Source organism: Lygodium microphyllum, chromosome 13, assembly GCF_053477565.2.
Source record: "Lygodium microphyllum isolate KBCC chromosome 13, Lygodium_microphyllum_v1.1.10, whole genome shotgun sequence".
In the NCBI taxonomy this organism is placed as follows: domain Eukaryota; kingdom Viridiplantae; phylum Streptophyta; class Polypodiopsida; order Schizaeales; family Lygodiaceae; genus Lygodium; species Lygodium microphyllum.
This window is the reverse complement of record NC_141147.1, coordinates 109,828,461-109,900,549: the sequence shown is the minus strand read 5'-3', so window position 1 is coordinate 109,900,549 and position 72,089 is coordinate 109,828,461. Positions and strand designations below refer to the sequence as shown.

At 40.7% G+C, this 72,089-nt stretch overlaps 1 protein-coding gene across 5 annotated transcripts; it reads left to right on the top strand.

The window, feature by feature from the left end:
- Nucleotides 1-40,706: 40,706 nt before the first annotated feature.
- LOC148027034 (uncharacterized) lies at nt 40,707-52,376 on the top strand. Of its 5 annotated transcripts, none has more exons than XM_087691571.1 (6): nt 40,707-44,974; nt 50,162-50,393; nt 50,475-51,059; nt 51,141-51,525; nt 51,614-51,826; nt 52,035-52,376. In XM_087691571.1, exons 3-5 carry the CDS (start codon nt 50,959-50,961, stop codon nt 51,785-51,787), a joined length of 660 nt encoding a protein of 219 aa, XP_087547697.1. In that variant the 5' UTR covers nt 40,707-44,974; nt 50,162-50,393; nt 50,475-50,958; the 3' UTR covers nt 51,788-51,826; nt 52,035-52,376. The 5 variants fall into 5 exon arrangements, with proteins under 5 accessions (XP_087547697.1, XP_087547695.1, XP_087547698.1 ...); XM_087691569.1 differs by having other exon boundaries at nt 40,707-50,085; XM_087691572.1 differs by having other exon boundaries at nt 40,707-50,393; nt 51,141-51,330; nt 51,431-51,525.
- Nucleotides 52,377-72,089: the final 19,713 nt, after the last annotated feature.

Here is a 72,089-nt window from a genome sequence, read left to right as displayed (position 1 = left end):
GATTCTAAAGTGTAGACAACAAGGTTGTAGGCATGATTATTTGATGTAAGTCCTAGTAGGACCTAGGAAAGTTAGTATCCAGATTATCAGGCATTTTTACTTTACCAAGGAAAGATAGGGTTATTGTGAACCATGTGATGCGTAGAAGCAATGAATCGCATGTTTACATGTATTGGTGTAGTTGTAACTATTTTTCCTCCTTTAGATCTAGTTTATTATCTCTAGGAAAGGTTCATCCTTGTCGCAAGACAAGTATATTGAGTTGTCTAAATCACCTAATCCACAAGGGATTCATATGGGCATGGTTCAGTCGATATGACAAATATCCCAAGTGCTAACTAGGGTTTAGCGCGATAAGGATTCGACCTAGTTTTACACTTGTTGCCAAGTCAAAACCCTCAAACCCAAAGATCATACCCACATTCACGAAATGTTGAGTCAATTGGATGCTCATGCATAAAATGATCTAAGGTTTCTATCCTAAGGATCACTCGTTCAAATGATGAAACTCCGACTGAGTTGGAAATTCCTAGGACCGTGGCCCAATATAATTAGGAATGGGTTGGGTAAGAAGACACCCTAAACCCTGCTACTCAGCTGGAGGTAATTCCGTGACCAGAAAACGCCAGTCAATGGGTGAAATGATCCCGTGGAATAGATGCAACATATGTGCAAAAAGTTGCAACATCGCATAGACTTGTGATTTGTCCACAAGAGAGTTTTGTCATTTCTTGAAATGAGGTTGGCAAGTTATTGCGCAAATTTAACTTACAAGAGGATGAGTAATCATCCTGTTACATCACCTTTCTTGGGGAATAATTGCCAAGAAAAAGGAGAGTTAGGTATTTGCCTGGAAGCAAATGACCAATCAATAAATTGAAGCGACATGGTCGCCAGGATTTACTATTACCTAAGGTATTGGTTAAGTTGGGTTAACAGGATATGGCCCTAACCCAAGGATAAAAGGGTGAACAAACAAACCCTTGGGGATCTTGCCAAGTCGCAATTTGATCCCAGATCGAATGCTGGATGCATTCGGAGAGAAGATTCGCTTTTTAACAGTTGGCCAAATAAACGACCAATGAAATTGATTGTGCTTGTAATAGTTTAGAAAGCACTGTTTGCATTGTTTGCTCAAGGAACTAAAGGATGAAAAGATATCTAAATGCTTCAAGTTGAGGGCCTGAAGGGAGAGGCAACTTCAGTTACCCCCGACTGCCTGCCTGACCCTAACCAAGGGGGTTGTTGACCGCGCCGGGAACATGGACCGAACCCGCCGCGAGAGGTCTTTCCGTTGAGCTCTACTTGGAGTAGGAGGACGCTTGGGTGCCAGGGGGGGCTCTGGCCATAAATCCCTCGCCTTCCGGGTCCTGCACAAGAGGCTAACGTGACTCGGGATTGGATCTCGAGGCCCGCATACTAGTCTACAGGCAGAAGCTTGGAATAGTGATCCCTAGCGGATTACTGGATAGCCTTCGGGCAGTTTATGGACAAGCCTACGGGCGGAACTCCTTGTATTTCAAAGATAAAATGATGAAATGCTAATAAATAAGTTGTTTGATATTGTTTTTCTATGTCACGTGATAAAATTACGTGAAGGAACCAGTGCCTAATAGGGTTAATTAAAGAAGCTGATTGTTATATGTCAATTTAATGTGTTAGATAATTACATAACTAAAACAAACCGAGGAAAGTGGGGAGGACGGACCATGGGTCCATCCCACGGATGGGTGGTCCCGGTTAGCCGGGAACTTTTCTCAAAAATCTCGAAGAACAGCGGGATGATCATCATTACCAAAGCGAATAATGAGAGCAATAACCTAGAGTTACGTCTTACCCGATTTACTCTGTTTTAGGGGAACGGAATGGGACTATGCCTTATGTCAGAGAGGTTGAGCCTTGCATCCCTCTCATTTCCCATTCTCCTTGAACCAAGTGCAGCGTGAATCCGCTTCGGACTTGGCGTTTCTGCGTAAAGTAATTCGCTCGGGTCTGACGCTAGTTGCTGCTAGCTAATGACCAAACAAGAAAACCCAAATTCAGGTCGATCCTAAGTGGGAACGGCCAGGATACTTCCGCTACGGGGCAAACACAGGAAGACCTAGATTGAAAAACCGTAACATTCCATGGGAGTGCCGGGCGGAGTTTTCTAGACATCCTTTCCGATGGACTGCTAAGACGTGTCCTGGATGATCCTAGTGGCCACGTTACAGTTGGTATCAGAGCAAACCAGCAAAGGACTTGTTTTTAGGAAATTTTAATAAGACGAAGTAAAGCAAATGCTACTATCCCAAACATTTCCTTACTTTCAATGCTGTCTTGCAGAATTATGAAGCATGGAACAAATTCTTAGTGTTCCGAGTCATGTTTATGACCGCGATGCATTCCACGGATTATCGACAAAGGGTTGAGATGATGAACATCCTAGACCGCATTTACAATCCATCGCCTATATACATGGAACGGAGATGGATGGGTATTTCAGGGATCTATTATATAGCTGCCCATTGACCTGCGTACCTTCAAATTAACTTGAAGAGAATCAAGTGGATGGAGGATTTGAAGATCGTAAAGCTGTTCATCCTTGTTCAGGCTCACGCAAACGCGACCCTACAGGTTGGAGGTCGAAGGGTTAACCAGAATAAGTATGTGTACGGGGAAGTGATTCAAAGAATCCCTGCTGACCGAATCAAGGTTTTGGGGCGTCATGAGAAGAATGGATATCGAAGGAAGAGATACCCTAATCTTCCAATGAACTATCGATTCCTGAAAATCGATGACCCCAATCCGTACTACTACTCAGTTCCTATAGCTGAATGCAACAATATCTTATTCTCTTCGAATTAATGTATCAACTTGTTCCATCGCCCCAAGAAATAATTGTACCTCGAAAGGACTATGTTGATATGAATGGAATAAAACTTTTTTTTTCCGATTGTCTTGACTATGAATATTGATAAAGAAGTAAAGTGAATTGGTCACTTGGCTGAAGGAATACGTGGACGTAGTTTCTGAAGAGTTAACAGAACTCCCGCTTCAAAGAGAAGTAGATCATGAGATCAAGCTAGTAATAGGAGCTGCGCCAATTGCGAAGAGACCCTATAGAATGTCTATATCAGAAGCAATTGAGTTGAAGGAACAACTCAAGAAACTACTAGATTAGGGCTACATCCATCCTAGCAGTTCACCATGGGAAGCACCAGTACTGATCCAGAAAAAGAAAGATGGAACACTTCGGCTATGTATTGATTACAGAGGGTTGAATCAATCAATAGTCAAGAACAAATATCATATTCCCAGAATAGATGAGCTTCTTGATAGTCTTCAGGGTGCCAAAATCTTCTCCAAGATTATCTTAGGTCTGGTTACTATCAGATAAGAATCAAGGAAGAAGATATCCCAAAGACGACCTTCAACACTAGATATGGACACTTGAGTTCTAGTTATGTCATTAGGGCTTACGAAGGTGCCTGACACATTCAATAGGTTAATGCAGGATAATTTTTAGACCATATCTTGATAACTTCGTGCTCATCTTCTTTGATGACACTCTATTCCAAACAGGAGGGAGATCATCAATCCCAACTTCGGATTTTCCTTGAGACAAGGAGGTCACACAAGTTGTATGCTAAGATGACGAAATTATGCATTCCTCAAACATTAGATTGATTATCTGGGATTCATCATATCGGTAGAAGGAATCTCAGTGGAGCCAGCCTAAGTTAGAAATGTTCTAGGATGGCCAAATACCAACAACTGTCAAAGAAATACTCAGCTTTCTTGGATTGACAAGATGGTATGGGGTCTTCATCAAAAACTATGCTTTGATTGCAGCACCTTTGACAGAATTATTGAAGAAGCAAACGTCCATTGCATGGTCAACTGCTGAACAAACTAGCTTCGATAGGTTGAAGCAAAGTTTGGTATCAGCACCGATCCTAAAACTTCTAGACCACAGTAAGGAGTAGAGGAAGTAACTGATACTAGCATGCTTATATAGAAAAGTCATCCTATAGCCAAATCTTCAAGAAACTGAAGATCCATGAAAAGAATTATGCTACCCATGATCTTGAACTTTTAGTTGTCAAGCTTTGGAGACACTACTTGCTGGGTAACAAGTTTACACTAGTGACTGATCATAAAAAGTCTCAAGTGGAACTTTACCTAGAACAAGCTCAACATGAGGAAATGTCGGTGGATTGAAGTGCTAGAGGGGTGTGACCTTAAGATCAAGTACCTAACTGGAAAGGAGTATGTAGTTGCTGATGCACTCAGTCGCAAGGCATTCCTTAATTCTCTAAAAATCCATCAATAGCTAGATCTCTAGCCACAAAGGTATAAATGCCGAACAACCCCATACTTGAGCTAGCTAGAGAGGAAGGATGCCATGATCTAGCCTATCAAAGGATGCCAAGGAAAATCTCTATCGAGGACCAGGAACAAAAGCTAGAGGCTAAGTATCATGAATTCTCTATCAATAGTGGACTTGTCTACTATGGGACGAGAGTATGTATACCAGCAAGCCAATCACTTAAGTAGAAGATATTGTGGGAAGCTCATGATTCCCCTTTCTCAGGACATCCTGGCTATGCCAAGACTCTCATTACAGTTAGGAAAACCTAAAGGTTCATAATGTATTCCCTATCAGTCTATTGAAGAATGAAGTATATACCTAACCCTAACCATGTACTTGATGACCAACAAATTGTAATATTTAGTCAAGGAGTCCTTGAGCTACGGCCTGACGGGATCTTAGGTGCTAGGGGAAAAACGACTAAGATCTAGAACCTTGAAAGAATGCCCTGTCCAGTGGAAAGATTATCCCGAGAAGGATACCACTTGGGTGGATGATAAGCACTCTCAACCATAAATATCCCCAGTTCATCTCGAGATGAGGACATCTCGATTCCTCCAAGGGGAAGAGAATGTAATATTTCCATTTGAAATATTACTAGACCAACCTCCCGCACATCGTAAATTTGTGAAAAGGTTATCTCCATTTCCGGTAGCTGATTTATGATCGTACGCGAGAAAAGGAGTACTCCGCATTGGTAAATCGGGACCGAAGAATCATGACCTCTCCACTGGCAAAACGGGACCAAGGTTTAAATAACCCGCATAACCATAGGTGAACTCCCTCTTGGGAGGAGGTCAAGGGGATAATTTTGGGACAAAATTGTTGAATTTTTTTTAAAATATATTTTCCTTCCCCTAGCCGATGCGTGGCTGAGGGAAGAGGATGGGCTATTATGGAAATTTAAGAGGTGGAGGGGAAGAGGCCATGCGAGGGGCCACGTAGGGGGAGGTCCTCTCTTCCCCCTAAACTATAAGAACACATTCTAAGGCGTTGAAGGGGGGGGGGGAGGAAAAAAAATGCTGTGACATACTGCTTGAGAGGTGAGAGGAGGATTGGAAGTCGATGCCGTGCGGCCATGCTGCAGGACCGGGAGGACACCGTGCTGAAGTAGTGGGAGGAAAGAGGGATTGGAGAGAGAGGGTGGGAGATTCTGAGCATTAGGGGTGAGAGAGGGAGAACGACGCCCTGACTGTGGATGCCATCGTGGTGCCGCGAGGAGGAGGGAAGAACCACTATTGTTCGTGGAGCGTGTCGATTGCCATCATCGTCCTGGAGTATACCGCCACCCAGTCGCCAAGAGCCGTTTTCGAAACCTCTTCCCTCCACGCCACGTACAGCATTACAGAAGCTTCCAAGAAGCTTCTTGGAAGCTTCTAAGGGGGTCTTTAAGCCCCCTTTCCCCCCTTGCATCCCCTATAAAGCCCACCTTAGCTCGGGTTTTATAAGCCCCCTTCTCGTAGACTCACACTAGCCGGTTTTTAAACCCCCTTTCTTTCCACTAAACCTCCTTAAGTTCACTTTACCACCCGGTTCCTTTTAAACCCTTTTCCATTACACTTTCACAAGCCTTTATACCCTCCCTCGTTTTTATAAACCCCTTCTCATGGATTCCCAACACAAGTCCCTTTCCACCAATCACCCATAAGCCTCCTAGGCTCGGATTTAAAGCCTTCCCACTACATTTCCCCCATAACCCCATCCCTATCAACCCCCGAGGTCTTTGTAGAGAACAAGAGGGTTCCTTAACGCCCTTTCACACAGATCCTCCATAAGTCCATTTTTCCCCTGGTTTTGAAGAGGAAGCCTATAAGGCCCTTCCTACCAAATCTTCCATAAGGCCTCTAGGGCCAGATTTAAAGTCTCCACTCCTGCAAGGTCCATCACAAGATCCCTTTCACGAACCCTCTCTTTTTCCGAAAGAAAGAAGGCCCAAGCTCCGAATCCTAAGGCCTTCCATAAGCTCCAAGTCCCATATACCCAAATCCTATAGGCCCAAGTCCCACAGGCCGGCCTTTTAAAGATCCGAAGTTCCATGAAGGTATCTCCTGCGTACGAGGGAGAAGGGCAAGATCTTGAGGCTGCATACCAAGGCGAGTAAATTTATAGGCCGCGAAGGCAATCCGGAAGCCAAAAATCACGCCTACAATGGGCCCTAAAAAGTCACAAGACGCGCCTGCGGAAGGATCTTCTCCTAGTATTTACATGGATATTTCCCGGAGTCCACAAGTCCAGGTTTTATCTATTTGGATTCCACACAAAAGTATTGAATTAATCACGATAACTTCATGGATTAGGAAGTACTCATGCATGTTCAAATTCAACTAGTCAAGTTAAATGCAATTGGAAAATGAATTGGCTATTTGAACATTTATTAGAAATAGCTTAAGATATGAAAATTGATCATTGGTACGTTCAATGGAATGAATGAAAAGAGCATAAGGTGTCTATGCATTTGAAGGACCTTATCAGTAAGTTTCCTTTTGTGCATTCAAAAGTGACGAGCCTAGGACAACTGTTACCTCATTACAAAGTTGAAATTATTGAGGTACACCTTTTTACTAGGCATGGAAAGATTAATGGCATGTCACATTTTTAGATAAATCTTCCTTGTAATGATTCATGAGGAAAAGTTAACACCCATAAGATGTTATTCGAAAAGAAATAGAAGAGCACGAAAATGATCTATGGACTTGCAAGTGGCATGTAAAATGGAATAAGTTAACACTAGCTTTAGTTTTGTATGAGCCTCATTGACTACATTGTAGCTAGGAGAATGTTGCGTATTACATAGTCGTCATGCAAAAATGTCATTCATCAGGAGCCGCATTTAGGAAAGGTTGCATGGTTTATCAAAGCATAAGATTCTGAAGTGTAGACAACAAGGTTGTAGGCATGATTATTTGATGTAAGTCCTAGTAGGACCTAGGAAAGTTAGTATCCAGATTATCAGGCATTTTTACTTTACCAAGGAAAGATAGGGTTATTGTGAACCATGTGATGCGTAGAAGCAATGAATCGCATATTTACATGTATTGCTGTAGTTGTAACTATTTTTCCTCCTTTAGATCTAGTTTATTATCTCTAGGAAAGGTTCATCCTTGTCGCAAGACAAGTATATTGAGTTGTCTAAATCACCTAATCCACAAGGGATTCATATGGGCATGGTTCAGTCGATATGACAAATATCCCAAGTGCTAACTAGGGTTTAGCGCGATAAGGATTCGACCTAGTTTTACACTTGTTGCCAAGTCAAAACCCTCAAACCCAAAGATCATACCCACATTCACGAAATGTTGAGTCAATTGGATGCTCATGCATAAAATGATCTAAGGTTTCTATCCTAAGGATCACTCGTTCAAATGATGAAACTCCGACTGAGTTGGAAATTCCTAGGACCGTGGCCCAATATAATTAGGAATGGGTTGGGTAAGAAGACACCCTAAACCCTGCTACTCGGCTGGAGGTAATTCCGTGACCAGAAAACGCCAGTCAATGGGTGAAATGATCCCGTGGAATAGATGCAACATATGTGCAAAAAGTTGCAACATCGCATAGACTTGTGATTTGTCCACAAGAGAGTTTTGTCATTTCTTGAAATGAGGTTGGCAAGTTATTGCGCAAATTTAACTTACAAGAGGATGAGTAATCATCCTGTTACATCACCTTTCTTGGGGAATAATTGCCAAGAAAAAGGAAAGTTAGGTATTTGCCTGGAAGCAAATGACCAATCAATAAATTGAAGCGACATGGTCGCCAGGATTTACTATTACCTAAGGTATTGGTTAAGTTGGGTTAACAGGATATGGCCCTAACCCAAGGATAAAAGGGTGAACAAACAAACCCTTGGGGATCTTGCCAAGTTGCAATTTGATCCCAGATCGAATGCTGGATGCATTCGGAGAGAAGATTCGCTTTTTAAGAGTTGGCCAAATAAACGACCACTGAAATTGATTGTGCTTGTAATAGTTTAGAAAGCACTGTTTGCATTGTTTGCTCAAGGAACTAAAGGATGAAAAGATATCTAAATGCTTCAGGTTGAGGGCCTGAAGGGAGAGGCAGCTTCAGTTACCCCCGACTGCCTGCCTGACCCTAACCAAGGGGGTTGTTGACCGCGCCGGGAACATGGACCGAACCCGCCGCGAGAGGTCTTTCCGTTGAGCTCTCCTTGTATTTCAAAGATAAAATGATGAAATGCTAATAAAGAAGTTGTTTGATATTGTTTTTCTATGTCACGTGATAAAATTACGTGAAGGAACCAGTGCCTAACAGGGTTAATTAAAGAAGCTGATTGTTATATGTCAAATTAATGTGTTAGATAATTACATAACTAAAACAAACTGAGAAAAGTGCGGAGGATGGACCATGGGTCCGTCCCACGGATGGGTGGTCCCGGTTAGCCGGGAACTTTTCTCAAAAATCTCGAAGAACAGCGGGATGATCATCATTACCAAAGCGAATAATGAGAGCAATAACCTAGAGTTACGTCTTACCCGATTTATGCTGTTTTAGGGGAACGGAATTGGACTATGCCTTATGGCAGAGAGGTTGAGCCTTGCATCCCTCTCGTTTCCCATTCTCCTTGAACCAAGTGCAGCGTGAATCCGCTTCGGACTTGGCGTTTCTGCGTAAAGTAATTCGCTCGGGTCTGACGCTAGTTGCTGCTAGCTAATGACCAAACAAGAAAACCCAAATTCAGGTCGATCCTAAGTGGGAACGGCCAGGATACTTCCGCTACGGGGCAGACACGGGAAGACCTAGATTGCAAAACCGTAACATTCCATGGGAGTGCCGGGCGGAGTTTTCTCGACATCCTTTCCGATGGACTGCTAAGACGTGTCCTGGATGATCCTAGTGGCCACGTTACAGCTTCCAAAAGCATATCACCACGTGGGGGTGGGGGGGGGGGGAATTTGGAGGCCGTCGGATAGCGACGACCAGGCGGCTGGACGCGACAGATGGGAGACAGCGCCCTGGTGGCGCCGATTTGCAGCGCTCTCCCTCAGCTCCTCCTCTCCCTCTCACAACGGCGGCAGCGCCTTAACCTCTCCCTTCCTCATAGTGTCCCAGCTCCTCCTCATACTCCTTTCCCAGGCTACCATAGCCACTGGCCTCCCATGGTTTATATAGGGGGAGGGAATAGGATCCTTGTCAAGATTGTGGGAGAGAAGGAAGGAGTATCACTTGTAGCTTTCTTTCTTGCACAATGGGGAAATACACATACAGGTAGAGGCTGAAAACAAATTTCCTCTTCTTAGTTGTGTAAGCCAAAAAAAGAACTCTAGTACATAGAAATAGAAGAACCCTATATACGGGTCTCAAACCAAACTCAACTAACTAAGGTGGCATACTAACTGAGCCACAAACTAGAGTAGATAAGGATAGCTGTCATCTAGCTATTATTCATGGGCGGTGTACCAACCGCATTTGCAACTGACAAGTTAGTGACATAAATGCACAACGGTCACCCTGGCATATCACGAGTGGAGCTCAATATCTCAACACTCCCCCTCGAGCTCAATCCCAATTCCTGCACACCAAGCAGGTATCTGAACTTGTGCAGCTTCTATGCGCCCAATGCCTTCGTGAATATGTCAGCTACCTGATCCTCTGTGCTGACATAAACTAGATCAATAAGACCTAGTAAAACCCTCTCCCGCACATAGTGATAATGCACCTCAATGTGCTTTGTTCTAGTATGATAGACTGGGTTATTTTCCAAGTGTATACTACTCATGTTGTCACAATAAATGACAACTGGCCCATCTATAGGCTGATGCATATCATAAAGTAGCTTATACAACCAAGCTACCTCACATGCAGCCATTGCTGCACCCTTGTACTCAGCCTCTGTGCTCGACAAGGCAACTGTAGGCTGTTTCTTGCTGCTCCAAGTGACTGCAGCACTCCCAAAAGAGAATACATATCCACTGGTAGATCGTCTATCAGAAATACTACCAGCCCAATCAGCATCAGTGTATCCATGCAACTGTATCTGAACCCTAGTCTCATAAAGTAGTCCATACTGCAATGTGGACTTCACATTCCTAAGTATACGTCTAGCCGCATCCAAATGTAGTTTCCTTAGAGCCTGCATAAACTAACTTACCAATCCAACAGCATAATTCAAATCTGGCCTGGTAATAGTCATATAAATCAAACTTCCTACTATGCATCTGTACATAGTAGGGTCTTCCAGAAGCTCACCTGCATCTGTGCTCAGCTGCACATTCTACTCCAAAGGAACTGAAATAGGCTTATAGCCTGTCATCCCATATTTGGACAGCATGTCTCAAATCCATACTGCCTCTGCAAGAACTGTATCCCACTTGGTGATCTAATCACCTCAATGCCCAAGAAATAACGCAGCTCTTCCAAATCCTTCATCTCAAACTTCTGTTTCAATAGCATTTTCACATGAAGGATATCTTCATCACTGTCACCAGTCATAATCAAATCATCAACATAAATAACAAGTAGCATAATACATTTCTATGTTTTTCTCACATAAAGTGAGAAATCTGCCTTGGAAATCTGAAAGCCAATAGTGACAAGATACTGTCCTATCTTGTCAGACCATGCTCTAGGTGCTTGCTTCAAGCCATACAATGTTTTCTTCAACCTGCAAACAAACTCAGGATGAACAGCATGCACATAACCTAGTGGCTGCTCCATATAGACATCTTCTTGCAAATCACCATGCAAGAAAGCATGATGTAAAGACCATTCCTTTGATGCAGCCATAGCAACGACTGCTCTTACGGTTGCCATCCTTGCAACCGAACCGAATGTTTCTTCATAATCAATGCCATATGTTTATGCATACCCCTTGACTACTAATCTTGCCTTGTATCTGTTCACAGAACCATCTACATTGTGCTTCACCTTATAAACCCACTTATAGCCAATTGCATTCTTACCTTTAGGCAAAGGTACCAATTTACATGTAGCATTTTCTTCCAAGGCATCCATTTCTTCATCCATGGCTTTCTCCCATTTTTCTTTTCCCATGGCTTGTTCAAAAGAAGTGGGTTCTAGTTCCTGTATCACTTTGACCATATATGCATAGTGAATGGCTGTAAATCCATCATATTTTAGCCTATCCACAGGATACCTAGCTCTGGTAGACCTACGCAAAGTAGGTTCACTCCCAGGTGCTCTCAAAACATCCCTGGTCTTCCTTACTCGAGATGTAACAATAGAAGGAATACCCAACTCATCATCAATGCTTTGTTCTGAGCCATTGGATTCACCATCCACATAAGAGTGACCTGCATTCACATCAAACATGGGCTGATCTACCTTCTCTTTTCCTTTTTGTGATACTTGCATACCACTATCTGCATTGCTTTGAGAAGATTCTCCTGATCTCAATCTGCCTGTCCATGGCGAAGAATGTGAACCACTACTAGAGGACGCTCCAGGTCCACTAATATCTTGTGAGTGCTACTATGAATTCTGTGCAGCATTACCATTTTGTGCATCTACATTATCAACCACATTTACTGGTTTATACCAGCTACTCATCTCATAAAAAACAACATCTCTGCTCACTGTAAACTTACGAGTAGAAGGGTTATAGCATCTATACCATTTCTGCTACAAAGAGTAACCAATAAAGATGCACTTCTCAGCTTTTGGATCCAACTTGGATCTCAACTCATCTGGCACATGAACATAGGCAATGCAACCAAAAATTTTCAAATGAGAAATATCTGGTTTCCTATCAGTATACCTCTCCTCTGGAGTCATCCCATGTATTGCTGTAGTGGGAGTCCTGTTCATTATGTAGACTACTGTAGCAACTGCCTTAGCCCAATAAAAATCTGGCAGGTCTTTTTCATTGAGCATGGCATGAGATACCTCTCCAATATGCTTGTTTTTCCTTTCTGCAATTCCATTTTGTTGTGGGGTATGACTGCATGAATATTGCTGCTTTATGCCATGCTCCTGCAAGAACCTTGCAAACTCATTTGAGAGGTACTCTCCCCCTCCATCTGACCTTAGGCATTTTATTTGCAGGCATGTTTCTTTTTCAACCATAGCTTTAAGAGTTTTGAAATGCCCAAAAACTTCACTTTTCTTTTTCATAAAATACACCCAAACTTTTCTACTATAGTCATCAATAAAAGTGAGAAAATAATGACAGCCTCTAAGAGATGCAGCTTTAGTAGTCCACACATCAGAGTGGATTAATTCCAATGGCTTCTTACTCTCTTGAACATGTCTAGGAAATGGTTTCCTTGCCTGTTTTTCAAATTGACAGGCTTCACATACCTTATGCATTTCTGCAACCTTGAATTTTGGCAATCCTACAATAATATTTTGGGACTGCATTGATTTAAGTCGCTGTACATTAACATGACCAATGCGTTTATGCCAGATATCAATATCTGCAACTACATCAGTCCCATGTGCAAACATTGCTACACTCAATTCAGGCATGTCTACATCCAACGTAAACATTCTTCCCTTCTTCTTTCCTTTTGCTATCAAGCGACCTTTATTTTTCATATCCTCAACAAAGCATCCATGAGGATTAAATCTGACCTGCAAGCCCTGCTCAACCATTTGACCAACAGAAACCAGATTCTTGGTGATGTTCGGGACATGAAATACATCGGAGAGGTATTTCTTTTTTCCATCTTGCATAGACAAAGAAATTTTTCCAATCTGCACAATAGGATGTGCAGTATCATCACCAGTCTCCACAAATCCTGGTTTTTCCATTTTTCTTGCATCCTCCATCCATTCTGCATAACCTGTCATGTGGTTTGATGCACCTGAGTCAACATACCATACATCGTTGCTTTCTTCTGCACTTGTCACAGAATTGTTCATGTGCTGCACCATGAACAAATGCTCATTTCTGTCATCACTCTGTCTACTAGAAGATGCATAATTCCCTTGTTGCAATTTTCCATTCATGATGTCATTCTGCTTTTTATAGCAGTCTTTAGCCATATGACCCATTTTACCATAGTAGTAGCATTCAACATTACTGTTTGCATTTTGGCCTCTTTGCCATCCACCACGACCTCTTTGGCTCCCCCTGCCTCTAGAGTTACCACGTCCTCCTCCATAGTTCTGTCACTGTAAAAAACACAGCTTCAGCCTCCCAAGGGCAAATTTGCAAAATTGACGAAAGTGGTATTTGACCACACAGTCACTTCCTAGTGACTATTTTGTATCAACAGGCATCAAGGATGATTCTGTAACTCCCAATGTCTCTGCGCACAATCATACGATGCAATTTCTATAGTAACTTTTCACCGACCTGTAGAACAGTGTTCGCACAGCATAAAACAGGGCCTTTTTCTGAGTGCGTGCAGAAAACTTCCACCTTTAAAACAGGCCTCGAAATGGCCTCAAATAAAAAAAATAGGATCACTGAGGGCTAAAGCCCCTTCCCGCAGCATATATTACCCTCTTGCTTCACCGCAAAGGGCGTCTCAACCTGAGACAATGCACTCTTGCACTTTTCGGTTGTGCTACCTGCAGAGACTTGCTCTTAGAACAGAAGAATGAAAGCACCACTAGTCCTCTTACTAGAACACTGCGAACTTGTCTTGCTTTCTTGAACTGCTTACCATGAACAAGGCTCTGATACCATGTCAAGATGGTGGAAGAGAAGTAAGGAGTCTCACTTGTAGCTTTCTTGCTTGCACAATGGGGGAATACACATACAGGTGGAGGCTGAAAACAGTTTTCCTCTTCTTAGTTGTGTAAGCCAAGAAAAGAACTCTAGTACATAGAAATAGAAGAACCCTATATACGGGTCTCAAACCAAACTCAACTAACTAAGGTGGCATAATAACTGAGCCACGAACTAGAGTAGATAAGGATAGCTGTCATCTAGCTATTATTCATGGGCGGTGTACCAACCGCATCTGCAACTGACAAGTCGGTGACATAAATGAACAACGGTCACCCTGGCATATCATGAGTGGAGCTCGATATCTCAACAATCCTCCCCCGCTTGCGTGTCAGTGGGCATGCGCACAAAGCCCTGGCAAGCTCCAGCGGAGCTTTCCTACCTTACTAATCCCCTCTTCCTCCAGCTCAACAGTCGGCTGGAGGAGAGGGAAAATCAACAAAATTTGCTTTTATATTTAAATTTTCTTTTACCTATGCCCTATTAGAAGTAGTTCATGTGTGAAAGGAGGAGAATAAAATTAGAACGTTACACTTAGGACCGACTTGAATTAGGGTTTTTGCTTATTGGTCATTTCCTAACGGCAACTAGCGTTGAACCCAAGTAAACTACTTTACGTAGAAACGCCAAGTCCGAAGTGGATTCACGCTGCACTTGGTTCAAGGAGAATGGGAAATGAGAGGGGTGTGAAGCTCAACCTCTCTGCCATAAGGCATAGTCCCATTCCGTTCCCCTAAAACAATGCAAATCAGGATCAATTAATAACTTTAGATCAAGGCTTTTGTTGTTCATGGACCGTCCATCTTGATTGAGAAAAGTTCCCGGCCAACCGGGACCACCCATCCGTAGGATGGACCTATGGCCACATCCACCACACTTTTCTCAAGTTGTTTTAGTTATTTAAATACCTAACAGATTTAGTTGGACATGTACCAATCAGCTTCCTTAATTAGCTCGTTAGGCACTAGTTCCTTCACGTAATCATATCACTTGACATAGAAAAGCAATGTCAAACAAGTTTCTTTTTAAGAAGTTATCATATTTATCTTTGAAATACATAAAGTTCAGCCCATAGGCTTATCCACAATCTGCGTGAAGGCTATTGAGCAATCCACAGAGATCACTAATCCAAGATTCCACCCATAGACTAGTATGCGGGCCTCAAGATCCAATCCCGAGTCATGTTAGCCTCTTGTGCAGGGCCCGAAAGGCGAGGGATTTACGGCCGGAGCCCCCTAGCACCCAAGCATCCTCCTGCTCCAAGTAGTGCTAAACGGAGAGACCTCTCGTGGCGGGTTCGTTCCACCTTCCCGGCGTAGTTAACAACCCTCTTGGTTAGGGTCAGGCAGGCAGTCGAGGGTAACTGAAGCTACCTCTTCCTTCAGGCCTTCAACCTAAAGTATTAGATATCCATTTATCCTTTAATTCATTGATCAAATAAAGCAAAACAGTGCTCTTAAATCTGTTACAAGTACAAACATTTCCATTGGTCGTTTATTGTTGGCCAACTGCTAAGGAGTGAATCCTTCTTTTCGAATGCATCCAGCACTCAATCTGGGATGACTTGCGACTTGGCAAGATCCCCTATATCCTGGGATTAGGGCCATACCCTATTAACCCGACTTGGTCAATACCTTAAGTTCATATGTTATTCTCATTTATTGGTTGGTCTTTTGCTTTCAAGCAATTATCTCTACCTAAGAAAGATATTATGTTAGGATGATTATTCATCCTCTTGCAAGATAACTTGCATAGGAATCTGCCAACCTCATTCCGAGAATTGACCATTCCCTTGTAATCCAATCACAAGATCATATGAGTCTGCACTTGTTGCACAAGTGTCGCATCGAACTATGAGACTATTCTACCCATCAAATAGAGTCACGAAACAATCTGTTCCTGATTACATTAGGCTGACGTTGTCACTCCTAGGGTTCCAAGTTTCATCTTTTTAGTGAAAGATTCTTAGGGACGAACCCTAGATCACTTTTCAAGTATGTTCTACTGTCCCTACATTCGATGAATGTGGGAAAGTATTTAGGGTATAGGAGTTTCAGTTTTAGCAATATGTGCGATTAGGTCACGTATTAATTCCTAGTGAGTTCTTTGAAATTGAATTAACTCTTTCTAAAACTAGTAATCTAGGTTTAGGTGTTTAGGTTTATGCCAATTTGTTTAATTCTTGAAGATAATTATGTTATCATTTCCATAAACACATGACTCGTTGTCTATGTGTAAATTGATTTTCAACCCTAACTTATCGATTTAAGATCAAGCATAGATTAGTTATAACCTAATTCCAATTAATCATCCTATAACTTGAGAATAAGATTCATGCTAAAACAAGCAACCTTTTACTAATAATTATGCAGTTGAAAAACGATAATTGACTAGTTTATGCAACTTAGGAATCATTTCATGCCTTGCACTTTCCTATGGATTCTTAGCACTTCCCATGATGACTCATTGTGAAGAAGATATGTCCTAATAATGCGACATACAATTTATACTTCTATGCACTATCTTAATTCCGTTTTGTAAATATGGACATTAAATCTAAGTTCAGTTTAGTGAAATGCACAAAAACTACTTGCTAGAAATGCATATCAATTTTCTGCTCACTTTATTTTTGTTCGTTTTATTGAAAATACTAATGACTAAATTCCTCCGTCGTGAGCTAATTTTTCTAAAGCATCTAAGACGAAAAAATGCATTCTATTTCCAACAATTATCCTCGCATGATTGAATTATAACAATACCACATAAAAATTAGGAAGGAAAACCTTGACTTGGGGTGAGATGTCCATGTGGATGTTAGGAGACGATCCTCCTGCGGTTGCACCTTGGGCTTTCTTAGGAGCCATCACGAATGCAACCTCTCCGTCGTGGATGTAGCTTTGCGAACTCCCTTTTGAAATTCCACGGTCTTTTATGAGTTTTCTTTTCCTTCCTTTCGTAGAAGCTCTTTGAAGGGATACTTGTGGAGGAGGGAAGAACCCCATGGAAAGGGTTTTAAAACGCGGAAAGCGGGTATTTTAAAATCCTCCACGAGTAAGGCTCATTAAAGCCACGGGAAAGGGCTTAATGGCCTTTAAAGATTTACAAGAAAGAGAAAAATGGAAAGTGTAAAAGACCCTTACGAGGGCTTTTGGTATGGGGAAAGAAGGTGTCACAAAAAAAACCCTTAATACCCTCTTTTCTTTTACGTGTGGGGGGAGAAAAAACAAGGTATAAAAGGGCTAAAAATGGTATTTTTGCATGGGGAAAACGGGCCTAAGGGGGATTTAAGATACGGGGAGAAAAAGGGCTTTTAAGGTAAAACCTTTTGGGGGGGGGGGGGGGGGGAGGGACCTATAGAGCCCATATGAGGGGGGCTTCTCAAAGGCCTTTAGAAGCTTCCCAAAAGCTTTTGGGAAGCTTCTATGGCCCATGTGGAGGAAGGAGGAGATGCTATGTAATGACGTGTACTGGCGGACTATAGTCAAATGAGGGCAGCGCGGCGGGGCACATGGCTTATTCATGATCGAAGGGAGAGAGAGAGACCGCGCTCTACCTATAGTAGTGGCCACTATATTCAACGACTCCTCCCTCCTCTCACAGCAATACGACGACGACCCTTCTAGCTCTCTCTCTCTACCACGGCCTGGCGGTGTTCTGGCCCTCCTCCACGATCGCGTCACGTCAACAACCTTCCCTTATGCTCTCACGGCAGCGCCTCTGCCGTATCTCCTCAACCTGCACACCCTCCATTTATATAGGTGGGGGGAGAGGGATTCTCCCCTCCCTGCGTGGCATCACGCATGAGCCTCCTCCCTTCAGAGCATCCAACAAGGATGCTTAGTCATCCACCCTTCCCTCCCTCTCCCCTAGTACGACAGTTGGCTGGGGGAAGGAGGGAATAAATTTTTTTGTCTAATTCAAAAAATATTATCCCTATGACCCCTTCTCAAGAGGGAATTCATATGCGGAATGGGTATTTATTTTGGACTGTTACAAGTTGCCATCCTAGCAATTGGACTGAATGTCTCTTCATAATCTATGCCATATGTTTCAGCATAGCCTTTTGCAACCAGCCTAGCTTTATACCTACTAATTGAACCATTTGTATTATGTTTGACTTTGTAAACCCACTTATAGCCAATAGCTTTCTTACCCTTAAGTAAGAGTACCAAATCCCTAGTCTTATTGGCTTCTAATGCAGTCATCTCCTCATCCATTGCTACATCCCAATGAGCATGACCAACAGTATCCTCAAAACAAGTGGGCTCAACATCCTCAACTAGTTTCACCATATAAGCATAATGGTGAGCTGCATAACCTTCAAAGCCAAATCTTTTAACATACCATCGGATTACTCAATGGAGCCTTTACATTACTATGAGCTTTCTATACACCTGGTGTCCTGACTGAAGGAATACCAAGCTCATCATCCAAACTCTTAGAACTACTAGAATCTCCATCTTGGTAGATGCATCATTACCTTTCTTCTTTCCTTTGTCCTTCCCTGCAACACTTATAGATCCACCTGAAGATGTGGGGCTACTCCTTAGTCTCCCAGACCAAGGGCTCACTGTAGGTATAGTACCAGATGATGTTTTTGGTCCATTAAGACTCTGTGATTCTTGTTTTTCTTTCTGCACATAGCTGTCTTGATCATTATCATCATCTAATACATCATCATCAGGTGCATATCAGCTGCCCATCTCATCAAAGATAACATGCCTGCTCAACTCACCTGTGACGGGGTTATAACAGCAAAACCCTTTCTGCTCTAAAGAGTATCCAATAAAAATACATTTTTCTGCCTCTGGATCAAGCTTCTTCCTTAGCTCATCTAGCACATGAACATATGCAACACATCCAGATACCTTCAAGTACGATACATCAGACTTCTTGCCAGTAAAGAATTCTTCAAGAGTCATCCCATGAACTGCAGTTGTGGGGTTCTATTCATAATATACACAGTAGTATGGACAGCCTCAAACCAAAAATATTTGGGCATATTCTTTTCAGTCATTAATGCCCATGTGACTTCTACAATATGCATATTTTTCCTTTCTACAACCCCATTTTGATGTGGGGTATACCTGCAAGTAAATTGTCTCTTTATCCCATGAGTCCTCAAAAAGTCACTAAACTCATTAGAGAGGTACTCTCCTCCTCCATCTGATCTCAAGCACTTCACTTTTAAGCATGCTTTTGTTTCAATAGCTGCTTTAAAAGATTTAAAGTGCTCAAACACATCACTCTTACCCATAACTTCCTTGAACAGTCATCAATAAATGTGACAAAGTATTTGCTGCCACCAAGCGATACATTCTGTGTAGGCCCCCAAACATCTATATTGACTACATCAAGTAATTTTCTAGAAGGGTTGTCTTGCTTGCTTACCAAACTGACATGCTTCACATACTTTATGCAATTCTGCAACTCTAAATGAAGACAACCCTGTAACCAATCCTTTGGACTACATTAATTTCAGTCTTTGGACATTTTCATGTCCAATACATTTGTGCCATATTTCAATATCTACAACTACGCCTTTTACTTTAGCATACATAACAGCATCCATTGTAGGAATTCCAGCATCTAAAGTGAACATCCGGCCAACTCTATTTCCTTTTGCAACCAACCTGCACTTATCATTAAAGTCTTCTACAAAACAACCTTTTGTATGGAATCGGACCTACAACCCCTGCTCTACCATTTGGCCAACAAACACTAGATTCTTTGTGATTGATAGCACATGTAATACATCTGTTAGACTCTTTGTCTAGCTATCATACAAGGACAAGGGAACCTTTCTAATGTGTAAAGTTGGGTGGCATGATCATCACCCGTTTGTACATAACCTGAATTTTGTAAGTCATGCATCTCTCAAAACCATTCAATATGACTGGTCATATGATTAGATGCACCTAAATCGACATACCATCCATCATCATGTGTCCCCTTTCCTATAACTGCATTCATCATATGCTGCATAACAAACAGATGCTCATTTTTGTCTTCATTCTATCGTGAAGACAATGCATAGTTTCCCTGCTGCAATTTACCACTACGAATATCATCCTTCTTATTAGCATAGCAATGGGCTAAAATATGGCCTATTTTGCCACAATAATTGCAAACAATAGCAGAATTTCTAGAGCTTTTATTCTGCCATCCACCTCTTCCTCTAGAGCTCAACCTGCCTCTAAAGTTTCCTCGCCCTCTTGAAACCTAAATTTCACCAAACTATTGATTTAAGTGTTCACCATAATGTTGCTGTTAAGAACATTTCCTTACTTATCGATGCTGTCTTGCAGAGTCATGAAGCATGGAATAGATTGATGGTGTTCCAGGTCATGTTTATGATCGTGATGCATGCCTTGAATTATCGACGAACGATCAATATGATGAACATCCTAGACCGCATTTACAATCTATCGCCTCTGTACATGGAACTGAGATGGACGGGTGATTCAAGAATCTATTACATAGCTGCCCACCAGTTTGCGTATCTTCGAACATACCTAAAGAGAATCAAGTAGTTAGAGGACCTGAAGATTGTGAAGCTGTTTATTGTTTGAAGCTCACATAAATGCAACCTTACATGTCGGAGGTCGGAAGGTCAAGCTGAACACGTATCTGTACGAGGAAGTGACCTGCATAATCCCCACCGACAAGATCAAGTTGTTGGGACGCTACTAGAAGAATGGATACCAAAGGAAAGGATACCCTAATCTTCCAATGACTTATCCATTCCTGAAGATCCATGACCCAAATCCATACTATTACCTAGTTCTCGTAGCTAAATGTAACACAACCTTATTTTTCCCGAATTAATGTATCAGCTTGCTCTACCATCCCAACAAATATTTGTACTCCGAAAGGGCTATGGCCATATTAATAAAATAAGACTTCTTTTTATCAATGATTGTCTTGACTATGAGTATTGATAAAAAGTTAAGTGGTTAGGTTTCTTGGCTGAAAGCCTAATTGGGTATGAAATATAATAGTAACAATTATGAGTTGTTAACGTTAAGAATCTCATGCCCAGGCACAACCCTAGGTTCAGATTCCTAGTCTGACCCCTACAGCAAGTACGGCCATGATTCAGGAGAACAAGTTTCTTCTCAAGCAGATCAAGCCGCCACAACTTGGCCAGAGAGGAAGGACTGTCCAAGCTGATTCTGAGATTTGGATAGAGTCCATGGAAGATTACTTTGAAGCGGCGGGTACTGCACCCGCCAACCAGGCAATGCTCGCCAAGCTCAAGCTCACTGGCAAAGCCAGACTTTGGTGGAAGCATTGGTGTAGAGACCAAGGGATCTCAGAAGGGTCCGTTAGATGGGAAAAGCTAAAAAAAGCTGTGCAAGAAAGTTACTTACCACCTGCATATTGCACGCATACTACTCAAAGTTTGTCTCTGTTTTGAAGTATGCGACACAAATGGATATGACACAATAGGTGTCGATGTTTTGTATCGGATGAAACCCACCTGTAAATACCCGCCTCAAATCAATGCGCCCAAGAGACCTTAAGGACACACTCATTCGAGCTGCGCCCATAATTCAGGAGGTGCAGACCAGGCCAAGAAGTAACAAGACTTGGTCTTATAATGATCAGAACAAAGGAGTATATAGGTCCCAAGCAAAGAGAGTTCAAGGTCAAAACTGGGGACAAAGGAAGAAAGCAAGGACCAACAATGTCAATAATTTTGTTTCTACCCAAGGTAATGGCCGCAATCTCCATTGCTTCCATTGCAAGGAGCCGGGTCATTTCAAAAGGCAATGTCCCAAACTTGGCATAGGACAACGTCAAGGACCATTCCAAGGAACCGCCCGTGGCCAAGGAGCTACCACCCGAGAAAGAGGAAGAATCGCCTATGTTGCCAACACGGAAATGTACAAAGAAGACCTGACCATGGAAGCGAGCTTTGAGAGGGCAACAGTCCATGCCACCCTTCACAAGAAAGGCCTGCATCGCCAGTTTTCGGTGATTCAGAAACCATCACACTATCAAGTTAAAGGCTTCAAACCTTGATTGATTGTGGTAGTACGCATTCCTTTATCTTACCAGCTTGTGCAAGAAGATTAGGAAGATTGACAATAGAAGCACCTACCTTGCTTGTGAAATTAGCAAATGGTCGTGAGGTCACTTGAACTAGGAAAACTACTAAGGTGGAATTCCTTCTGGGAGAAAAGTCAACTTTGGTCAGATTCAAGGTCATGAACCTAGGCATCCATGAGTGCTTGCTCGGAATGGAGTGGCTGAAACCTAATGACGCCCACATTCATTGTGGAAAGGGCCAAGCTTCCTTTCAAAACTCTGAAGGGGAATTGGTCACAACTCAAGGAGAGACTGGAAAGCTGAAAGTTCAATTGGCCAAAGCATCTCGGATAATAAAGGGAGTTAGAAAGGGACTACCTGTTTATTTGATTAAGAATCTAGAGCAAAATCAGGAGTCTAGTGAAGAACCTTCATGGCTAAAGGAGTACACAGATGTATTTCCTGAAGAGCTGACAGAACTTCAACCTCAAAGGGAAGTTGATCATGAGATCAAGCTAGTGCCAGGAACTGCGCCAATTGCAAAGAGGCCTTATAGAATGTCCATCCCGGAAGCAATTGAGCTGAAGGAGCAACTCAAGCAACTGTTAGATCAAGGCTACATCCGTCCTAGGAGTTCACCATGGGGAGCTCCAGTGCTGTTCTAGAAAAAGAAAGATGGAATGCTTCGGCTATGTATTAATTACAGAGGGTTGAATCAATCAACCATTAAGAACAAGTACCCTATTCCAAGAATAGATGAGCTTCTTGACTGTCTTCAAGGTGCGAAGATCTTCTCCAAGATTGATCTCAGGTCTGGATACTATTAGATAAGGATCAAGGAAGAAGATATCCAAAGACGGCATTCAACACAAGTTATGGACACTTTGAGTTCCTAGTCATGTCGTTCGGGCTAACAAATGCACCTGCCACCTTCAATAGGTTAATGCAGGATATCTTTAGGCCATATCTTGATGACTTCATACTCGTCTTCTTTGACGATACCTTAGTCTACTCCAAACAGGAAGAAGATCATGAACCCCATCTTCACATTTTCCTTGAGACAACGATGAGGGCACACAAGCTTTATGCAAAGATGAAGAAGTGTGCATTCTTCAAACGTCAGATTGAATATCTGGGATTCATCGTGTCAGCGGAAGGAATCTTAGTGGATTCGGCCAAAGTCAGAGATGTTCTAGAATGGCCAATACCAACAACTGTCAAAGAAATACACAATTTTCTTGGATTGACAGGATGGTATAGGGTCTTTATCAGAAACTATGCTTTGATTGCAGCAACTCTGACCGATCTACTGAAGAAGCAAACATCGGTTGCATGGTCAACTTCCGAATAATCTAGCTTTGATAGATTAAAGCAATGTTTGGTATCAGCACCTATCGTGAATCTTTTGGACCTTAGTAAGGAGTTCGAAGTCGTAACTGATGCTAGCACACTTGCCTTAGGGTGTGTGCTTATGCAAGAAGGTCATCCTGTTGCATACTCTTCAAGGAAATTGAAGAGCCATGAGAAGAATTATGCTATCCATGATCTGGAGCTATTAGCTGTCATCCATCCTCTCAAGCTTTGGAGACACTACTTGTTAGGTAACAAGTTTACCCTAGTGACGGATCATAAAAGTCTCAAGTGGATCTTTACCCAGAATGATCTCGACATGAGGCAACATCGATGGATTGAAGTGCTGGAGGAGTATGATTTTGAAATAAAATACCGACCTGGAAAGGAGAATGTAGTTGCCGATGCACCTAGTCGCAAGGCATTCCTTAATTCTCTAATCTTGCAAAATCCATCAACAGCTAGATCTCTAGCCACAAAGCTATCCATGCCAAATAACCCAATACTTGAGCTAGCTAGAGAAGAAGCATGCCATGATACAACCTATCAAAAGATGCTAAGGGAGATCCCTATCAAGGATCAAGACCCGAAGCTACAGGCTAAGTATAAAGAATTCTCTATCAATAGTAGACTTGTATACTATAGAGCGAGATTATGTATAACGACAAGCCAGTCACTCAAGCAAAAGATACTTTGGGAAGCTCATGATTCCCCTTTCTCAGGACATCTTGGCTATGCCAAGACCCTCAATGCAGTCAAAAAGAGCTATTATTGGGAGAGACTTAAAGGTGACGTTCTCAAATATGTTAGTGAGTGTTTGTGTTGTCAACGTACTAAGGCTGAACATGTCAAAATGCCAGGAAAGTTGCAACCACTTGACATTCCCCAAATGAAATGGAAATTCATCAGTATGGACTTTGTTGTTGGCCTACCCCAAGTTCAAGGAGGATACAACTCCATTATGGTTGCGGTTGATATGATCACTAAGGTTGCACAACTTATTTCTATTAAGAAAAACTATAAAGCCTCAGACATTGCAAGGTTGTTCATCAAGGAGATATTCAAGCTACATGGGTTGCCCAGAAGAATCATTAGTGATCATGATTCTCTCTTCATATCACACTTTTAGAGAGCTATCTTTGAATCCATTGGGACTCAACTCTGTTTTAGTACAACTTACCATCCCCAGACCGATGGTCAAACGGAGTGAGTCAACCAGGTCATCGAGGATATGCTAAGGCCACACTACTACCGTGAACCAAAAAGATGGATTCAATACTTGCCACTGGTTGAGTTTGCCTACAATGCAAAATCCATCAACATCTAGATCTCTAATCCTTAATTCTCTAATCTTGCAAAATCCATCAACATCTAGATCTCTAACCACAAAGATATCCATGCCAAACAACTCAATACTTGAGCTAGCTAGAGAAGAAGCATGCCATGATCCAACCTATCAAAAGATACTAAGGGAGATCCCCATCAAGGACTAAGACCTAAAGCTACAGGCTAAGTATCAAGAATTCTCTATCAATAGTGGAATTGTCTACTATAGAGTGAGATTATGTATACTGACAAGTCAGTCACTCAAGCAAAAGATACTTTGGGAAGCTCATGATTCCCCTTTCTTAGGACATCCTGGCTATGCCAAGACCCTCAATGCAGTCAGAAAGAGCTACTATTGGGAGAGACTTGAAGATGACATTCTCAAATATGTCACTGAGTGTTTGTCTTGTCAACGTATTAAGGCAGAACATGTCAAAATGCCAAGAAAGTTACAACCACTTGACATTCCCCAAATGAAATGGGAATTCATCAATATGGACTTTGTTGTTGGCCTACCCCATGTTCAGGGAGGATACAACTCCATTATGGTTGTGGTTGATATGCTCACTAAGGTTGCACACATTATTCCTGTTAAGACAAACTATAAAGCCTCAGACATTGCAAGGTTGTTCATCAAGGAGATATTCAAGCTACATGGGTTGCCCAGAAGAATCATTAGTGATCATGATTCTCTCTTCACATCACACTTCTCGAGAGCTATCTTTGAATCTATTGGGACTCAACTCTGTTTTGGTATAGCTTACCATCCCCAAACCAATGGTCAAATAGAGTGAGTCAACCAAGCCATCGAGGATATGCTAAGGCCACACTGCTATTGTGAACCAAAAAGGTGGATTCAATACTTGCCACTCGTTGAGTTTCCCTACAATGCTTCTTACCAACAAAGCATTCAGATGACCCCTTTCCAAGCATTGTATGGGCACGACTGTCGAAGTCCTTTAAACTTGTCAGACCCAATCCTAACAGTTGAAGCTTCAAGGCAGATGTTGGAAGATATGGATGACCAAATGAAGTCAATAAGACAGGACATCCAAGCCGCCAAGGATAGACAGAAGGCACACGCAGATTTGAAACATCAAGATAGAACCTTCGAGGAAGGAGACATGGTCTTCATTCGCGTATGCCCAAAGAAGAGTTCCCTATCCTTAGAAGATTGCAAGAAGCTAAGTCCAAGGTATTGTGGACCCTACAAGATCCTCAAGTGCCTAGGACCCAAAGCTTATAGACTGCAACTCCCTGAGAACCTAAATGTTCATAATGTATTTCATATCAGCCTATTGAAGAAGTATGTACCTAATCCTAGCCAAGTACTTGACGATCAACAAGTTGTAATGCCTAGCCAAGGAGTCCTTGAGCTACCGCCTAACAGGATCTTAGATGTTAGGGAGAGACAATTGAGATCCAGAATCTTGAGAGAATGCCTCGTCCAGTGGAAAGATTATCCCGAGGAGGATGCCACTTGGATGGATGAAAGCACTCTCGACCAATAGTACCCCCAGTTCTTCTCGATATGAGGACATCTCGATTCCTCCAAGTGGGAGAGAATGTATTTTTTTCGCTAAAAAATATTTTTGAACTTGACTCCCTGCACACCGCGTGAAACCTGAACAAGGTTATCTCCCACATCGTAATTATCAGCAGCTTAATCCATACCCCGGGCGCGCAAAAAAATGAGGCCTCCGCATTGAGTAATTGAGGCCAGGGGTTCAAGACCGCATAGCCGCCAAAGAACACCCCTTTTGAAGGGGCAATTGGGATAAATGATGAAATTTAAGTCAAATTTTCTTATAATTATCCCTTCCCCGAGCCCATGCTGCATGCCTGGAGGAGAGGGAGTGTGGGGAGGAATGGCCTAAGTAGGTGTGGTGTAGGGAGCATGAGGAGGGAATAGCCATGCATAATCCACGTGGTGGAGCTTCCCTTCCCCCCCCTAAGCCTGTATGAACCCCCATGTGGACAAAGGGAAGGGGGCTGCGTGTTGGAGGAACGAAGAGAGGATCAGAGACGAATAGAGAGAGGGAGAGGCTGCCGTGACTGCCGCCACGTTGAAATCCATCGCCCCAAGACGCTAGGAAACACCCTCTTCATCGTCAACTTCCACAAATCATTGGCCTCTACGTTTTTTCTAGTTAAATAAGAAGCTTCTAAGGGGGCTTCCATAAGCCCCATTCCCACAAGCCTTTCCATAAGGCCCATTCCCACAAGCCTTCCCGGGTTGCTTTCAAAACCGCGTTGTGGTGAAGAAATTTCCTGCGTACGAGGGAGAAGGCAAATCTTAAGGCTCTTCGGAGGACAGGTAGAAGTGAGAGCAATTCACAGAGTCAAGTCATCAATGATGGCTCCCAAGAAGTCGCAAGGCGCACCCGCGGGAGGTTCCTCCCCGAACTTACATGTGGACATCACCGTGGATCCACAAGCCCAGGTTCCATGGACTTAATTCCACGTATAACAAATGCTTTGAACATGCCTAATTCCATAGGGAGAATGCAATTTACGCTTATCATTACATTTAATAAATTATCTCTTTGAACGATAGATAAGGATTGGTGCATATCATGCAATTGGATCATTTGCATCTCCAAAGTTATGAATGTAAATCTTACTTGCCCTATGAACTTAGTCGCAAATTGCCTTGTCGTGCATTTTCAAAGTGGAAGTCTAAAATGCATATTGCCTAGGGTTAAAGAGGAAATTGTTAAGTGCATTGGCCGTGAAGGAAAAGAGTATCTTGCATTTAGTCAATAACTTTATTGTTATGACTCGCATGGAAAGAATTGTTAACCTCCATTGCACGGCATGAAAATGAAACAATGGACATTGTAAGTTGCATGCAAAAGATGCTTGGAAATGGATTAAGTCAACATTAGCCTTAGTTTTGCATAAACTTCATTCAGGATGTTGTATCTAAGGGTCGCATGGTACGTATTCGTAAATTTCATTTCATCAAGTTGCATGTAGAAAAGATTGCATGGATTATCAAAGCATGAAATTCTAAAGCTAGACAAAAGGGTTGTATGCATGATTACTTGATGTAAACCCTAGTAGGTTTCATGCAAGTTATCATTCTTCATGACTTTAGTAAGAAAAGTAAAGGAGTATTGCATACCTTGTAGAACATAGATGTAACAAATTGTATACTTGCACGAAATGTGGTATCTAGCATCTGTTTACACCTTTAGAACAAGGTTAGTATCTCTAGGAAAGGATCGCCCTTGTCGCAAGACAAGTAGATCAATTTATCTAAATCACCTAATCCGCAAGGGATTCGTATAGGCATAACTAGTTGACATGATAAACACCTCAAGAACTAGCTAGGGCTTGGCGCGTCAGAAATGCAGCATCGTATCATACTTGGAGGCCAAGTCAAAGCCCTCAAACCCAAAGGTCCTACCCACATTCACGGAATGTTTGGGTCAATTGGACGCTCATGAAAACAACGATCTAGGGATTCTACCCTAAGGATCATTTGACCTAATGCTAAAACTCAGATTAAGTTTGGAAACCCTCGGCCTAGTACAATTGGGGTTGGGTTGGGTAAGAAAACATCCTAAACCCTACTTCTTGTCTAAACAAAATTCCTTGACCAGGAAACATCATTCAATGTGTAAAATGATCCCATGGGATAGTTGCGACACTTGTGCAATAAGCTGCAACATTACATGGCCTTGTGGGTTAATCACAAGATAGATTTGCCATTCCTTGGAATGAGGTTGGCAGGTTCTAGCGCAAGTCCAACTTGCAAGAGGATGAGTAGTCATCCTGCTACCTCACCTTTCTTGGGCTGATTTGCCAAGTTCAGGAAAGTTATGTATTTGCTTGAAAGCATCGGATCAATCAAGATAGAGCGACATGGTCGCTAGGATTTACTGTTAATTTATGAAATCTAAGGTGTTGGTTAAGTTGGGTTAGCAGGGTATGGCCCTAACCCAAGGACAAAAGGGTGAACAAACAAACCCTTCGGGATCTTGCCAAGTTGCAATTGATCCCGGATCGAATGCTGGATGCATTTGGAGATAAGGATTCACTCCTTAGTAGTTGGCCAAATAAATGACCACTGGATTGATTGTTCTTGTAATAGTTTAGGAGCATTTTTTGCATTGTTTGCTCAAGGAACTAAAATATAAAAAGTTAATTTATGCTTCAGGTCGAAGGCCTGAAGGGAGAGGCAACATCAGTTACCCCCGACTGTGTGCCTGACCCTAACCAAGGGGGTTGTTAGCCACGTCGGGAATGTGGACCAAACCCGCCATGAGAGGTCTCTTTGTTGGGCACTACTTGGAGTAGGAGGATGCTTGGGTGCCAGGGGGGGCTCTAGCCGTAAATCCCTTGCCTTCCGTGCCCTACACAAGAGGCCAACGTGACTCGGGATTGGATCTCGAGGCCCACATACTAGTCTACGGGCAAAATCTTGGATTAGTAATCCCTGTGGATTGTTGGATAGCCTTCGGGCGGATTATGGATTGCCTTCGGGTGGATTATGGATTAGCCTACGGGCTGGATTTTATGGATGTATTCCAAAGATAAGTAATATAACCTGTTGAAAAGGAACTTGTTTGGCACTGTTTTTCTATATCAAGTGCTAAGATTACGTGAAGGAATCAATGTCTAACTGGCTAATTAAGAAAGTTTCTTGATGTGTGTCCAACTAAATGTGGTAGGTAATTAGACAACTAAAGCAACCATGAGGAAAGTACAATGGATGTAGCCATGGGTTTGTCCTACGGATGGGTGGTCCCAGTTGGCCGGAAACTTTTCTCAAGCGAAATGGACACCAAGGAACCCTTCTCGAAGGGAATGACAGCAGACAACGCTGATCTAGAGTTTAGGTTATTGAAATCCCGATTTATGCTATTTTAGGGGAACGGAATGGGACTATGCCTTATGGGCAGGGAGATCGAGCCTTGTATCCCTCTCGTTTCCCATTCTCCTTGAACCAAGTGTAGCATGAATCCGCTTCGACCCTGACGTTTTTGCATAAAGTAGTTCGCATGGGGTTCGACGCTAGCTACCATTTTAGGAGTTTGACCATTAGAGAAACCCTGATTCAAGTTGGTCCTAAGTGGGAACGACCGGAATACTTCCGCTATGTGGCAGACTCGGGAAGTCCTAGATCGCAAACATCGTAACATTCCATGGGAGTGTCGGGCGGAGCTTTCTAGTCTCTCTTCTCGATGGGCTGCTAAGACATGTCCTGGAAGCGAACAGGTGGACACGTTACTGTTGGTATCAAGGCAAACCAATGAAGGATCTGTCTTTATAAGAAAGCTTAATAAGAAGAACTAAAGCAAATGTTGCTGTTAATAACATTTTCTTACTTATCGATGTTGTCTTGTAGAGTCATGAAGCATGGAATAGATTGATGGTGTTCTAGGTCATGTTTATGATCGCAATGCATGCCTCGAATTATCGACAAAGGATCGATATGATGAACATCCTAGACCGCATTTACAATCCATCGCCTCTGTACATGGAACGGAGATGGACGGGTGATTCAAGAATCTATTACATAGCTGCCCACCAGTTTGCGTACCTTCGAACCAACCTAAAGAGAATCAAGTGGTTAGAGGACCGGAAGATCGTGAAACTGTTCATTTTTTAAGGCTCACGTAAATGCAACCTTACATGTCGGAGGTCGGAAGATCAAGCTGAACACGTATGTGTACGAGGAAGTGACCTGCATAATCCCCGCCGACAAGATCAAGGTGTTGGGATGCTACGAGAAGAATGGGTACCAAAGGAAAGGATATCCTAATCTTCCAATGACTTATCCATTCCTGAAGATCCATGATCCAAATCCATACTATTACCCAGTTCTCGTAGCTAAATGTAACACAACCTTATTTTTCCCAAATTAATGTATCAGCTTGCTCTACCATCCCAAGAAATATTTGTACTCCAAAAGGACTATGCCCATATTAATAAAATAAGACTTTTTTTTATCAATGATTGTCTTGACTATGAGTATTGATAAAAATTTAAGTGGTTAGGTTTCTTGGCTGAAAGCCTAATTGGGTATGAAATATAATAGTAACGATTATGAGTTGTTAATGTTAAGAATCTCATGCCCAGGCACAACCCTAGGTTCAGATTCCTAGTCTGACCCCTACACCAAGTATGGCCGTGATTCAGGAGAACAAGTTTCTTCTCAAGCAGATCAAGCCGCCACAATTTGACGGGAAAGGAAGGATTGTCCAAGCTGATGCTGAGATTTGGATAGAATCCATGGAAGATTACTCTGAAGCGGCCGGTACTGCACCCGCCAACCAGGCAATGCTCACCAAGCTGAAGCTCACCGGCAAAGCCAGACTTTGGTGGAAGCATTGGTGTAGAGACCAAGGGATCTCCGAAGGGTCCGTTACATGGGAAAAGCTGAAAAAAGCTATGTAAGGAAGATACTTACCACTTGCATATTGCACGCATACTACTCAAAGTTCGTCTCTCTTTTGAAGTATGCGCCACAAATGGATATGGCACAACAGGTGTCGAAGTTTTGTATCAGATTAAACCCACCTATAAATACCCACCTCGAATCAATGCGCCCAAGAGACCTTAAGGACGCACTCATTCGAGTTGCACCCATAATTCAGGAGGTGCAGACCAGGCCAATAAGTAACAAGACTTGGTCTTATAATGATCAGAACAAAGGAGTATATAGGTCCCAAGCAAAGAGAGTTCAAGGTCAAAACCGGGGACAAAGAAAGAAAGCAAGGACCAACAATGTCAATAACTTTGTTCCTACCCAAAGTAATGGCCGCAATCTCCGTTGCTTCCATTGCAAGGAGCCCGATCATTTCAAAAGGCAATGTCCCAAACTTGGCGGAGGACAACGTCAAGGACCATTCCAAGGGACCGCCCGAGGCCAAGGAGCTGCCACCCAGGGAAAAGGAAGAACCACTTGTGTTACCAACAAGGAAATGTGCAAAGAAGAAGACCCGACCATGGAAGCGAGATTTGAGAGGGCAACAGTCCATGCCGCCCTTCACAAGAAAGGCCCGAATCGCTAGTTTTCGGTGATTCAGAAACCATCAGACTATCAAGTTAAAGGCTTCCAAACCTTGATTGATTGTGGCAGTACGTATTTCTTTATCTCACCAGCTTGTGCAAGAAGATTAGGAACATCGACAATAGAAGCACCTACCTTGCTTGTGAAATTAGCAAATGGTCATGAGGTCACTTGTAGTACGCAAACTGCTAAGGTGGAATTCCTTCTGGGAGGAAAGTCAACTTCGGTCAGATTCAGGGTCATGAACCTAGGCATCCATGAGTGCTTGCTCAGAATGGACTGGCTTAAACCTAATGACGCCCACATTCATTGTGGAAAGGGCCAAGTTTCCTTTCGAAACTCTGAAGGGGAATTGGTCACAACTCAAGGAGAGACTGGAAAGTCGAAAGTTCAATTGGCCAAAGCATCTCAGATAATAAAGGGAGTTAGAAAGGGACTACTTGTTTATTTGATTAACAAGCTAGAGCAAAATCAGGAGCCTAGTGAAGAACCTTCATGGCTAAAGGAGTACGCAAACCTTCATGAGATCATCAAGCTAGTTCCAGGAGCTACGTCAATTGCAAAGAGGCCTTATAGAATGTCCATCCCGGAAGCAATTGAGCTGAAGGAGCAACTCAAGTAACTGTTAGATCAAGGCTACATCCATTCTAGGAGTTCACCATGGGGAGGTCGAGTGTTGTTCTAGAAAAATAAAGATGGAATGCTTCGGCTATGTATTGATTACAGAGGGTTGAATCAATCAACCATTAAGAACAAGTACCCTATTCCAAGAATAGATGAACTTATTGACTGTCTTCAAGGTGCAAAGATCTTCTCCAAGATTGATCTTAGGTTTGGATACTATCAAATAAGGATCAAGGAAGAAGATATCCAAAGACAGCATTCAACAAAGGATATGGACACTTTGAGTTCCTAGTCATGTCGTTCGGGCTAACAAATGCACATGCCACCTTCAATAGGTTAATGCAGGATATCTTTAGGCCATATCTTGATGAATTTGTACTCGTCTTCTTTGACGATACCTTAGTCTACTCCAAACAGGAAGAAGATCATGAACCTCATCTTCGCATTGTCCTTGAGACAATGATGAGGGAACACAAGCTTTATGCAAAGATGAAGAAGTGTGCATTCTTCAAACGTCAGATTGAATATCTAGGATTCATCGTGTCAGCTGAAGGAATCTCAGTAGATTCAGAGATGTTCTAGAATGGCCAATACCAACAACTGTCAAAGAAATACGCAATTTTCTTGGATTGACAGGATGGTATAGGGTCTTTATCAGAAACTATGCTTTGATTGCAGCAACTCTGACCGATCTACTGAAGAAGCAAACATCGATTGCATGGTCAACTACCGAACAATCTAGCTTTGATAGATTAAAGCAAAGTTTGGTATCAGCACCTATCGTGAATCTTTCGGACCTTAGTAAGGAGTTCGAAGTCATAACTGATGCTAGCACACTTGCCTTAGGGTGTGTGCTTATGCAAGAAGGTAATCCTGTCACATACTCTTCAAGGAAACTGAAGAGCCATGAGAAGAATTATGCTACCCATGATCTAGAGTTGTTAGCTGTCATCCATGCTCTCAAGCTTTGGAGACACTACTTGTTAGGTAACAAGTTTACCCTAGTGACGGATCATAAAAGTCTCAAGTGTATCTTTACCTAGAACGAGCTTGACATGAGGCAACGTCGATGGATTGAAGTGCTGGAGGAGTATGATTTTGAAATAAAATACCGGCCTGGAAAGGAGAATGTAGTTGCCGATGCACGTGGTCGCAAGGCATTCCTTAATTCTCTAATCTTGCAAAACCATCAACAGCTAGATCTCTAGCTACAAAGGTATCCATGCCAAACAACCCAATACTTGAGCTAGCTAGAGAAGAAGCATGCCATGATACAACCTATCAAAAGATGCTAAGGGAGATCCCTATCAAGGATCAAGACCCGAAGCTACAGGCTAAGTATCAAGAATTCTCTATCAATAGTAGACTTGTCTACTATAGAGCGAGATTATGTATAACGACAAGCCAGTCACTCAAGCAAAAGATACTTTGGGAAGCTCATGATTCCCCTTTCTCAGGACATCCTGGCTATGCCAAGTCCCTCAATGCAATCAAAAAGAGCTACTATTGGGAGAGGCTTAAAGGTGACATTCTCAAATATGTCACTGAGTGTTTGTGTTGTCAATGTATTAAGGCCAAACATGTCAAAATGCCAGGAAAGTTGCAACCACTTGACATTCCCCAAATGAAATGGGAATTCATCAAAATGGACTTTGTTGTTGGCCTACCCCATGTTCACAGAGGATACAACTCCATTATGGTTGTGGTCGATATGCGCACTAAGGTTGCACAACTTATTTCTATTAAGAAAAACTATAAAGCCTCAGACATTTCAAGGTTGTTCATCAGGGAGATATTCAAGCTACATGGGTTGCCCAGAAGAATCATTAGTGATCGTGATTCTCTCTTCACATCACACTTCTGGAGAGCTATCTTTGAAGCTATTGGAACTCAAATTTGTTTTAGCACAGCTTACCATCCCCAAACCGATGGTCAAACAGAGCGAATCAACCAAGCCATTGAGGATATGCTAAGGCCACACTGCTATTGTGAACCAAAAAGGTGGATTCAATACTTGCCACTAGTTGTGTTTGCCTACAATGCTTCTTACCAACAAAGCATTCAGATGACCCCTTTCCAAGCATTGAATGGGCACGACTGTCGAAGTCCTTTAAACTTCTCAAGCCATCCCGAGGAGGATGCCACATGGATGGATGAAAGCACTCTCAACCAACAATACCCCTAATTCTTCTCAAGATGAGGACATCTCGATTCCTCCAAGGGGGAGAGAATGTAATATTTCCGCCAAATAATATTGTTAAACTTGACTTCCTGCACGCCGCGTAAAACTTGAGCAAGGTTATCTCCCACATCGTAATTATCAACAACTTAATCCATACCCCGCGTGAGCAGAAAAATGAGACCTCGGCATTGAGCAATTGAGACCAGGGATTCAAGACCGCATAGCCGCGGTAGAACACCCCTTTTGGGGGGAAAATTGGGATAAATGATGAAATTTAAGTCAAATTGTTTTATAATTATCCCTTCCCCCAGCCCATGCATGGCTAGAGGAGAGGGAGTGTGGTGAGAAATGGCCTAAGTAGGTGTGGTATAGGGAGCATGAGGAGGGAATAGCCATGCATAATCCACGTGATGGAGCTTCCCTTCCCCCCCCTAAGGCTATATCAACCCCCATGTGGACAAAGGGAAGGGGGCTGTGTGCTGGAGGAATGAAGGGAGGATCAGAGACGAACAGAGAGAGGGAGAGGCTGCCATGACTGCGGCCATGTCCAAATCCGCCACCCTTCTGTGCTATAGGCCACCCTGCTACACCGGCTGCTGCTCGTACTCCCACCGCCAAGACACCAGCCAACCCCCCCTTTATCGTTGACTTCCACAAATCATTGGCCTCCAGGTTTTTTTTGGTTAAAACAGAAGCTTCTAAGGGGACTTCCATAAGCCCCATTCCCACAAGCCTTTCCATAAGCCTCATTCCCACAAGCCTTCCCGGGTTTCTTTCAAAACCGCATTTCGGTGAAGGAATTTTCTACGTACGAGGGAGAAGGAAAATCTTGAGGCTGTTCGGAGAACGCGTAGAAGCGAGAGCAATTCACGGAGTCAATTCATCAACGATGGCTCCCAAGAAGTCGCAAGGCGCACCCGTGGGAGGTTACTCCCCGAACTTATACGTGGACATCACCGCGAATCCACAAGCCCAGGTTCCATGGATTTAATCCCACGTATAAGAAATGCTTTGAACATGCTTAATTCCATAGGGAGAATGCATGTTACACTTATCATTACATTTGATAAATTATCTCTTTGAACGATAGATAAGGATTGGTGCATATCATGCAATTGGATCATTTGCATCTCCAAAGTTATGAATGTAAATCTTACTCGCCCTATGAACTTAGTCGCAAATTGCCTTGTCATGCATTTTCAAAGTGGAAGTCTAAAACGCATATTGCCTAGGGTTAAAGAGGAAATTTTTAAGTGCATTGGCTGTGAAGGAAAAGAGTACCTTGCATTTAGTCAATAACTTTCTTGTTATGACTCGCATGGAAAGAATTGTTAACCTCCATTGCACGGCATGAAAATGAAACAATGGACATTGTAAGTTGCATGCAAAAGATGCTTGGAAATGGATTAAGTCAACATTAGCCTTATTTTTGCATAAACTTCATTTAGGATGTTGTATCTAAGGGTCGCATGGTACGTATTCGTAAATTTCATTTCATCAAGTTGCATGTAGAAAAGATTGCATGGCTTATCAAAGCATGAAATTCTAAAGCTAGACAAAAGGGTTGTATGCATGATTACTTGATGTAAACCCTAGTAGGTTTCATGCAAGTTATCATTCGTCGTGACTTTAGTAAGAAAAGTAAAGGGGTATTGCATACCTTATGGAACATAGATGTAAAAAATTGTATACTTGCACGAAATGTGGTATCTAGCATCTGTTTACACCTTTAGAACAAGGTTAGCATCTCTAGGAAAGGATCACCCTTGTCGCAAGACAAGTAGATCATTTTATCTAAATCACCTAAACCGTAAGGGATTTGTATATGCATAACTAGTCGACACGATAAACACCTCAAGTACTAGCTAGGGCTTAGCACATTAGAAATGCAGCATAGTATCGTACTGGGATGCCAAGTCAAAGCCCTTAAACCCAAAGGTCCTACCCACATTCATGGAATGCTTATGTCAATTGGATGCTCATGCAAGCAACGATCTAGGGTTTCTACCCTAAGGATTGTTCGACCTAATGCTAAAACTCGGATTGAGTTTGGAAACCCTGGGACCGAACATTGTCGGTCTAGTACAATTAGGATTGGGTTGGGTAAGAAGACACCCTAAACCCTCCTTCTTGTCTAAAAATTTTCCTTAACCAGGAAACACCGTTCAATAGGTGAAATGATCCCATGGGATAGATGCGACACTTTGCAACAAGCTGCAACGTCGCATGGCCTTATGGTTTAATCACAAGATAGATTTGCCATTCCTTGGAATGAGGTTGGCAGGTTCTAGCGCAAGTCCAACTTGCAAGTGGATGAGTAGTCATCCTGCTACCTCACCTTTCTTGGGCTGATTTGCCAAGTTAAGGGAAGTTATGTATTTGCTTGGAAGCGAAGGATCAATCAAGTCAGAGTGACATGGTCGCCAGGATTTACTGTTAATTTATGAAACCTAAGGTGTTGGTTAAGTTGGGTTAATAGGGTATGGCCGTAACCAAGGACAAAAGGGTGAAAAAACAGACCCTTGGGGATCTTGCCAAGTTGCAATTGATCCCGGATCGAATGATGGATGCATTCGGAGATAAGGATTCACTCCTTAGTAGTTGGCCAAATAAACGACCACTCGATTGATTGTGCTTGTAACAATTTAGGAGCACTGTTTGCATTGCTTGCTCAAGGAAGTAAAAGATGAATAGTTAATTAATGCTTCAGGTTGAAGGCTTGAAGGGAGAGGCAGCATCAGTTACCCCCGATTGTCTGCTTGACCCTAACCAAGGGGGTTGTTAGTCACGTGGGGAATGTGGATCGAACCCACCGCGAGAGGTCTCTTTGTTGGGCACTACTTGGAGCAGGAGGACACTTGGGTGCTAGGGCGGCTCTGTCTGAAAATCCCTTGCCTTCCAAGCCTTGCACAAGATGCCAACGTGACTTGGGATTGGATCTTGAGGCCTGCATACTAGCCTACACGCGGAATCTCGGATGAGTCATCCCTGTGGATTGCTGGATAGCCTTCGGGCGGATTATGTATTGCCTTTGGGCGGATTATGGATTAGCCTACGGGCTAGATTTTATGGATGTATTCCAAAGATAAGTAAGATAACCTGTTAAAAATGAACTTTTTTGGCACTGTTTTTCTATGTCAAGTGCTAAGATTACGTGAAGGAACCAGTGTCTAACTGGCTAATTAAGGAAGCTGCTTCCAACTAAATGTGGTAGGTAATTAGACAACTAAAGCAAAACTGAGGAAAGTGCGGTGGATGTGGCCATGGGTCTGTTCTACGGATGGGTGGTCTCGGTTGGCTGGGAACTTTTCTTAAGCGAAATGGACAGCAAGGAACCCTTCTCGAAGGGAATGACAGTAGGCAACGCTGACCTAGAGTTCAGGTTACTGGAATCCCGATTTATGTTGTTTTAGGGGAACGGAATGGGACTATGCCTTATGGGCAGGGAGGTCGAGCTTTGCATCCCTCTCGTTTCCCATTGTCCTTGAACCAAGTGTAGTATGAATCCGCTTCAACCCTGACGTTTCTGCATAAAGTAGTTTGCCTGGGGTTCGGCGCTAGCTGCCGTTTTAGGAGTTTGACCATTAGGGAAACCCTGATTCAAGTCAGTCCTAAGTGGGAACAGCTAGAATACTTCCGCTACGTGGCAGACTCGGGAAGTCCTAGATCGCAAACCCCGTAACATTCCATGGGAGTGCCGGGTGGAGCTTTCTAGACTCTCTTTCTGATGGGCTGCTAAGACGTGTCCTGCAAGCGAACAGGTGGACACGTTACATAGAATGATTATGACATACCTAGAGGTTTCTAGTTGAGTGAATCTCTCAGCTTGTTGTTGTGAGCTCCAAAAGCTTGATTCAATCTTTGAAAGTGCTTGTGTGAGTCTAACAATCTTGAAGGTTATTGAGTGAATATGGTTCGAAGCACTTGAGTTGGACCTCGAAAGCTTAAAAGTTTTGTATTTTTGAATATAATGATTTAGAAGTTCAAACTTTAGAACTTAAGGAACTAACTTCTAGAAGAGTTGGAGTCTTAAACCTTACATATTAAATTCTCTTCCATGCCACAAGCATATTATAGGTATATTAAGTCATATTTATGAATCTTGACTCTTGAGTCTTGACAAATTTATATTCAAATTCCAAAGGACTTTTTCCTATGCATGCCTCGAAAATCAAGGTTTAATGACAAGTAAACCTTTTAAAAAAGGATAGATTTTGATACAACCCTTCAAATAAAGACTAGCTATCAAAAGTTATCCTTTAGATAAAAGAACCAATAAAAATCCATTTGCTTTTTTAAAAAATTTGAACCTCGACAAAATACACTGAAAGACAATTTTTTCTCTACAAATAATCCAAAAATATCAATTTTCAAATGGGATAAAAAATTTAAATAATATATAATATATACTTTAAACATTTCAGAGCAGCTTGATATCATATATGTAGTCCTATCCTGATTCCTGTCATATCAAGCTCCTATCCTATCGTCACTCGTGATGACAGGCCGTGCAAGTGCAACGTGCCATATATTGCCAAAACAGAAAAAGTCATCCACCCGCTTTTATAATTACGAGCAGACTTGCTGGGGCCGGCCGTGCAGATATATATATATATATAATCATATTCAATAATTCATGTATGTATTGGACAATGTTCAGTAAATGTATTGCTCCAGCCTCTAGCCTCCATGTACTGCGTGCATGACTCTGATCTCTGACCAAACACAAAAAGTCATCTGCATCCGCTTTTATAATTACGAGCAGACTTGACGCCCTGCATATATATATATATATATATCTACTTCTCTCTCTACCTCCGCTTTTATCATTACGAGCAGACTTGCCGCCGTGCATATATATATTGGACGATATTCAGTAAATGTAAGGCTCCATGAGTCCATGTGCGTGCATGACTCTGATCTCTGATCAGCACCTAGACTCGTGTGTGTCGAGGAGTTGTGTGCTGAACTTGCCTAAAGGGCCATTCATGATTCTCACTGATTTCTTGTATGGACCGGAAATCTGGCGCTTCGACAAGGACCTTATCAAGGAAGCAGTAAATCGTATTGCTATGGTTGTTTCCCAGAAGTGGAAGAGAGGATCTCTTCCAGTCCGGGGTAAAACTTTCTCTGTAAAGCTAACTTGGGTCAAGACCGCCAGGCTGGTCACTGCAGTCTGCACCCTCCACGCCTAATAGTAAGTCTATGAGACAGGACCAGAGTGCCGCTGCCACCTACGTCTTTGACATGATGGAAAGGTTGGAAAAGGCGTGGCTGATTATCAGTATCTTCCACATCCACATGCTTCTGATTTATCAATAATCGTATTGAAAAAGAGAGCCCACATTGCCGAGTTCCGGTATAAAAGCAAGGCTATGCCTTTCGATGTTCGATGTATCCATACATTACCTACATTGCCTTGTTGTCGTTCTTGTAATCCCACCTGCTCCCGATGGCTGCCTCCAACATTGCTCATGCTAACGTCGGACATCTCGTGCTGCTTGTGATCCTCTGCGGCCTGGCCGCAGGCGCGCATGCCGTGAGTTCTAATTCCTTCTGCTAGTTAAAAGCACTGTGAACACCTAATTAGCTTGGCTACTTGACACTCTAGAGTCTACCACCAAGATTATGCACTGTAGAAGCACTGCTACTTCCACCAATATTATTCTGATTGCTCCGAGCTTAAAACATATCTAACATGCATTTATAATCTTTGTTAACGGAGTGCGCAGCTGACTGGAGCAGAAAGCATGTACTGGCAGAATATGATAGCTTATAATCATCGTGAAGCATAGTTGGCTACTGGGAACGTCAGGCAAATTTTTTATTGACTCTTTTCCGTGTTTTACAGTCATGTAACTACGCTGCATCCTGCTCCAATGAAGGGTTGTCAGGGACCATACTCAGGGCCATTTGTGTAGCCGTGAATGGGAACGCGGTGAGCACATCAATCAATTTGAACGCTAAAATAAGCAATAATAATGGCCGACTTGTATGCCCTGGCGCCAACTTTGCAGCAAGTTGCTCGAATATAGGCCTAAACGGCGAAAACACTCTGACCGCTAACTGCAGATCCACCAGCGGTAGCCTCATCCAAACAAACCTGGACCTCAACAACTGCATTTCCAACAATAACGGAAACCTCCAATTTTGTGTTTAAATTGCTTAACAACGACGGTACATATGGGTGCACGTATCGGTGACTCATGTGTCTACTTGGCATGCCTGCCAATATCAACTGGTGAGTTGCGATGCTGTAGCTACTGTAACATGGTGAGCATGATCTCATGCGTGCATGTTTTTTGCGCAGAAGGATGCCATGATATTTGTAAACATTGCCTCCGATCATCGGTAATTAAATAAGCTCTGATCGTGCTTGCAAAATTGTTTGTCATGAGTTATTGAGTGAAGAGTTCTAATTGTCGACAACACGACACAGTAGTCAGAAAAGGCGTTGCATCTTTTACTTCTTTTTTATACTACTCATGAAAGGATTCTAAGTGTTTAGAATGATCAAACTTGTCTGAACATTCTATTAACACGCCAGGATGACAATTCTATATACATTATCATTAACAAGGTCACCCAAGTTTCTACAACCATGGAGTAAGATCTTATAGTACAAGGCTTACAATAGATTATGCAAAGTCTGATGTAGATCCACAATTTGCCAATTTCTATAGCAACTCACTATCCTTCATTCAATACATCATGATCCTTGGCTCACCTTAAGTAGATGCTACATGTTAACATCTATTTGTCTACGTAAATGGAATTTGCTTTGCTAGTCATTTTTCTTTAGGATTTCACATTACTGCTATTGTGGATAAAAGGCTCTTCATCATCTTATTATCACCTACATGTCTTGAATTAATTTTAAAGGTTCCACACACTTCTTGTGTGTCTACAAGAGGTAGGCTTTGGAATTACTACTTGGAGAACCATGCATTTTCATGGTACCAAATATTATATAATATGCATACTTACAAAACTCTTACTACTTTTGTTCAATACCTCTCTCTTTCTCTCTCTCTCTCTCTATCTCTCTCTCTCTCTATCTCTCTCTCTCTCTCTCTCTCTCTCTCTCTCTCTCTCTCTCTCTCTAACATATGTAAAAGAGTTTTGTTTCTCTTGACAATTAAGCCCATCTAGGTCTTAAACATGCATATTTGAGAGATAGGTCTTGATGTTGAAACATTTTGGACATTCATTTCTTTCCATGCTTTTAGAATTGCAACTTACGCTAGAAAATAGAGTATTGTCTCTCAACCATAGCATTGTAATCAAGGTACAAAGCATACAGATCACCAACTATGGACAAGCTTTACTAACTAACACAAAGGATGTTTCAATGACCACAAAGTTTAGAAGATTGTTGTCAATCAATTGATTTAGCTCAAATATAGAGCCTAGGTCCTCATAACTTACCCTCAAATACAACGAGACTCTTAAATTGCATGACAACCTCACAGTATTCTTTCCTTATTTCCTTGACATGGTCATAATTTGCATCTAGATCATATAAAGAAAGATCAATAGTTAATCGTGACATTATGGATTTATCACAAAAAAGAAATTACTGTATAATACTCAATGCCAGCACTATCAACTGTTTGATTTTACTCATGCCTATTATCATAGAGGAGTGACAATGACCTGCACATAGGACACTGTCCTATGTGGACACTAGTGTCCTATGGTACTTTTTACTATCTATAAGAGGGTTTTTTACCCCAGTCACATTATTTTTCATGTGTGTATTTATGTTATACACTTTAGCCACTTACCGCATATTACACACATTTGTGTGAATGCATGTTAAGTCATTTACATAACCCTAAAGTCTAAGGGTTATACTTTGTACTTGGTATCTCACTTTTTAATCAATCAAGTGTCAAGTAGTGACCACATACACTCTCTCTACTGCACACTCTATCAAGCTGAGCTATTGTCCATCTTCACCAACAAGTGGTATGAAAGTTGGTTCGGCCCTCTTGCAATCAATTGCCGCTATCATGCAGCTCCGCCTGCTAGCTTAACTAACTATAATCTTGCTTGTTAGCTCAGCCAAGTTTTCACCCTACAGATTGCCATTGCTTTGGAACCTCACTTGCCAACTCAGCTGAATTGCTACCTTGCAAATACCGCCACTTTGCACTTTGTTGCCCGCCATCCTATGTCAACCCTACTAGCTGATTCGCCAACTATTCCACCAACTACGGCCTACCACATCATCTTATTTGTTATTAGATATCACATGTATATTTTATTATGTTACTCAAACTTTCAACGCGAAAGCAAAATGGCTTTTGCAAAAAAGGACCAATTTTTGCTTCAACAACTATTTTAGTGCATAAATTGCCAAAAGTTATAAATATTTCACTTAACAAATTCAGGGCTCTTGCATCTTCCATAGACATGGCCACATGTACTATGGTTTTAGTCTGAAATTGACTCAAATCTTGCACATTGGATGGTCAAATTTTTGGGCTTTTGTGTTTTTAGTGCTGTTCGGCACTCTTATTACATTGGGCAGGGTGTTGCTTTTGCTGAAATCTAAAAAAATTCAACACATTGAGGCAATAGTAGATAAGTGTGACACGATTTAGTTGATTACAAATTGGTGTTTGCTATAATTTTTGGAGATTTGTAGATTTCCAAGTTCAGCTAGCTTTTGTTATCACTAGTTGTTGTGCATTTGGAAGAGTAGCATTTATCAAGGACAAAGTGATGTCTTCACTTATGTATCAACAGAGGATACATTGGATGGCGATAACTATTCTCTACAATATTGTGTTAGAGGGAAAGAAGTACATCTTGGTAATCTAGCTTCTACAACTTCTCCATAACGAGGTCATGGTCAACGGAAAGTTGCCATTCAACTACCACCCCAAATAACAACGTCATAGAAGGCTTGGGACACTAGGATGCCTAAGAATTGTCATGTATTGCATTGGTAGTTCAGTGGTCAATAATTTTGCATACTCGTTCTATTACTATTTCATGAGTAGCATGGCTTATACATGAGTATATATTTGCTAGAAAAAATGATACTCACATTTCTTTTTTGAAGCTGAAGGAGCTTTAAAAAATGTAAAGATGGAAGAAGGTGATGCTATGGATGATCACCTTAATAAAATTCAAGATTTGCATGGGCAGTTGATGAATGTAGATGAGTATTGTTTTGATGCTTAGATGATGTCCACAACTTTGAACTCTTTGCCACCTTCTTACTAGGATTTTCATATGGCATTGAATCTTATAATGTGGGTTTCTACACAGTGACTTACTTTTCTTCATTTAGTTAGCTTATTTCTACAAGAAGACTAAATAAGAAGAACAATGGAGTAGATGTTGTAGCTTCTAAATAAACTTTTATGGCAAGACAAAAAGGGAAGCATAATCAGTCCAAGAATACTTTGCAATGTTCTGGAAGTTCTAAAACTTCATAGAACAACAAGAAGCAAGGGGGTACACAAGCCAAGCAGGGCAAGTTCCATTACTATAAAAAACTAGGTCATTATATCACATAGAATGCAAGAAATGCATGGCCAAGAGGAAAAGGAGTCTAGGGTAGCAATTTGAGGTATACCTTCTATTAATGATGCTACAAAGTTTGTGTTCGCTTGTCATTGAGCATGATTATGTTAATGGTATTTTGAGAAGGCTACAGAAAGCGGAAGTGCCGACAATTATTTTTTGGTGGATATTATTTTTTTGGAGCTTCAGTGCCTTATTTTTTGGGCACTTGGATTATATTTGTACTTCATGAATATCACCACATTATCATTGATGTATTACTTTGTGAGGGTCAGGCTCACTCTTATGCACATTGTATTCACCACCCGTAATTGTATTTGTTGCACCCACAAGTGTTGTTGGGTTACATGCATATATTTGTGATTATAATATCTTAGGCTTGTTCTAATTAGGCTAAAGTTGAAGCATGCAATGATGATTGCTCAACCTAGAGTCCACAAAGTGGGTAGGATCATGCCCAAGAGAGGGTGCAAAACCCTAAACACAAAACACAAAAGTGGTGCAAACCTTAACCCTAACCCTAATTCTTGGTTTATATAAGGGTTGGAGGTCTCAATTGAATTCACCCTTTTGGCACATCCATGCTACGAAATCTCTATCAGTGTGAGTACTAACACTTTCTATTCTATATTTCCATTCTATCATCTTGCTTCCATTGTGTTGAGCTGAAAAGGAGAGAGTGAAAGGCATGTTGAGTGAGGGACAGAGGAAAGGTGAAGCTCTTTGCCATCATCTTGCTTTTTTCATCTTCTCTACTAGCTCTTCAACTCATTGGTGTGCTTCATGATGGATGTGAAGGAGTGGCGACATTGGATTGTGTTGATTGTGATCATGGAACCATCTTTGAGCCTTCAAGTCGTCAAATGCAAGAAGATAAGTTAGTTGGTGAGTTCACTACAACTAGATCTAGTCTTGTATTCTTGCTTTCTTGGGTTGGAGAGGAGGATGCTTGATTAGTTAGAGTGGAGTATTGAGAGAAAAGGTCAGAGATTGTTGCCAAAGTGAGTTGAAACTTCTAAAATAATAGAAGTCTTTTCAAAGTCCCAACTGTTGGTGCGTTTGGTTCAACATTTTGGTTCCATTGTCGGGACCTAGGATGGTGCAACCATCAAGGTTCTCACACTTCTACAGTGTGGCGGAATGCTTGTGAATGGGTAGGGATGGGATTGATGGGGTTCAAATTGTCTGTGTTTGCGGCTAGGTTAGGAAGGCCGAATCGGAAGGAACTTGTTTGTTGGGTTGAGATTGTGAAGATAGGTATTGTTAGGGTAGGAAAAACCAAAAAACACATAAAAAGAAAAAAAACACAAAAAAATAAAATCTCAAATTTCAAACACAAAATGCAAACTCATACTCTCCTTGTTAAATTTCTTGTGTGGCATTGAAAAATTTGCAGTCCTTACTCCTACACATCCATCACATTCTCTCACTCGCACCTCTCATTTGTACCATCTCACTCGCATCACGCATTCACACTATCCTAACTCACTTGCACCACCTCACTCACTCATATCTACCTCGCCTACTCACTCCTCAATCATCCCTTACTTATATCTACCTCACCTCACTCCCTCATCACTCATCCCTCACTCAATCCTTCTCTCATACTCATCCCTCACTCACTCATCTCTCATCCCCCACTCACTCGTACCCGCTCACACTCATTCTCTCATACTCATCCCTCACTCATACCCACTCACTCATCCTCATTCACACTCATACCTATACTCACTCATATTCATAGCACTCACATCTCACTTATCCTTCATTAACACTTACATCTCACTTATCCCTCACTCATACTCACTCATACAAGGGACTTTTAATCATTTCCTACATAGGAAAAAAAGGAAATTTCCTATCAATTCCCTAGTTAAAAATATACACAAGTAGGGAAAGTAAATAATAGGGAAAGTGGAACATTTCCTAGTTAGAGAAACTAGAAAATCACATATGGAAATTCCCTACATAGGAAAGATTTCCCTATGTAGGAAATTTATTTCCCTACATAGGGGATTTTTTCCCTATGTAGGGAATTTCCATAAGGGAAAAATCCCATATGTAGGAAATTTATTTCCCTACATAGGGGATTCTCCTATGCGATTCCCTAGTTTCTCTAACTAGGAAATGTTCCACTTTCCCTATTATTTAATTTTCCTACTTATGTGTAATTTGAACTAGGGAATTGATAGGGAATTTCCTTTTTTTCTTTCATAGGTAAGAAAAATTTTCCACTATATTTCCTTACATATGGTAATTTTCCTATATAGACAAATTCTTATGTGATTTTAATTTTTCTATAATTTGAAAATATTGCATTTTTCTTAGTTTACATATTCCTACTTATGTGAATTTCTAAGTAGAAAATTATCTAGCAAATTTTCAAATAGAAAATTATATAGAGATGGTTTAGTTAATTTCAAATAAGACATAATACACATCTAATAGATAATGTTAAATTTTTTCACTATATAGGCTTTTTTTTCCTATGTCAAGAAAAATTTCCTAAATAGATAATATTTTTCTATATAACCTTTTTTTCCTATGTAACAAGTGGGATACACACGAACTAGGGATTAGACACCCAGTCACACACTGACCCGGGTATAGAGAAGGTGTAAGAGTCCCAGATTAGGGCAACAAGTTATTATCAAGAACATATTCTTTACCTTCATCTCCAACTTCCATGGCTTCCTCCTTCCTTCTCTCCTCTTTTTTGTCTTTCTCTCTCCTCTCCTAGTCTTCTATTCCCTTCTTCTTGTTGTTCTCTTTCTCTCTCTTCAGCTCTTCTTCTCTCTCCTCTCAATTTCATTCATTACAAGTAGTATCAGAGCTTTAGGATTTGGTCCTTTTCTTCTTTCCCTTTCTTCCTTTTCAAATCCCCAAAACCCTAGTTACTCACAACTTACAAGTACAAGTATAGCAAGAAGGACTGCAGTTAACCTCAACTTTTTGGAGCAAGCAGGAGTTATGGCTAGAGACTCAAATATATCTGGAGGTAAAATGGTTAAATTAGCAAGTTGTCACTTCTTTTCATGCAAAAATTTAGAGGTTCCACTGGAGTTCTAGGAGTTGGAAGAGGGCAAAAATCCCAGTTACTTTTTGCCTCAGCCCTCCTCTCTCCTTCCTACAAGTTGCTATGGCTATCAACCAACACAAACCCTCCAAGCTTGCTCCAACCATCATCCAGCCTCAGAATCTAATCCCCACCATCTCTAGCTATAGTTTGAACACCTGGGTGGCTAGGGAATCCTTGCCAAAGGCAGCAACAGCAGGCACACTACAACAAAAAGGCCTCATAGACGCACTTTTAGACGCAATTTTGGAATATAGAGAAAATCTTACGGGCGCGTCTATCCACCCGTTTATTTGCGCGTCTACCATTTCATGTCTATAATCGCATGTATCAACGAATTTACATACAGTAGATGCACATATACACGGGCAAATACATGCGCATAATAAACCAAAATTGCTATTTATTTAATTCATTTTTCGCGTCTATAAGTGCATCTATTTGGCAGTTAGACGGGCATATAGACACGCTGGTAGATACGCTTTTCCAAGCACTGGTAGACGCGAATGGAAAATAAAAAATCTCCTTTTTAAAAAAGATATTTAATTTCTTTTTTAAATTTGAATTATAGAGTGCGTGTATAAGCGTGTGTAATCTGCACTGTAGACGCGCGTATAAATGCGGATTTTCTACAATCTAGACGCGTGGATAGACGCGCAAAACAGAACTGGAAAAAAAAAATCCAGAGAGCCTTTGCAACCACATGCTCTTTGGTTTTTTTTTCCCCCTCCCATACATCAGATTGTGCATTTGGAAAAAAGACAATGTATCTTACGGGCACGAGAATTGAAAATAAAAGTTCATGTATTCATTATAGATTAAAAGCATTTACATGGGAAGTTTAACTGCTTGCGACCTAAAGCATGGCCGCAAGTAGTAGGCTCAAAGATGGATCATATATATATAAGAAAACAAGGCCTCATGAGGAGGTATGGTGCTCCTCTACGAATCTGAAGAAGAAACATCTTCGCTAGTACCACCATGGCTACTAGCGTCGCTATCCCCCTCCTCGCTATACTCCACGCCTACATACACAAAAGATCAAGGTTGCTTACATAGACATGGTGGAGAAAAATTTATAATTAGCTATACTTTTAATAGGAAAGTAAGAAAAACATACCTCCTCTGGCTGTCGAATCCTCATGGCCCGGTTGTATTGGTCCTCAATGATGAGACCCTCCTCATAGAAGTGAAGCCATGTGGCTGCGGGGTTATGGCCTCGATGGTAACCTACCTCTCTAGGAGTAGGTATCCTACCAATGATAGTAGTCTGCAAACAATTATAATATATACAAAAAATTATGAGTCACAATATATTAGAATAAATTATATAAAGAATTGAAAGAAATATAAATTTTAAAAAACTAGAAATCAAAATATACTTACAAACTCTTCCTCCCACGACTCTCTGCCGCCCGATCCGTAATGTGACAATTCCATGGTTTCCATTTGGATCCGTCGCGCCTCTGTGTGCTGGCAACTCTTCACTTTCTCTGATGCTTTCTTCTTGGCTTTCTTCCACTTTATGCGGTGGCACATAGATGGTTGGCTATAGGCTCCACGCCCCTCCTCCTGCCTCCGCAGTGAGTCCTTGGCCCGTGTCATGAGGTGGGATCTTTTGTTGTGAAGCATATCCCTCACTTTTGTGCATCTCCAATCATCCGAGAATCGCTGACCCTCAGGATTTGGGTACCTCCTATGGACTGCCCTCAACACCTCTTGCCACAAGCCGCTTTTCTGATTTTTGAAGGCAATGAAACAATATTTATACGTCGCATGCACAACGCTCCTCATGTACGCCATTACATCCCTTCCTTCATCATCATGAAAGATGCCACTAGCATTTGTAACTCTATAGTACTGGCTTACAACCTCCTCTACGTGATCTCCTGGTGAGGGTGATCGCTTGCCACCTCCTAGGCAACCCCAACACAAGCCTCGTCCTTCCCCTCGACTCTTCCTCCTCCCTCTCTATCGACTACCCTCTGCCTCGCTAGACGCACGTGCTTCTGCAGATGCACGTGCTTTTGCAGATGCTTGTGCTTCAGCCGATGCACGTACAGGTGCTGCATGTGGAGTACTTGCATATGGAGTACTTGCATGTGGAGTATCTACATGTGGATACTTGCATGTGGAGTATCTGCATGTGGAGTTTGGAAAGTAGTGCCATGAGTCAATGAGCACATCCTCAAGTGAGGATGAAACATAATCGAGATGCATGGCTACAACGAAAAATTAAATGCATGTGTGATCGTTGTCGAGGGTGTATTTTTCGAGCACGTCGAATTGCAATGTCACACCTCAGCTTGTATGGAGAATGGGACCGAGAAAAATCACTGATATTCATTGTTTTTTTTTACCACTAAGATTGCTAGTCTATATTACGCGAATTATATATCAACGTACATGAAACTCCCTTTTGTAGTTCCATGTATAAAACTTATGTTCAAGTGTAAGTCTATTGGAAAGCTCATGTCATGGCATGCTAGTGATCGTTCAAGTGATGGAAAATGGAGGATCCTTGCAGACACACCGGCATGGCAACATATAGATAATTTATGGCCCGTTTTCAAAGAAGAGCCAAGAAATTTGAGATTTGGTTTAGGTATGGATGGAGTCAATCCATTTGGCATCAAAAGCACATCATATAGTGTATGGCGAGTGGTATTGGTGAACTATAATATTCCTCCATCCATGGCAATTAAAAAGGGACATGTAATGTTGTCCCTTCTAATTCCTGGAAAGCACAAGGTAAAAAACATGGACATCTACTTAGAGCCTTTGATTGAATAGTTAGAAATGTTATGGGAAGGTATTGAGGTGTAAGATACAAGTGCATCTGCATCCTCTAGAGATTTCACATTGAAGGCCATGTTGTTGTGGACCATGCATGACTTTTCAGGATACGGAGAGTGTTCAGGTACATGTACATAACTCTATATTTGAAATTCAAGACTTGAATCAATTGCATTTTATTAATTCACTTGTTTTTTCAGGTTTAACCACGTCAGGATATCATGCATGTCCTATTTGCGGTCTCTCTCTAGTTTCCTCTAGGCCGGCACGTTTAAAGAAGGTTATCTATGATAATCATCATCGATTTCTTCCTATTGACCATTCCAAATATGTTCTCCCTACTAATGGAATGACTCCACAATCTCTAACCATTCGAGATTGGAAGGAGAGATAGATTAATGTCGACAGCCACCCTCCACTCGGCATGAGTCGGTAAGAAGTGCATTTCTCTCGATTGACTTTAAATTATTTAGCATGATGAATTGTTTACATAATATATTGTTTGTTTGTTAGGTTCTCTATATTTTTTCGTCTTCCATACTGGACTGAACTCAAGATCAATCACCTGTTGGAACCCATGCACATATTCAAAAATATTGTATCTACATTATGGGATCACTTGATAGGGGCTCGTGATTCAGTTAATGTAAGGGAGGATTTACGTAACATTGGTCGCATGAGACGAGCCTCGCCACTCATTGGACCCAGAGAAAAGATTGAGCTACCCCATGCACCTTGGATGTTGTCAAAGAACGATGAAAAAATAGTGAAGGAACAAATATATAGCTTTCGAACACCCATAGGATGTATGAGATGTCTCAAGGGAGCCTTCATAAAGAAAAAGAAAAGAGGTGTGGAGCAACTATCTGGTTTGAAGTCCCATGATTGGGACAAAATGATTCAAGTGTATCTCTAACCATGAATATAGTTATTAGTGGCGTAACTATGTGTAAACTTTGGGGTATGATGACTTTTTCCTCAACTAATCATTTGATCTATGAATATTATTTACATTCATTTCGTACTTCCTACTAGCATATCCCATTATGTATCCAAAGATGTACGTGATATCATTTACAAGATGGGAGAGCTTGTGAGGTGTGTATACATTGTATTTTTTCATTATATATCTTTGAATTTCTACACAAAAATAAACAATTCTCAAATACATCTTGACAGATACGTGAGCTCGAAGGAAATTGATCCAAACACATTGCAAGATGCTCGAGTATTATCTATTGAGGTGGTTTGTTTGGTGGAGGAAATTTTTCCTCGATCCATTTTGACTACTCAATTACATTTACTCGTACATTTGATTGATGAGATCGATGTAATGAGCAAATGGGTGACACTATATAATGAAGCAAGGGTAAGAAGAAAAAGCGAAAGACAAGAATTTCACACTAGATGTGGACGTAATGTCTCATTTCCAGATCATCTAAATGCGCTCCCACGTCATATTGATATAGATTGGTTACATGAGAAAATGGAGAGAATGGAAAAAGAGGAGGAAATTAATATATCTCAAGAAGAGTGGGAATACGCACGAGGTTGCTTATCAAAGGTGAGACATACTATCAATTAATTTGTTTCTATAAGTTTTATTTTATATAAATAATTGACATGTTTGATCTTTTATCTTTTACTACTAGTGCACATTATTCAATGCACTTTGGTGTGAGGGTAAACATCTTCGAACTCAATGTATAGATGAAAAGAGAAATACCCAAGATTGTGGTGTCCTTGCTCACTTCGAGGAAGCCAATGGTACCATGGAAGGTTATTGTGGCTTGATCCAAGATATTCTGAAGCTTGACTTCAGATGATTCTTTATATATGTATTGGATGTGAAGTGGTAACAAATGGTGAGCATTTCATAATCAGACATCATCCAAGTGGTTTTGTAATCATTGACTTTGCAAAATTTCACCAAAACAAGAATGACATATTAGTACTACCTCAACAATGCGAGCATGTATATATGCAAAGGCTAATTTTTTAATATGTATACATGTGATACATATACACCATATAATAAGTATTTAAGTTTCTTGCTTTTGTTTTTAAATACAGGTTGTGTATCATCCAATGGTAAACAATAACCGATGGTGGTATGTCATCCCTATATCTAATAGTTCAAAACCAATATATGGTAATATTACCAACATGGAGATAGCAGATGACAATCCAACAATTAATGATGATGTGCATGATGACACCATAATGGATGATATGCGTGATATAGTACAAGATGAACCTCGCGAGGATATTCAAGGAAATGCAGAAGAAGACAATAATGTGATTATCGATGATATTGATGAAGTTATTGAGCAATATAGCAACACATCTGATAGTGGGATAGACTTATTTGTTTCGTTACCTCTTGGTAACATAGACCTAGAAGTAGATAGTTTAGCAAGGGCTGATCTCATTGAAGATGAGATGAATCATTCACTGTAACATACTTAATTTGCTTAAAGATTCAATGTGTATTCCTAATTCTATGGTTTTTATCATGCGCACACGTGCATACTCAAGAATCAATAGTCAAGTTTAAAGCTAAATTGAATTTTCCATAATAAAATGGAAGTATTTTTTATCATCTTCAAGTAGAGAAATTACGAGATACATATTGCAATGCATGCTACTAATTGTAAGGTTTCTGTCGCTTGCCGCTATTTACTTATATCAGGCTTGTCAACTGGAGGAACTGCCATTCATTAGAGAGCAATGAAAAAGTAATTATTAACTCTATTTTTTTAATTCAATGATTCAATGTGTATTCTTAATTCTATGGTTTTTATCATGCGCACACGTGCATGCTCAAGAATCAATTTCAGGTGGTTAAATAATTATTAACTTTGGTTTTTTAATTATGTGAATTGCAATTTTAGGTGGTTAAATAATTGTGCGTCTGCTAGTGCGTCTATATTGGTGTCTATTTGCGCAGATATATAGACGCAAAATTCGCGTCTATTTACATGCACTTATAGACGCAATGATAGACGCGCCCAACTTTGCGCGTCTAACATGCGTGTCTATGTCTCGTTTCTATTGTAGTGGCAAAGCTCGGAATTTGCGGTGCAAATTGCGCTACTGCCCCTGGCTTCTTCCTGGCTCCTGCTCCTCCTCCTGGCCTTCTTCCTGGCACTCTTGGCCTCTCGGGGCAAGGGCTGAACCCTCTTCAATAAGATTTGACCCCTTCCCCTCCAACATTGAAACCCTGATTGAATCTCTTGCTGTGAACACTGTTTGTGGGAAGCCATTACTACTTAGTCCAAGCTCTTGATCTAGCCCACAACCTCTGGAGCTCAACCATCAAGAGATCTCTCAATGCCTTTTGCCCTTCCCTACCTGAATTGAGGACATGGAGCTCAGCTTGCATGGGAGCCTTATGGGCAACCATGAAAGCTTCACTTGAAGCTTTCCCTCTCTGAAGCTCAAGCTAGAGAACAAGCATGATACCTTGGTAATGGTGGGAGTGGTATGAAGTAGCCTCCATTTCCCGAGTAGACCCAACATCTTCCTATCACAGCATGAACATGCATACATTAGCCCTTTGCAGCTAACTAGCGTGTTGTTTCTCTAGGTGTGCCTGCACGTGGTTAAGACCGTTGCAGTTGTAATAAAATTCTTAAAAGCTGTAAAATTCACAGATTTCTTTGCTCTGTAAAGCAAAGATATGGTAGTGTTGAGGTACGGTGAGCGAGTAAGAGTAAGAGATGACAGCCACATTCCTGACCATATAACTCGATTAATAATATCCAAGCTCAATATGTAGATCTGACTAATCTCGAATTATGTGAATCTTTATGATACCTCAACCAGGCAAAAGGACAATGAGATTGTAAACAATGCATGACAGAAAAAAAAAATTCCCTTGATCAGGCAGCGATACCAAACCTTGCAATAATGATTGATCCCTAAATCTGTTGTGAATCGCAAAACAATTACTGCTGAGCGAGCTATGTACTAAAGAAAAAATGCAGTCTTTCGGTAAAGATTCAAGATTTAACTCACCTACCCAGACAATGGCTTGATCACAGATTAGAGTCTCCAGCAAAGGACATATAAAGGCTCAGGTATGTAGCAGGGAGGCATGCAAATGGAGCTCGAATATTTGCTTGACACACAGAGATCGACACTCACGTACGCTGGCATTAGCAAATCTTCCAGATGATGATGCTATCTTTCCTGGAACAACACGCACTATTGAATATGTCTCTATCATCCTTGCATCCTCCACTTTCAAGGACTATGCAGTAGATGTCGTCGATGATGCTCTAGATTTCCTTCACAGAGGCCTTGATCTAGTGCAAGAAGCACACGAAAAAGAAAACTCAAATGGAGAAGCATATGCGTTGGGTGAAACAATGATGATGAGGCTACTTACCTGAGTGCCAAATAATTTATTCGTGCATAGAAGCCAGAACATCTCAAGCAAGTGCGATTCTTCCATTAGTAGTGTCCAAACTAGTAATATAAGGTAGCCTATTTTGGTTCAAATTTTCTTTCCAATCAAAAGCACCCTCAATCCAAGATTCCTCTTGAATAGTGGTTTTCTCTTTTGTGAAGATCCATAGCTTGCCATGTGACTTTAGATGCATTGATACCAATCTATTTGCCCCAGAACAACCCTCTTCTACTTGCGGATTAATCATTCATATCGGTCCTGGTTTCGATGGCTACAACCCTACTTGCTTTTTGCATGAAATTACTACCGCAACACTTTATAAACCAAATGGAATCAATTTATATCTTTAAACCTTATGGAGGTGGTTGATATCAATCATGGTGGTGTAGGTTCAAGCTCCCGGATGAGTGAGTCTTTGCCTAGATGCCCTCTAGACCTCTATTATAGGGTTCTTACAAGGATTTGAGGTCTGCCAAGTCAAGGGGGACTAATTACAATCTTGAGGGACAAACATAATGATATATTTTATCTTTCATGCGATGATCAATGAAGGGACATATTTGGTGAATGTGATGCAAGTTTGAATCATGTCACATCTCACATCTAGAGAGCCATCAACTCAAGGCGAATTAGTATGATGAAATTAAAATCATGCATGATATGAACATCCTATAAAGAGCTTTTTCTCTCATGTTGTTGTTTGTCGATTTTTGTTGGGATTATTTTGCAACTTTCACCAACATCTGACACAACCTTACATCTTCCAATTGGCACGCCACAACTCAAGTGTGAGTAATTGTTGGGAAATTTCTAAGGCAATTATCTTGATTCCATTGTAACTCAAGAGACTCCTCAACATTCAGATTCCATTCTATTTGTATTTCTTTCCCAATTGTTAGGCCATTTCTAAGGCAATAATCTTGACTATAATAGCTTTAGCTCTATTAGGATATCCCAAGATGTTGGGCCTATCCACCACAAACCTACTAAAGTATGGTGGGTTGCCACCCAATTCTTTATAATGATAGCCCATAGTTGTTGTGCATCCAACCTCTTAAGTAGTTGAAACACCAAGGAATATGTTCCCTCTTTTGGTTTCATTAATCCAAATCCTTCTTTTGACCTCTCATTTATTAAAAAATCGCATGCTACAACATGCCATCAATATTTGTTTCCTTCGTGTTTGAGTTAGTCTCCATTTTAAAAGCCATCATGGTAGACCTACATATTTGAATTTTAAGTTTTCCATACTTGCATTGTCACCCCTCATGCCAATCTCAGGAGCTAGGTGCCTCATTTCTTGAAGAAGTTTTGAATCTCCACATTATGTGCCTCAAAAGAGCATCCCTCTTCTTATATTCCAACATTACAAATGCATAGTTGTTGTGCATCCAACCTCTTAAGTAGTTGAAAAACCAAGGAATATGTTCCCTCTTTTGGTTTCATTACTCCAAGTCCTTCTTTTGACCTCTTAACACTTAAAAACTCCCATGCTACAACATTCCATCGATATTTGTTTCCTTCATGTTTGAGTTAGTCTCCATTTTCAAAGCCATCTTGGCATATCTTTATTTGAATTTTAAGTTGTCCATACTTGCATTGTCACCCCTCATGCCAATCTCACGAGCTAGGTGCCTCATTTCTTGAAGAAGTTTTGAACCTCCACATTATCTGCCTCAAAATAGTATCCCTCTTCCTATATTCCCACATTACAAATTAGCCCCACCATCATTTATAATGGAGAAGTATACATCTTGGATCTCAATAGTAGTAAAATTGTGGCTTGTAGACATGGACATATAATAAAGTTCTTTGATTTCCATTATGATTGTTTGATCATCTTTATGCTTACATTTTGTTTTCTCTCTACCTGTGGATGATGGTTTGCAAGTATTTTTTAATAGGCTCCCTTATGGTAGAAATAAATAGCAGCATTGAGGTTGTACAATGCATAAGAAATCCAATGAGGTCTAGTCTACTACAACACTCTATTTGTCTTGCTTTCAAAGAAATTGTCCACCCTTTTGTTGATGATTTGTTGTAATCACTAGTTCTATTTGTATCAGCCTCTTTTCACACTTTGGTCACCTTCATCACCATGGTCTTCTTCTTGATGCAAGTCCAGAATATCATTTGCCTCCCTTGAAAGACAGTAGCAACCCCTACTCAAGGTTCTCATGGCCCACCATAATATGTTCCTTCTTTTCTTATCCAAGAACATGTCCCCTTTTTTGTTTTGTTTGGTTGCCTATGGCCTGATAATGCATAGTGGAATTGTCATACAAATGGTAAGAGGTTGACAAATTGCTGAAGGTTCAAATAAGAAATATATGCCTCAGCTATCTATATCAGTAAAAACATGCAAAAAATTGATTGTTGAATATATTGTATGCAAATCAAGAGCAACTATACCGAAAAAATTTCCCACTTGTCATGTCCTTTCTTCCTAGAAAATTAAATTGGATTCGAGAGCACATAATCTACCTTCAATAACCACCAATACCTTTCATTGCTCCATTAGCACATGAAACCCGATTTTCTCTCTCTATGACGTATTTTGATTGGTGTAATTCAATTTTCTCTGTGGTATCTTTGATAACTATATTGTATGAGATGTATTCTCATCACCATATTGGGATTGTACTTTTGATAATTGTAAGTTGGAAAATATTTTTGCCCCCACAAGCCAACAAGTGTGATTTATGAATAGACTTGGAATGGTGCTTTGTCTAATATTAGATAGATGTATTAGGTTATGAATAGACTTGGAATGGCGCTCTGTTGGTTAGACATACTAGGTTATGGATATAAAGAGCCAAAGTTGACTTGTAGACCTAATCACCTTGAGGAACATTGTTGGCTTAGGAAGGTTTCATAAACGTCCAAATGAACAAACACCTTAGAATGCATAAACCAAAAGAAATGAAAGGCAGATCAAACATGATTTGGGTGCTCCTGATTTCAAATTTTTATGGATGCTTGCATGCATTTGATCAGTGGCAATGGCTAGCCACTTCTTTTTGTGTATTATAGAAAACTATCCACTCACCTCCTGCTTGTCAAATTTAGCAACACTATGATAGTTCTATCCCCCATTGAATAATTGCAACCTCAATTAACAGCTTTGTTGCACACATTTGTCCTTGAATGAATATGAAATGACCCTTAGTTATTCTAGAGTATTGATCCAAATGGCAAACACTTTTGTCTTAATTTGTATGGTTAGGTCCCTTACGAATTACATGGATGTAGCTCAAAATGGATATTTTCTAACATCGTCACTCTAGAATGAGTTGTGATAAAGAAGCAAAAGTGGAGTTCTTGCCTATGGCTAGGGCCCCACCCGAGCTTATAATGTCACCCTTAAATTCATTTGGAGAATTGTTCTATAAGAATGACTACTAGCCAAGGCATCACAATGGGTTGTTGAACTATGCTGCTTTGTATTTTGTATTTTTCTTTTTTATGGTTTTAATAGTCATAGAGTGTAACTCCTCCTCTCTAAGACCTCTAAAAGTTAGTCCATAAGGGGCCTTACTAGGAGATCCCAGGGTCTTTGAATTATCTAGAATATACAACATATATGTCCTGCTATTTTAAGAACTACTAAAGGAAGATTACGACTCTTGGACACTTGTTATCACTATGGCACTCAAAGGCAAGCACCATCTTGCTCATTTAAAGAAGTTATACAAATACCAACATTTTCTCCTAACAAGAGTAATAGGATATCTCAAAAAAATTGGATCATTTCAACCATCTAGGTCATTAGTCGAAACACTATAACTATTCAAAATCTTGTTTGTTTCTCATCCAAGGCTCATAGGGTGCTAGACCAAGATTATGTTTACATTGGCATGTTCAAGCTTGCAAGGGTGAGTATTTTACTATTGTTCTTAAATTAACCATGATTTGTAGACCAATTCATGCAAGGAGTGCATGAAAACCTATAAGGTTTTTAATCAAAACATTGCCATGTGTGCCATTATACAATAACCTATGTCTGCATGAAATATTAAAACATGTGCATTAAATGATTTCATCATCGAAAAAAGTTAGAGAAAAGAGAGTAATGTTGCACAAAATAGGTATGTAACTACTTGGTTTGAGGCCTCCTTTTTCTGCAACATGGTGGTCATTTCCAACATTTAGTGCTAGGATAAACAAGCCCATGACTATATTTAGATATGGCCTTTTGACTAAAAGTGAAGAGGCTTGCATGTGTGTGTATCTATGTGCATGTGTATGCATGTGCACACATGTTCATGTGTGTGTGTGTGCACGCATACATGCAGACACATGTGCATGCAACATGTTCATATGTGCGTGTGGGGGGGTTAGAAAATCTAGGTTCACCTCCATATGGTTTCTTTCAATTTCATTAATTTTTATATTGTGTTCACGAGCTAGATTAAAGCTTGAATTTCTTATAATTTCCTATACAGAGAATTTTGAGAGAAGGTAGAAAATTCTCTATGTACTTAAAGTTCCCTACTATTACAATTAGGAAGTGGCATTCTTATATAATTCTATCATATAGGGAATTTTGAGAGAACATAGGAAATATTCGTATTGACCTATGTTTCCCTACAAGCTGAAGTAGGGAATTACTTTCATGTATACTCTTATATAGGGAATTTTAAAACAAGGTAGGAAATAGTCTATATTGACCTTTAATTCCCTACTATTAGATGTGGCAATCTCATTCCCTAGTTGTATATAGGGAATACATGCATACGCACATAGGAAAAATTGCAACATTTCCTACATTTCACAAGATTTTCTATATAGGGATTGATTAAAAGTCCCTTGTGTCACCCACACTAATCAATCACTCACGTTAACCAATCACTCACACTCACTCATTCTCTCATTTTCATCTCTCACTTAGATCCACTCACACTCATTCTATCATACTTATCCCTCACTCATACCCACTTACTCATCCTCATTCATACTTACACCTCACTTATCCCTAGTCTATCACTCAGACACTCACTCACACTCCCACTTAAACACACACTATACCTCAAGGCTCACTCATACTTTTCTTACTCACATTCTAAATTTGAACCTCTTACTTTACGTATTTGCATAAAAGTGTCATCCTTACTTGCCATATTGTTAGCATGACATGGTTGATACTTTGAGAAATTCCTTGACCCATGCACATTGCATTGGAAATGAGGAAAGCTTGATTTTGCACACCTCACTATCACGAGTTTTTGAATAAAATCGTTGCAAAGCCTTGATTGCTCTGGGCTAACATTACCTTAGGTCATTTAGGATCATAATGCACAACTACAATAGTCACTTTTACATCTACGTATAGGACACACTGAAAGTCATTAGGGGAGAAATTGTCTAACCAAGCCACCATCATCATGTGCTCCATTCCAATTATTACAAGGGATCAATGAGTAAATATTATCAATCAAGCTACCATAAGTCCAAACCCCCTTTGAATCATTTTGAACCCCATTTGAAGAAAGTTCCAAGACCGCAACAATTGAGAGGAGAAGGCAACCATTGAGCCAATAATTTCACCACTTGCACTTAATGCAAGATCATAAGACCAATTGGCCAACGAGAGACAAATTTGAAGGAGAGGAAATCCAAGAAATGAAGTTGCAAAATCCAAGAAGAACTAACAAGCCTAGAGAGCTGACTTTGACAAGCCTAGAGAGTTGAGTGAGAACACCCACACCAAGAACCACAAAATACCATTGCAAGAAAAGTTGGAGTTTGTCATCTGGATATTAAGAGCCTTACAATCTATTGACTTTCCTCGTAGGGGACTTGACCTTCGGTCTCAAAGTTCTAAAACCTATTGAATTAACAAAAACAAGTGAATATTCCAATCCATTCACATGTTGCTAAAGCTAGAAAAATAAGAGCCTAGGCCATAGCTAGAAGACTGAATGGTGATAGGTAAATTTCCAAAGGCTAACCTTAGATACATTGAGTGCACCATCACTCACATGTATCATGACTATCCAATATGCAAGGTTTCATGTAGTTCCCTAACTAGGTCTACCATGCCTAATATTTGAAAAGTTCAAGCCACACACAATGACCAAAAAGATGAAGAGCTAATCCCTCCTGCATATCTTAGGGTCAAACTAACTACTAAGCAAGAGCTCATCATTAACGCTCTCATAAATAAAGGTTCAGATTACAACATCTTGACCTATGAGGTATGGACTAAGATTAGACAACTTGAACTCGTCTCGACCAATGTAGATATCAAGACATACTGAGGATCAGCCTATTCCTTCTTAGGACGATGCAAAATTCTCTTGATTGTTGATACCGAAAGCATGCCCATAGTGTCTTATGTACTTTCAAATCGAGAAGATATGGGAAAGCAAGTCTTGCATGAAGGAAGACTTTTCAAGTATGCAACCACATGCATTCTAGACTAGGAAGCACATCTCATATACACCTAAGCTTACAAGACATGGAGATAGTCACTAATTTTAGCAAAGGGAACCTTCTCTCTTCTCTAGAGAAGGGAAAAAGCTTGTCTCAAAGTCAGATCAAATTCCTGACAAGGTAGCTAGAGAGTTCTTAATGAACTACTCACGACACACAAGAATAATAGAGAACCACTTAGTAGGAACCCTCCTAGAACCAAAGGAAATACCATAGCTACTAGAGAAACTACTATAGCTTCTAAAGTTGTTGGAAATAGGACTATATCTAGAAGGGGAAAGAGATTTAGGGCAAGTACTTGCACAAGGTCATGATGGGTGTCCAAAGTGTTAGTCCATCCAAATCCACACAGACTACAACATATAGACCCAATAGCGACATTTAAAGCGACGAAATTATTCATAGAAAAAATTACCCCCCTCATCGCTAGTGACGCGATCAATTCGTCACTATTAGTGTCGCTATAAGAGTCGCTATTTGCCTTGCTAACCCAATTAGCGATGCAATTAGCGATGCAAATAGGGACGCTAATAGCGACACTAATAGCGACGCTTATAGCGACGATTGTAGAGTAAATTTCTGACACAAATAGCGACGGTTACAAAGGGGAAAAAAATTAGGTGGCAGGGCATGCAGCCCTACCACCCTTCTAGCTATAGGAACTAAATATTCTTGCATAATTCATTTGCCAATGTCACCTACACCTAATGTCTAAAAATTTTGTATCAGATTATTAAAAAAAACTGAATCCTTTGATTGCAAAAGCAAGATATAATTAATTCGAAAAGGTATTTCGCAATGAGTTTTTTCATCACTTGCTTAGGCATGAGAAGAAAAAGAGCTTGTGATTGCAAAAGCTAGATATAATCAATTCAAAAAAGTATTACTCAAGGAGCTTTTTTATCACTTATTAGGCCCAAGAAGAAGAGCTTCACTTCAAGCTTTCATTATAGTCAGGACCCTGAGGTATGAATAAGTCCCATTGATCTTCTGCTCACTCTAGCTTATTCCAAACTTGTTTAAGTCTTTTTGGGAGAGCATTTGGACATCTGTAAGAGTTATACCATGGTGTTGGAGCCAGAAATACTTATATAGGAAGTGGTAGTGTCTCTAAGCTCTACTTCTTCCTTTTTGTTTTTACCTACGTCTAAGTCATCTTCTATCTGTTCTTTCTTGTCTTCACCCTCAATCTCAATGGATGGAGGTGTTTTAAGATCAAAAGAATCAAGCTCATCCTCCCCCTTCTCAAACTCCATTTCTTGAGCTCAGACTAGTTACTGTACTCCAAGTAGATCCATGAAACAAACAAATTACTGTACTCCAAGTAGATCCATGAAACAAACGAATTTCTCTTTACCAAGTGATTTGGTAAAGATATTGACTACCTCGTCTTCTGTCTTCACATGAAGTAGATCAATCTGTCCTACAAGTAACATTTCTCTGATGAAATTGTAATGAATCTCTATGTGTTTGGATGTAGCATGATAGACGGGGTTGCTAGCTAGCATCCATATACACCTCAGGTTGTGTATATAACCCTCACACTACTCCATATATACCTCTTCAAGCAAGTCACCATTTAGGAATGCATTTTTGACATCCATTTTTCATAATTTTCAGCCCTTAGAAGCCACTAATGCAATGACTATTCTCACCATTTCCATCTTGGCAACCAAGCTGAAAGTCTCCTCATAATCTAGGCCGTATTGTTGTGCATATCCCTTTGCAATGAGGCGGGCTTTATACCTTTCCAACGAAGCATCTGACTTTCATTTCTGTTTATAAACCCATTTGCTTAAAGACATCGAGTACCTCATCCTTGTACTTTCGAATGTATATCCATGCGTATTAGTTGAAATCATCTATCCAACCGACACTAGATTCTTGCAAATTTTGTTCTGCCATTTTTCCAATTGACAATAGATTCTTGGTAATAGAAGGTACATGTAGTACATCATGTAGGCTCTTCTTTCTATCGTCATAGCTACAACAGTCTACCTTCCTACTGGTGGGCTGTCTCGCACTCGTGCCCAAAATCTTTCCATCCCTTTCAACTCCAAGTCTTGCATGACTTCCTGAACAACATCCTTATGAAAAGATCTTTTCGGGATGAGAAGCTCATATCCGCACTGCATTCTCCTTATCTCCCGAAGGGAAATAATGCCCAGTTTCCATCTCCTCTTCTTCTCTGGTGGTCATTGTGCTCTATGGGGAGCACCTGTTGCTGCACTAGAGGAGCCTCCACCTTGTGCTCCAAGTGGGGGGCTTTGGCATGAGGCCTTCCCATGGCCAAGAAACGGGGATATGCTTGCTTGGTGCTTGCCATGCAAGCTCGAGGAGGGCAAGATGGAGAAGAGACAGAGGTTGGGGGTTCCCTCCTTCTCCTTTGTAGTTGTCCCCTCTCTTTTAGTGGATGCGGTGGCAATGGTAGTGGCAATGGCAGCTTCTCTCTCTCTCTCTCCCTCTCTCTCAATCTCCCTTGTGTTGATCTGTCTCCCTTATTCTCTCTATACATCTCTTCATCAACAAAAAGAAAAAGAGAAGTAAAGAAAATAGAAAAACAAAGAGAGAAGAGATAATGCATTTACCTCAAAGCTTGAAGAAGAATCCTTTCGCGCTTCTCTCCTTCTTCTTGTTCTCCTTCATGGGTTCCCTCATTCTTCTTTGCAATTGTCCCCTCTATTTTTGTGGTGGATTGGCAGTGGCAGCGACCTCTCTCTCTCTCTCTCTCTCTCTCTCTCTCTCTCTCTCTCTCTCTCTCTCTTGCGCACGTTGATCTCTCTTACTTCTTCTCTCTATACACTCTTCATCAACAAAAAGAAAGAGAGAAGTAAACCAAAGAGAAAAACAAAGAGAAAAGAGATAATATACTTACCTCAAAGCTTGAAGAAGAATCCTTTCGCGCTTCTCTCCTTCTTCTTTTTCTCCTTCACTGGTTCCCTCCTTCTTCTTTGGAGTTGTCCCCTCTCTTTTTGTGGTGGATTGGCAGTGGCAGCGACCTCTCTCTCTCTCTCTCTCTCTCAATCTCCCTTGCGTACGTTAATCTCTCTCACTTCTTCTCTCTATACACTCTTCATCAACAAAAAGAAAGAGAGAAGTAAAGAAAATAGAAAAACAAAGAGAAAAGAGATAATGCACTTACTTCAAAGCTTGAAGAAGAATCCCTTCGCGCTTCTCTCCTTCTTCTTCTCCTTCACGGATTCCCTCCTTCTTCTTTGCAAATGTCCCCTCTCTTTTTGCGGTGGATTAGCGGTGGCAGCAACCTCTTTCTCTATCTCTCTCTCTCTCTCTCTCTCAATCTCCCTTACGCACGTTGATCTCTCTCACTTCTCTCTATACACTCTTCATCAACCAAAAGAAAGAGAGAAGTAAAGAAAAGACAAAAACAAAGAGAGAATAGATAATGCACTTACCTCAAAGCTTGAAGAAGAATCCCTTTGCGCTTCTCTCCTTCTTATTCTTCTCCTTCACGGGTTCCCTCCTTCTTCTTTGCAGTTGTCCCCTCTCTTTTTGTGGTGCATTGGCGGTGGCAGCAACCTCTCTCTCTCAATCTCTCTCAATCTCCCTTGCGCACGTTGATCTCTCTCACTTCTTCTCTCTATAAACTCTTCATTAAAAAAAAGAAAGAAGTAAAGAAAAGAGAAAAACAAAGAGAGAAGAGATAATGCACTTACCTCAAAGCTTGAAGAAGAATCCCTTCGCGCTTCTCTCATTCTTCTTCTTCTCCTTCATGGGTTCCCTCCTTCTTCTTTGCAGTTGTCCCCTCTCTTTTTGTGGTGGATTGGCGGTGGGAGCGACCTCTCTCTCTCTCTCTCTCTCTCTCTCTCTCTGTCAATCTCCCTTGCGCATGTTGATCTCTCTCACTTCTTCTCTCTATGCATTCTTCATCAACAAAAAGAAAGAGAGAAGTAAAGAAGAGAGAAAAACAAAGCGAGAAGAGATAATGCACTTACCTCAAATCTTGAAGAAGAATCTCTTCGTACTTCTCTCATTTTTTTTCACCTTCGGGAGTTCCTTCCTTCTCCTTTACACTTTTCTCCTCCCTCTTCATGGATGACGGCAGTGGCGACGGCCTCTCTCTCTCTCTCTCTCTCTCTCTCTCTCTCTCTCTCTCTCTCTCTTGCTTGTTTACAAACCTATAAAATGCCATGCTCGGGTTTTGAAACTGTTTTATGAAGCCCCTCTCTCTCCTATTTTTTATTTCTCTCCATCTCCCTCTTCCTTCTCCTCCCTTCTTCTCTCTATTTCTCACCCTTCTTCCCTCCCCACTCTCACTCAAATTATCTCATTGCAAAGAGAATCAAAGGTAGAAAATAAAAATCTTAAGAAACAAAGATATTGAAAGAAATTTGACCCCACCTCTTTTTATCTCTCTCTCCCCCCTCTCCCTTTACTTTTCTTTATTAACCTTCTCTCTCATTCTCTCATTGTTTTCCTATTTCTCTCTCGCTCTCTATTTTTTCTCTCTATATCTCTTTCTCCCCCTCTCTTTCTTCTTTTCACTCTCCTTCCTCTCTTTACCTCACCCTTATTTTCTACCTCCTCCTCCTCTCTTCCTTCCCTCTCCCTCTCTCTATTTATCTCCCCCTCTCTTTATCTCTCTATTTCCCTTTCTTTTTTTCCTCTCTTTTTTTTCTCCCCCTCTCTCTCTTGTTGTTTCTCTCACTCATCCTCTCTCCCTCCCTTCATCTCTCATTTCTCTCTTCCTCTTTCTCTTTGTTTCCTTTCTCTCCCTCTTTCTCTCTTCCTCTCCCTTCATTCTTCTCCCTCCCTTCCTTCCTCCCTCTCTTTCCATGTATCTCTTTGCAAAGAAAAACAAAAAAAGAAAACAAGAGAACACAAAAATAAAGCAAGAAGAGGCAATGTACCTACCTCAAAGGCTTGAAGATGAAATCCTTTGTACCTTCTCTTTGCACCTTCCCTCCCTTCTCCCTTGCACACTTCTCTTTCTTCTTCATGTATAGTGGCGACGGCGGTGACAATGGTGATGAGCTCCCTCTCTCTCTCTCTCTCTCTCTCTCTCAAAGCTTTAAGCTCTCCCGCTCTCTTTTTCATTTTTTCTCGCAATTTTTTTCTCGGCAAATGTTACGCTCGGGTTTTCCAAACTTTTTTCTTAGACCAGCATCGCTATTAGCATCGCTATATGCATCGCTATATGCATCTCTATTAGCATCGCTACATGTGTCGCTATTTGCATCACTATATGCATCGTTATTTGTGACACCGCTTTTTTGCGACGCATATAGCGATGCTTTTAGCGACAATGCTTTTTTGCGTCGCAAATGGCCGTCGCTATTGCCCCATTCCCTTGTAGTGACAATCAAAGACCATAGACCAAGTCCCATCAAAATCCAAGAGAAAGAAAAAGAGACCCACACACAGATCTAAGGTCATGGATCAAGATACTTGAGGAGACAATTCCAGATTATGAGTTAGTGACTAACGAACTAGTTCCTTTGAAACTTGAGCCCACAATTCCAAAAGAGCAACCACTTGAAGTTGCTGCTAATCTAGATGAGGAACTGGCAGTGTATAAAAGTTCATCGAGCAAGGAGGAAAAGCTAGAACCAAAATAGCTACTTCCATGTGAGGCTGCTCAAGCTACGAAAAGTCCAAGGATAGATGAGGTAAAGCCCTCAAGTGTTGATAAGAAACAAACCCAGGTTGTTGCTTCTTATTCAAAACAACCAAAGTCTCCTCGAAACCAAGAACCTTTGTCACCCAAACCAAAACAAAAAATCAGGCAGTAGTAGCCTAGTGTAGCTACTCAATCTAAGGAAAAGGATGTCCAAGGGATAGCTATTAAAACATCAAAAGATTGAAGACCTCCCTTTACGAGTATTGTCATAAACAAATCTGAAACTACCAAGACCATGAATACTTTCACTCAATCCAAGGATCCAACTGCACAATCATGTTTGACTATCACGATTGACCACTTCATTGAATTGGAAGTTGCTACTTCAAATTTTAGATGAATCCATATAATCATAGCCCTTGGCTATGACCACGACTATCACTTTAGCTGAAGAAAAAGCCTCTAGTGCTTTAGTCTCACAAAAGGATATAGAATCTAGTGCAGAGAGCACAGTGAATCCATTGATTCACAAGTCATGTTCTTCTTGACCAAAAGCTCCAATACACTTGAAACTAGCTAAATGATCGATCAAACAAACTTTTAGTGAGTTTGGGAATATCTCAAGTCCCATTCTTCATTATTTATAATATTGGGACTCCAAAAAGATATATTTAAGTTTTCCAAAGCTATCATGTGACATATCATTGAAAATCTTATGAAAAATGGATTTTATTTATCTATTAAACAATAAATTTGGAGAAAAGATGTGAGAGTTATAGCAAAGAGAAATTTTTTACCATGAGTCTTAAACTTTTAGAAAATTCCCAAAGTCACTACTAGTGTGTTATCATGGAGATATTAGAAAAGAGGGGGCAACATAGAGATCAATCAAAAGCTACGAGTTCTCAAGGACTGATGAAACATTCTGACTTCACTTGCTCATACATATGTCACTTAGAAAAGCCTTTGACATGGTTAGAGCAATCACAAAATTGTTGGATTTACCCAACAGTTGTGGGAGAAGTTATAAAGTAAATGACCAAGGTAGAGTAGGAGAAGCATCGCTTAATTCCTATGTTCTACACTAGGAAGCACACAACAAGTTGGGAAGATGTTGCAGCGTTGGCTAAGAAAGAAAAAGGACTAAGTGAGTTTGAATGGAAATGGTATTCCAATCGAGGGTTAGTTGCATGATATGGTAGCCGCCTAATGACTATTGTTGAGAAAAGAAAGGCTCATTGGACAATGCATGATCCTACATATGTTGCTCCTACATCTCTTCAAGTGCTTACACTTGTCTATGGTGTCAACATTTCTAAATTGGCTAAACTTGATCCCTTGTGTGTAAAACTTCATTTAGAGGAAGAACGACACATTGCAAGTCGATTAGGAAAATGAGACATGATGATTAATGTCACTAGATATATATTTTCTCTCACCCATGACCCACAACTTCTTGATGACCATGCTTCATTAGAATGCAACCCTAGTTTCTATGAATGGTTTATTCCAAGGCTGTGTGACACAACACCAAATCTTGCCTCTACTTCCAGTACTACAATGAGTAAATCTTCATCAAATGATGTGAAGTAGAGTGATATACATAAGCCTTCTACTAACCCAGACACAGTGGCTGGAAGGGTATGCTTGCAACTTTAGATCCTAGGCACAATGCCAGTAATGTCCTTACTAGCTCATCCCACTAGCTACTCCCAATTGAGTGGATTTAAACCTAGGATGCTCCAAAGGAGGTTGCTGAGACACATCTCTAGATCAATTCTACTAAACATGACCCTCCATCTGGCATTAGTCCTTTGCTGGTATGTCAACCATTGAGTATCATGGTTGCTCATTTGGCAAAGAAATTCAATTCCTTTGAAACAAATGAGCATATTAGTCTTCATCAATAAGTTTAGGTTGTTTTTCAACAATAGCTTCATCAACAATGCAACAATTGTTCTTCAATGTCCATGCTCAATGTTCAAATCTTCATCATACACACCTCAGTGCACCAATCATCTTGTGTGTTAAGTTTTATTATTTGTAGTTAGCCATTTGATCTTATACTTCGATTTCTCCTTGTAAGGTGGCTTACCTTATGTATATCACTGTTGTTACTTGACTTGCCAAAATATTTTTTTAGAAAAGAAAAAAAGTGAAAAAAAAAACAAAATGAAAAAAAAGAGAAAGAAATATGCACGCATGTGCACTACAACGCACCTAAGGGTCCTCAAGTTGGATGCATCCAGTGACCCTAGTTGTCTAGCTTTGTCTCTAACCCCATAGCCCTTTTCCCATTTTTCCACACCCTTACTCAGGGCACATTAGCCTTAGGACATACCTAGGCAGTCTCAACTCGCCTTGGTTGACCTGTCTCCCTGAGTCACCTCCACATTTTATCACTTCATTTGATTCACCTAGTTTCATAAATCCTTACTTATCGAAAATGTGAAATTTTTTATTTAATATAATGCCAATAATTTCATCAGTTAACCATGAGAGGTTGATCCGAAGATGCATGTTCTTCAAGAGCTTATTGGATTGAACACCTGCTCCTGTCCATCCCATATCGGTGTCTCCCTAACATCTTCATTAATAACTACCTTTTCCCTCAACACCCATAATTCTTCCAATCTTTATTAGATCAACATTCCTTGTTTTATCAAGCACCACTTACCACTCGTAGAATCCATGAAGTAGTCTTCTAACTATGTATGCACACGCACTCACTATAGTATTTTCACAATAACTTATTCATAGTTTTGGGTCCTCAAGTGTGGGAAACACTTCAAGCTTGCTTGGAGTTCAACCCATATCCTAAATCGAGAACATTGTATTTCCTGTGCATGAACAACAGGCTAGCACTTTCCCCTAGGAAGAGATTGCATGTGAGGTTTATTTTGCAGGTACAATAGTTCATGGAGGATCATGAGCCATCACTTCTACATCAACATTGAATCTCTAATCTTTTGCAATCTCCCATTCAGCTTCAAGGGCCATTCAAGGTGTCTCCATTAGGAGAGCCATTAGTCAAGTGTATCTTTAGCACAATCAACTTCTACATTTGTCACTAGTAAAAAAATTAGTCACCATCTACCAAAGTATGAGCAACATCATTTGCACTTGTCGTAGGAAAAAAATCATCCTTTTTAGCAGGAACACATTCTTCATTAGTAGCATTCATTTCTTCTTATCAAGTGTACTTCTTCAATCGACTATTTCTAGCATTCCAAATCTTCGATGTAAGCTATAACATGCTACCTATGATGTGAGTACCATGGGAATGGCACTAGTCTAGGGGGAAATAATGTTAATGGTATTTTGAGAAGGCTACAGACAATAGAAGTGTCACCTACTATTTTTTGTGGATATTATTTTTGTGGAGCTTCAATATCTAATTTCTTGGGCACTTGGATTATATTTGTACTTTATGGACATCACCACATTATCATGGATGTATTACTTTGTGAGAGCCGGTGTTGAAGGGGTTTTTGTTGAAAGGTCATATCCACCAGGGATCTGAGATAGAAGGAAGTAGAGATAGGAGATGAAAGAGAAGAAAAAGAAAATAGAAGAGGTAAACACGATAAAGACAAAGAACAATGAATAAAATCAATATGTATTGATAGAACCTGAAATCCCTTGTCTAGCATTACTTAGAAGCAATCTCCAAGCATTAGATCTCTTGGAGCTCCCTCTTAGGCCAAAAATGTGGATCAAACAATAACTTCCTCTTTGCTGCTCACAACCCAAATTTGATAGCTCCATTGGCTTCGAAAGGGGGGGTTAAAACCCCAAGGACACCTCGGACACTTGGCTCAAAATCTCCTAGTTCATTCCTTCCAGTTCAAAGTGTTGTTTTCAGCCTATCAACGGCGATCGCAACGGCGTTATTTTTCCCATCTTTATTTTTTATGAAAAATCTCAAATTGGCTGAAAACGTAACTCCTTTTTTGCATGTCATCCTAATCTAGAAGCTTTCATAACTTTTTAGGATTTTTACAATAAATAGTATCAAAAAATATTCTAAAATTATCCAAAGTATTTTTGGACCATTCATGCCACTCACACTAGCACTAATGACTCAGATCCCATTGACTCTCTAGATCAATAAAAAAGTTGGATGATTATGCACTCTAGAGTTTTTCACATTCTGCCTGTGTAGTGGCACGACATCCACCCCCTCTGAACATGCACCTCCTCCGATATGTGCCATTGATGCACCAATTAGGTCAAACACCCATAGAAACAACTTGTCACTTGTCATGAATATAAGAAGGCATCCCCTTGGATCATAGATCAAAATACTCAGGATTTCTACAACTCTTGAGCTATACCTAGTACCCTCCTAGGGTCATATGGCCTTGGATACACTAGAGGTTGTTGAATCTCCATATACATGCTATCAATGAACCCATCAACAAATACATAGCAACATGTCTTTTCTTTCAAGGTCAAGTGCATGGAAATATACTTATAATGACAATTGTGTAGCACATCAAACATAAATTGAGCCTCACTTGCATCCAACACATTCTCACCATCACCAAAAATAGTGAAGCAATCCATATCTTGTAGCATCTTAGAGTTTCCCATCAAGGCTTTTGATAAAGCATTTGAAATAGTTTCCAACTGTGGAGCATCGTATCTAACATCCTCTAAAGGCATATCCGCAAGCTTATGAAGTGTCTTAGAAACGATAAATTTATCCTGAAAATCATATGCATTCAACAAGTCACGATCTCCATTTGAGTCCCTGCATTAAGTAAAACATGATCTTCACATACCTCTTCGGATGCATTAGGAAAATCTATAGGTGCAATGGCTAAATCTTCCAACATAGGATCTTCCAAGGTATCTATGGTTATCTCAATATCAAACTGCAACTTATATCCCAACTGTTTGCCCTCTTGCTTGCTATCCTGTTTTTGCTCCTGCCAATCTCTTCCATAACATACTCGAGAGGTAACTGATTTGCAACTTTAGGAAAATCCACACTTCTTTTTGTCACTTCCATAGATATATGAGCATTATCTTAATCTCTCTTCTATTTCTCTTCCATAAGTACATCCGTTTTTTTCCCTTTTTTCGAATATGCATCCAATGAATATGCATCTATAGGGGATTCCCAACTAGTTATGTCACAAATTTCTTGCAATGCATGAGATATTTCACTATTAGTAACTTTTCTCTTTTCAACTACATGTAATGCATGTGTCCATATTTTAGCCTTTGGACCAACCATCACTTGGCCTGCATTCTATCCATGCAGATACATTCCTGCCATTAAACAACTTCATCTGACACTCAAGTGTTTGCAGAGCATTCATCAAAACACATTCTATTTTAGCAGAAGCCTACATCACATGTTGTTGTTGTTGTACCTAGATAAGCATATTCATATTCTGCACCAACTACTGCAAAACATCATAAAAAAAGGCATAATGAATACTGAGTAAAATCAATATGTATTGATGGAACTTAAAATCCCTTGTCTGGCACTACTCAGAAGCTATCTCCAAGCATTAGATCTCCTAAAGCTCTCTCGTAGATCAAAAACATGGATCAAATAACAGCTTCCTCTCTGGTGCTCAGAACCCAAATCCAATAGCTCAGTTGGCTTTGAAAGGGGGACAAAAGATTAGGACACTTTGTCCATAATCTTCCAGTTCACTCCTTCCTGTGTTATATATGTTAGCGA

Excerpts from the sequence above, each read along its gene's own strand:
- LOC148027034 (XM_087691571.1), top strand. The coding sequence starts at position 50,959 with ATGAATATTATTTACATTCATTTCGTACTTCCTACTAGCATATCCCAT. Across the intron at positions 51,060-51,140 it reads AAGATGGGAGAGCTTGTGAG|ATACGTGAGCTCGAAGGAAA; the intron begins GTGTGTATACAT and ends ACATCTTGACAG. Across the intron at positions 51,526-51,613 it reads CACGAGGTTGCTTATCAAAG|TGCACATTATTCAATGCACT; the intron begins GTGAGACATACT and ends TTTTACTACTAG.